Here is a 72,089-nt window from a genome sequence, read left to right as displayed (position 1 = left end):
CTCTGGAGAGCTCCGGAGGAGCTGATACCTCCACAGTGCATACATGCACTTTGTTCCATTACAAAGGAGAGAAAGTTTTTTTTTTTTTTTTTAATAGGCACCTCTAATGATAGTTATTGAGATAATTCCCAGTGCTGCTAAATTGTGCATGATGCATAAAGTGCTGTGGGTGAAGCACTGCCCAGGGGTACAATTAGATTTTTCTCCCCCTTAACACAAATATACGGCTCATTTAGAAAGGGGCGCCGCGGTGCACAGTTCTTTTCACCCCTGGCGGCTCTTCCCTCTTCTCACTTCCCCTCTTAGGAAAGGCTCCTTGTTTTCTGCCACCGGTTGGATAAGGCTGCCCTTTCACCCCCCAGAGGCTATAACGAAGATTGCAATGTCTCAAATGTGTGGAAGCCGTCCGTGGAAGTGGTGGGGGTAATGGGAATCGGAGACTTCTGCAAAGAGCTTAGAATGAAGGCACCCGTCTACTGGACGTGCTTTATTAAGTCACCCGCTTGGCATCGTATTTTAAATCGATGTCTAGGTGTGGGAACGTGCACAGGACATGGAGCCTCTTGCATGCGCCGGTGTGGGTGTGGAAAGGGCAAGGGAAGGAACTTAGCCTGGCTAAAAGGAGGTGGAGGTCGTCCTCTCCGGAGCGCTCTCCCAGATTCTCCGACACTAGAGAAGCACAGTGCCCATCTGCTCTCTCTTGCAAGCAGAGTAGTTTTTAGGGCACACCTGGGATCACCATGACATGCAAATGCTAAAGATTCTTGCAACGAAAGAAAAGTTTTATGTAATCGCTTGGTGTGGACAAGCGTTCTGCTTTGTGGCATAATAAGCAAGGGAGGGGAGAACCTATTCCTTTTTATAGTAGCACCTGCTCCCTTGAATGGCCCCCGGGAGATCTGGATGGGGAAGTTGCTGTCTTACGTAGTTCAGGAAAAGCGCCTGGACCTTCCTATTTAAACAAGACAACAGGAGATAGATCAGGTTAATGTCCAACACTCCAAAGCCAGGCGATGTGCTATCAAGTCACTTTGAGAGTCTGTAGGATTGATGATCCTTGCACCCTTGCTTTGCAAAACAAATGTGAGCTCTGTAATCTCCTTTCTCGCTTTGATTAAATGGCTGTGTAAATAGGATTACATGGAATAATTCCATTGAAAACTCCAAAGAGGTCAGTCTAGCCTGAAACTAGTGGCTGTGGCATTAGTGACTCAGTGCTGCCGACCAGGGACATTTGAGACAGCTAAGTATTTTAGAAATGTGACCTGTTCAGACCAAGTTAAAGTGCAGGCCCTTTTGGGGGAACTTGCTGATGTTAGAGGGCAGGCAGGCCAAGGAGGGCCATGCCCTTGTTGAATGAAGGCATTCACTGCCTAGGATCTAATGACCTTCATGATTTCCTTTAAGGCTACTTCTAGCAATCCCACATTCCAGTCTCTGAAAAAGGGAACACTGGAAATAGCGCAAAAATCAATCAAATAATCCTTGGAAATAAAGGAGGGAATTAGATCCTTCATATGTCAGGTTATTTAATCCAAGAAGTTACAAGGAAATGTTTGGTGCAACTCTGTGTGAATGGAGAGTAGCATAAGGAAATTGGATACTAAGAAGCACAATCAGTTGTTTTCAATCTAACGTTATCCTAACCACGGTGGAACACCTATTAATATTAGCTCAGCAGTCTAGATACTCTTTTATAGACATGGCCTCAACACCAGAGTTCTATTATAAGGCAACACAACTGGTTCTGAACTCTCACATTACTCCATATATAGGAAGAAAATTTAATAATAACATAAAAATACTACTTTTATTTGAATCACACAAGCTCTCCAAGAATCATGGGTACACCAAGCATTCTGGCCTTTCAATCAAGTTAAATAAGTGTGAAAATTCCATCAACAACCACTTGGGGTTTGATGAATGATTCTTTCATTTGTTTAGCACACTTCATTATTTGCAAAATAATTATATAGGCAATGGTCATGAGGAGCAATTGTGGCAGTCATGTGAATCACAAGGCAACAGATTTCTGTTTGTATTTTACACATATTGTATGATATAAATTCTAAGGGAATTGTGGTGCTGCCTTAGAAAGAACATCTCTTTCAATGTGTACACATTTTTTAGAACTACATTTTAAGCGGCATGCTCTGATATACTGGTATGTTAAGTAACACCTGTTAAGATTTGGTTAAAAGTGCCATCAGTGTAATGTGACTAGTGCCATGTTTATCCATGTGCTTACATTTTTAGTTTCAGGGCACATTGAAAGAGTTATTGCGAGTGCTGGCTATTTCAGAAATATAGAGATGGGAAAGATGCACCTGGCAATTAATATAAAAAAGCACATTTTAGGCCCACTAGCTCTCAGAGAAGCAGCAAATGGCTATTACCTTTCACTCTTCCAAGGAAAATAGGCCTTTTAAAAATTATGAAACTTGTTATGAAAATTAAGGTACAAGTTACATCATAGAAAATGAACATATTTATGAAAAGAGCATTTTTAAATCTTTTCCTTAAGACCACTCAGTTTGGAATGTATGCTTTGAAAAATTCTAATTTATGTAGTTTTAATTGATATATTCTGCCAAGACTTGAAAACTCAAGTGCTATGTCAGTTACATTTAACATAAAACAAGGAAAATAACCATATGGAAATCTGAAAGGCTGTGCCAAACCAATTAAAATTGCTAAATTTTACTTATGTCTAACTGCTGAGTTGAAGATAGCAATTTATAAGTCACATTTGTTCTTTAATGAAAGGTGCTGGAAATCTTTCTTTCCATCACCTTAAAAAAACATGCAAGCAATGAGATTTGGATGGGTTGCAGAATCCCATTGTATTTGGCCCTTCCAATTCCATGTCCAGGAGCACCTAAACTATGATTGCTGGAAGGATTCTAGATTTCTGCCTCCTGGGACTTTGATTCTACCTGCTTTACTACTTGTAGACACATCACCTTAGGCATGTGGTTAAAGTTCTTGGAGTTTCCCTTTTGTGAATCTATCTGATGATTACAAAATAGTTATTTAGCTTTTATCACACATGATAGTTGTAAGGACTAGGTGAGATTTTCTAGTTTTTTCTCCCAGTGCAGTAGCTTCCTGTAGTCACAATCTGAATTTATTATTCCTGAGGATTGCCTGCCCACTAACTTTCATAAGCCAGAGAAAAAATTGGCTATTGCCAAGAAATGTGTACATATGTATAGGGACCCAGTTTTCCTGACTCTGGATCAGCGCCTCCCATTCTAGACTGATATCTGATTATTGATGATCAATAGCATGTGTCAAGCCAAGAATTTGTGAAAACAGAGGGAATATGTGGACATGAGAGAAGCTGAGTTCTTTGAAGATTTTTTTTTTTCTGGAGAGGAAAAATAAATGGCTTAGAAGAGAAATAGAAAATGGACATATTACCTCTATATCTGATTCAGTTCCCTGTTTCCACACTATTGCTTTCTAAGTCCCCCTACTATAATTCTGGAGGCTGATTCTATTTTCGCCTAAAGAGACTTGGTCAGCCTCCTATGCCTGGTGTTCTTGCATTTGCTCTTTTGAGTGAGGGCGTGCATTCGTTTGTGCAGGCTCCCTTTGTTGGCTTTACCAGGCAACATGCACTGACATTTGTTTTTCTCATTATGCAAGTTTGAGACTTTTTTTCTTTTCTCAATTATCTTAATGCTCCCTTTTGTAAATCAGGGGAAGGCACTTGGCTATAAATCTCTGTGGAGTGATCTTTTATCTCTCTTTTCTGGTACATGAATCATGAACAGCAGCAGGAGACTCTGTCTTTGGTCTTAGTCACCTATGTAGTCAGAACAATTTATAAAACGAATTGAGGGAACACTCAGATGCTTTTATAATATATCCTGCTTTCAGGGTTGTTTTGGATAAAGTTTGTTTCATAGAAACCCTTGACTGTAGCCTTACTGATTTATAGGTGCAGCAAGATGTTTTTGCCTCTTTACTTAATTATAGGCATCCTGAAAAAAACTGTTTACAGGGGGCTGGTAGTTTCAGAGAATTGTCATTATCCCTTCTCTACCGATTTCTTTCTGTCCATAAAAAAGAAAAAAGAAAAAAGAAAAAGGAGGTGATTTTCTTCTAATTAGGCCTTGTGATTTTTTTTTTTTTTTTTTTTTTTTTTTTTTTTTTTAGAAATCACAATGTGTCTTCTCCAGGAAGACTGTTCTGTGTGTAGCTCCCTTTGTCCTTTCGCTACATTTTACTATTTTTCTAGGCTGCCACATTGGCTTGGGTATTAGGAGGCGGAGTTCTTTCATTAACCTGATACTAAGTTGTATGATGACTTTGGGACGTTATTGGGGAACTCTGACTCTCAGTTTGCCCAGTTGCAAAATGATAAAGTGGGAGTAGGTCATTTCAAAGTACCTTCATGCTTGAAAAGTCTCCATTTCTAAGATTCTAGCACACTTTGAATCCGACGGCATTCAAGCTTCCTCGCATTATAAGATTTCTACAGCCTTTGCTTCAGTGTGAATACAAACTATTACCCTTGTTTTAGCACTATGACCCAGTCAATGGGGAGAAATGAAGATTTAAATTTAGCCTGTTTTAGCCATTTCACCTACCGCATGATATTTCCTGGTAACAAGGATGGCATTTGCACTCCTATTTTCACAAAGTCTATGGTTGAAGAGGATTTTTACTGTCTGTCTTCTAGTCTCTCAAGTTTTGTAATAAGGAAGAATCCTAAGACCAAGTTAGAGATAGTTCGAGGAGACAAGCTTCTAAGAGGTAATAAACACTTTCCGGCATCTGCCTGTCTTTTTCTGTCTCTGCGCTGTCTGTGTGCATGTAGCTAGCTGACTGCCATGGAGAGAGCCACCCAAGGAGGAATCTGCTGATTGTGGTAGAAAGAGCATTCTTGGGGGAATGGAGAACTGGCCCTCACTTGCCTCTGCCTCCAGATGTGTGACCCTGGGCAAGTCACTGAGTCTTAGTATCTCTAATTGCACCCAGCAATTACTTCTGAGAAGATAGTGAACATGAGAGGCTGCAGCAGGGGACACAGAGCCACAAGGAAAGACAGTGCTTGTGGCTGACACTTTGCCGAGTCTCTCCTTGCCCTGGTTTTTGCCATCCTGGTTTTCGCCCTGGTGCCATCCCTGGAGGAGTTCTTGTCTACCTCCTTTTCTTAGCTGAGAGCTGGGGCCAGCCCAGTAGCCAGCAGCAGCTTTTCCTTAGAAGCCAGAAGACCAGCCGACCGCCTCCTCCAGCCAAGAGAATGCATATTCCTCTGAAAATAAGGACATGACAATGATGATAATGGTGTTCTCTGAGCAGCAGCAAAGTCTAGTGATCTACCCACTAAAACCAAGTTCACAATTGAGGCAATACCCCAGACAATTAAGACAAAGCAAGAGATGGCCTTTGGTTATCTGGCTGTAGGAATGCAGCAATTCACTTTGCAGGTGTAGCTATTAGCTGTAGCCTTGGGGCTCTTGAGGCCTGCTGACTAGAATTTGGTTGTAGTGGGAGGAGGGCAATTAGGTTGCCTTTTCTGTGTTCCAAGTACACAGACAGCAGCTCAAAAATCCCTCGGTTGCCTTGCAAAGAATGTCATTGCTCCCTAGGGTGACCACGGGAAAGGGCATGAACAGACAGCAAAGCTATCCATCTGCAGTGCTCACTTGGAAAGAGCAAGGCTCTCTCACCTTTGCAGAAAGGCTATGGACACTGCGTAATTGTGTCCCTGTGCAAACCTGGGAGGAGAGAGCACAGCCTGGGGGGGGGGGGGGGGGGGGTGGGGGGGGACGTTGTGTTTGTTTTACAAACAAGGCTGCTGTTGCCTTTTCCGGAGCAGAAGTTCATCTTCAGAACAAAAGCCCTGTGGGTCCTTAGAGCCCTTGCCTCTTTTTCATCTGGACAGAAAATCCGGGAAACCAAAGATCTTTCCATGTCAGGGCTGAATCACATCTCATTATTGGCTTGTTTCACCTAAATGTGTGTTAGAGTGGTCATAAACCAGGTTGCCTCTGCAATTACAGTTGAAATGTAATTGTCTAATTGTGAAGGAATCTCTTGGGTTTCCACTGTGCTGCCTTTTCCACTCTTCACTTGGGGGCCCTTTCCCCCTGCCTCCCTCCACCCCCTCCCCAAAGAGCTGTCCTGTGAAACAGACACAGGTGCCTTGGCTTCCAGGAAGAGTGCGAGACAGAAAGTGTGCTCTGTTATGAAGGCCTTGCCACTCTCCTGGGATGTGCTGGCTATATGAATGCAGTTGCTGTTAACATTTATAAACACACTGCAGAATTTTAGATGGATGAGCAGGAGGAGGAGAGGGCAAGGATGTTTTCATATAAAATAGTTTCTAACAAATTCTAGAAAACCCAAGGGTTGCAAAATAAACCTTAGTGGTCAAACACAGAATCATTATTTATGCTTCTGTGTGAAGCTATGATTTGATGCTTCTGAAATCGTAAACACATTAGGGATTTCCATTCTTGGTGGCCGACCAAAACTTCTGTGATTGCTTTAGCTTGGGTCTCTGGCAATTTTACAAAATTGCTGTGTTCACTTGGGCCTACCTAGAGACGTGATCTATTAGGTAGAGGACGGGTCTTAGCATAGATGTCATTCTGCTGTGTGTTAGAAAGATAAATTATCACAACACAGTGGAATGGTTGGAGCTTACTGCTTCCAGGTGGTCCAGAATGGGGACTAAAATGCAGGGATCAAATTTTACAAAGCATTTATGAAAAACAAAAAGGAGATTATTAGTATACTATTTTTAATATTTGGCTGAAATTATGTAGAAAAGCACAGAACTACAAAATAGGATTTATATGATTCTTTTATTGTTTTTATAGCAAATTATAAGTGTTCTTTTTTTTTAATAAAAACTTAATTCATAATTCCTGCCCAGGAAAGTGGATTTTTTAATTAGATTTTTAAAGTTGCTTGTTATTTATTTGAAAGACAGAGACAGAAGGAGAGAAAGAGGGAGAGAGTTAAATCCATCTTCTATCTGCTGATTCACTCCCCTGATTCTGTAAAAGCAAAGACTGGGCCAAGTGGAACCCAGATGCCCAGAGTTCTGGGTCTCCTGCATGGGTGGCAGGGACCCAGGAACTTGACCCATTGCTGGCCTGACTCCCAGGATGCCTTAGCAAAAAGCTGGATTGTAAGCGGCAATGAAACTCCATCCCAGGTACTTGGATACAAGATGCTGGGTTGCAGGGGTCCCAAGCAACAGCTTAATTTGCTGTATCACAATGCCTGCTCCATAGTAAAGTGTTTTTAAAACTTCAGTATGTGTTTGTTTTTAGGGTACTGAAGCCCTAGTACTCTGTTTTAACAATACTTAGAAAATAATAGTGGGCCAGTGCTGTGGCATAGCAGGTAGAGCCGCTGCCTGCAATGCCTGCTTCCCATTTGGGTGCTGTTTAAGTCCTGGCTGCTCCACTTCCCATCCAGCTCTCTGCTATGGTCTGGGAAAGCAGTGGAGGATGACCCAAGTGCTTGGGCTCCTGCACCCATCCAGGGAGACCTGGAAGAAGCTCCTGGCTCCTGGCTTCGGATCAGTGCAGCACCGGCTATGGCGGCCATCTGGGGAGTGAACCAGTGGACGGAAGACCTCTCTCTCTGCCTCTGCCTCGGCCTCTCTGTAACTCTACCTTTCAGATAAATAAATATTTAAAATAATAATAATAAAAGCAAATAATGGACCTATTTTTTACCTTTAATTTGAAATTTGGATAGTTTTTATTAGGTTATGTTTGGGCATTTATTAAGGTGGTTTGGTTTATTTCATGTATACGTATATGTCACTATAAACTAATTTACAATTACAAGTACCTGCTGATGGAGCCAGTGTTGTGGCACAGCAAGTTAAACTGCCACTGAGATATTAGTATCCCTTACTGGAGAACCGGTTTGAGTCCTGCCTATTCCTCTTCCAATCCGCTGCCTGCCAGTGTGCTCGGGGAAGCAGCAGAATACAACCCAAGTGCTTGGGTCCCTGCCATCCACGTGGGAGACCTGGATGGAGTTCCAGGCTCCTGGCTTCAGTTTGGACCAGCCCTGGCTGTTGCAGCCATTTGAGTGAACCAGCAGATGGAAGATTTTTCTGTATCACTCTCACTTGCAAAATAAATAATTTTAAAAAATCTGTTAATAATAATAGCAAGTTGTTATATGAGAGGGCTTTAAAAAGTTTGTGGAAAAATAGAATTAAAAGATGAGCTTACTTTGATACAAAAAATTTTGAAATCCATGCATAGGAGGGATCTTCAGAAAGTTTGTGGAAAATCCATATGGTGAAAAAACTAGACATGGATTTCAAAAAACTTTTCTGAATCAAAATAAACATATCTTTAAAAAGTGGGGTCTTTGGGTCTTTGGGGGGGGGTTGTTTTTAATATGAGAGGCAGGTGGATATGGAGAAACAGACAGAGAGAGAGAGCTCTGCAAGGCTGGTTCATTTCCCAAACGCTTGCAGTGGCCAGGACTGCGCTGTGGGAAGACTAGAAGCTGAGAGCCGAGAAGCCAGTCTAGGTCTCCTACATGGGTAGATGGGAATCCAATTATTTCAGCCTTCACTGCTGCCTCCCAGGGCCTGCATTGGCAGGAAGCTGGAGTCAGAAGCTGGAGCTCAGAACTGAACCCTGCTACTAACATGGTATGCAGGCATCTTAACTCCTCGGCTCAATGCCCACTCCATAAACTTATCTTTTAATGCCAATTTCCATGAACTTTTTGAAGCACTCTCTTATAATGCTCACAATATGAGAGGACCTGTTCTAGTACTTTTGCTTTCATTTATTTACCTTTGTGTTTTTAAACAGTTTAATGGAGTTTAAAATCCAAAACTGATTTGGCCATTTATTGTTTGTACTTTTGTGCAAATGTCACCCATAAATGAGTCAGCATGGAGGAATGAAATTTACTGTAATAAGTGTCAAGTGTTTGACATTTAAATGTGTAACTATTTTAAATAGCTTCCACTATTGTTTTATAAAATCATACAGTCCTAATAATAGATCATGCCAAAATGGCACTTAGTAGAAAACAGTTCCAAGAAAAACTGGAAGGTAGGTACCATTAAATCCCATTTCTCAGATGAGAAAACTAAGATAAAATCTTTCCCCTGCCAAATCCAGTTATTTATGCCACGATTATCACCCACACAGATTCACACCACAAATTCGGTGCCTCAAAGGTACATACTCAGTTTACGAGAACACTAAATCAAAAACAAATGCCAATAGGCAGGCATTCAGCCTAATGGCTAAGATGCCCATGTCCCACATCAGAGTACCTGGGTTTGATTCCCAGCTCTGGCTCATGACTCCAGCATTCTTGTTGATGCAGATCCTGGAAAGCAGTGGAATGGCTCAGATAATTGGGTTGTTGCCACCCAAATGGGAGACCTGGATTATGTTCCTGGCTGTGGGCTGTAGCCCAGTCTTAGTCTGGCCACTGGGGGCTTTTGCGGAGTCAACTAGGGGATGAGAGCTCCCTGTCTATCTCTTACCCTCTCAAGTAAAACAATAAGTGCCACTTGGATGTTAAAATCAGCAGTAGCTGAGTAGAGTGGCTCATAGTAGAATCTCTCCCTCTCTCTCTCTCCTCTCTCTCTCTCTGTCTCTCTCTCTCTCTCTATATAAGTATAGATACACAATATATATATATATATATATACACATAGAATGTTGTGAAGTAAGTAGAGGTTTTTAGGTACTTAGACATTTTTTACAAATTTATTTCTTTTTTAAAGGCAAAATGTTGTCAATTCTGCTAGGTTTATTATACACAGAAATGTGGTTAATGACTGGGAAAGGCTACTTTGTTCACCATTTATAGCATTCATTTCAGTAAATAGGCAGCATCGTTTTATTAAGTGAAACCAGAGACCATGTGAGATTAGAAAAGTTTGGACTAAGGGGCCGGTGCTGTGGGGTAGCGGGTAAAGCCACCGCCTGCAGTGCCGGCATCCCATATGTGTGCCGGTTCGAGTCCCTGCTGCTCCACTTCCTATCCAGCTCTCTGCTATGGCCTGGGAAAGCAGTAGAAGATGGCCCAAGTCCTTGGGCCCCTGTACCCATGTGGGAGACCTGGAAGAAGCTCCTGGCTCCTGGCTTTGGTTCGGCGCAGCTCCAGCCGTTGTGGCAATTTGGGAGTGAACCAGCAGATAGAAGACCTCTCTCTCTCTCATCTCTACCTCTGCCTCTGCCTCTTTTTAACTCTGACTTTCAGTAAGGAAATAAAATCTTAAAAAAAAAGAAAAGGTTGGACTAAGTTATAGATAAAAAAGAGGACCAGTTCTGCCACTAAATAGCTATATGACCCTAAATAGCTGTATGACCCTCAGTAAGTTTTTCTGTCTGAACTTCACTTTCCTGGTCTTTAAAATGGGCACTGACGTTACCACCTGGAAACAGTATTGATGAAATGGTTAAATGAGGTAGACTGATGTCACCACAGCTGGTTCTTAATAATCTTTTCCTTCTCTGCTAGAACATTATAACAAATCTATACGTCCTAGGAGGAATTCAGCATTAGGAATTCCTGACTTTGGCAACAGGGTTTGTATGAAGGAATGAATTAAAATAATTCTTAGAGACTAATAACTTCCTTATTTGTACACTATCTGCCTCCAACACTCATAAACACTCAGTATGTTGAGAATATTTCCCAATTTTAAAAAACATTTATTTATTCATTTGAAAGAGTGACAGAGAGTAAGAGATCTTCCACCTGCTGGTTCACTCCCCCAAATGGCTGCACCATCCAGGTCTGACCAGAATGAAATCAAGAGTCAGGAACTCCTCTTGGTCTCCCACGTGGCTGGCAGGGGCCCAGGTACTCGGGGTATCTTCTGCTGCCTTCCCAGGCACATTAGCAGGGAGCTGTACCAGAAACAGAGTAGCCTGGATTCTGATGCTGCAACGTGGGATTCTGGTGTCATAGGCAGTTAAGAAAGTTTGTCCAAGATTAAAAGAAAAATCATGCAAACAAGTGGAGGATGTTGGATTTGAGGCCACACTTGTTTAATTCTAAAGATCAGATTCCTTTCACGGCCACAACAGGAGGCACCCATACTTAGACACATGCCTATGCATACAGCCTGTACAGCTTGAGCTTCTCTTTCTTGGCGACTCCTGAATGTGGAAATGTGATGGGTTTTGATCTTGCACCAGGAAGACCGAGAGCAGGCAACAGTGAGCTTCCCGGTTGACGTGTTACTTCTGAGCCTGGGTCCTCAGTACCGCTCCGAAGTGTGCCTGACTGTGTCTGAGCCATGCTCCCCCAAGTGAGGGAGCCTGGGCTTCAAGACCGGTCCCTCCTTCCCAGTCTCCTTCACTGTCAAATGGAAACCCCATGCCTGACTCATCCACTGTGAGGGAGGCCCACTGTAAACTGTAAAAGTGCCATTTACTTTCTGGAATTAGAATTACTGCCAGGTCCTGGATGCCTTTCCAATAAAGTGGTACTTTGTTGGCAGAGGGCAGATTTTAAAATATTTTTAAATTGTGTTTCACAATAACTTCTTGGAAAAAGAAAGATGCTCCAGAGATTACTTTGATCGGTTTGCTCTGACCTTGTTGATGTGCTGTTTTTGAAGACAGTTTTAAATGGCTGCAGCGTATCAGAAAGGTATTTAATAATGTCTTTATGCTTATGTCCAGGTTTTCAAGCTCCCAGCTTTTTAGGTTTTGGTCTTTGCTTGATAATTCCTTGTCAATTCAAGTGCATAAATAGTAAAAACAAAATAATAATGATAATTCTGTGTTAATGGTACAGCATCTTTATTAGCAGCATTATCTCAGAGTGGACTCTTTAGGAGGTTAGTGCATGTGAAACTATTACCTGGACAGTCCTGGCATCATCTGGCAGGTGAGGGAGAGAACAGACAGAGGCATGGTAAAACCACAAACAGTTTGCAGGAGAATGTTTGAGGCTCTTACCCATCTGCAAACGGGATGAGCAATGGTGCATTTCACATAAGTGGTTATGAAAATTAAGTGAAATAATCCACAAAAAAGCACTTAGTCCACTTCCTGACACAAAGGGAATACTTAATAAACATTAGCTATTGTTATTAGCATTAAGTAAATGGTAATATAACACTTATCAAAAATAATGACTTTCCATAAAGTAAGTGATTTTAATTGCAAAGTCTCCACTGTCAGAGTGAAAGAGATAGAATTCTTTATTCAAAGAACTCAGGCTTCAAATTCACTTGTCTTGAATAATTGTTTTCTTTTTTTACTTTAACAAAAACTAGGGGGAAAAAAAAGCTGAATGTGTGTAATTATAATCTGAAGAGTTTACCTAGAGCAAAGTTACATCTTTCTAGCGTGTGCCCAAGGTCACAGAGCTGCTCTGTGACGGAAGCTGGAGTATGAACGGGTGGCCTGGATCTGGACCCTGCATTCTAATCCCTGTGCTGGACCAGGAACTGGGATAACATGGGCCCTTCTCATTTTGAATCAATGTGTGATTTCCTGTCTCGAAGAAGTCATTTTCTGCGTCCGTAGAAATGTAGCCCCCCATCAAAGGGCAGATCATGGCTTTTGTGTCAAAAGCACCTAGATTTTAGTTCTGCCTCCTGACTGTAACTTGCCATGGGGATCTTAGGCAATTTATTTAACTTAGCTTAACCTTTTTAACACTCTGCAAAATGCAGGAACAATACTTTGCAAGTTCCCCGCTCTCACTTTTTCCTGCCCTGCCTTCCTTCTTTAACCTACAATATGTGGAGTGTTCCTGATCTGTGATGGTCACTCCCAGAATGGTGCTTTTCTAAGAAATATTCTTCACACTCACAAGTTTTCCTACTATCATTTTAGCACCAGCTTAAGTTTGTGCCAAGTATTTGACTCACTGGTCTCAGATAAAGCAGAAGGAGCCTGGGCTTTGGAGTCAGAATGAGGTTTAAATTGTAGCTCTCTTATTCGACAAGGCCAAGGCATGATATTTCCTTTCTCTAGGCTTTGACATTTTCATCCGGACGAGGTGTAGGCGGTAAGGGTAATAACACGGGGAAGGTGTTTGGCACAGTGGTTAAGGTGCCCCTTGGGACACTTGACATCACATATGAGAATGCACAGGGTTGAGTCTTGGCTCTGCTTCCAGTTCCAGTTTCCTGTCAGTGCACACCCTAGAAAGCAGTAAGGGATGACTCAAGTAGTTGGATCCCTGTGATCCAGCTGGGAGACCAGGACTGAATTCTATGTTCCTGGCTTCAACCTGGCCCAGCCTTGACTACTGCAGGCATTTGGGAAGTGAACTAGCAGATGGAAGATCTTTCTTTGACTGTCTCTGTCTCTGTCCCTGTGCCTTTCAAATAAAATGGAAAAAGAAAAGGAGGGGGTTAATAATACATAGTTGCAAGTATATAATGATTAAATGAGATATGGAAATTGTCTGGCCCTCAAGTAATGTCAATAAGTGGTATCTAATCTTTAGGGAATGCATTATGCAGCAAATACATCACTCTGCATTTGATTATCTTCTCTGTGTCATTTTACTCCATTTTTTATGAAGGCTATACAATTTAAAACCTGTTATTGAAAATAAAGCAAGATTATGGGTGATTATGGGCAATTGGTTGTGTGACTGTGTGCTGAGATTTGCAAAGGGTCTGGACAGTTGTAACTAAGATGTTAACACATTCTTGGCTTCCTCTTGAGTTGTCATGAGAGTCAAAAGAGGTAGTGATTAATAATACCTCCCTCTACTGACTATACTGTTAAACTTTCCAAATACATAAAACCTTTGTGTGTTGCTAGTGTTTCCAAAAGAAGCCTCAAACTATTTTTTGAGTGGTCCCATCATTAATAGCTTTGGAGACAGATCTGATGTCTCTTCTTCAAATTGTATGTCTTTCAATCACTTAATTCTTCTAATATTCTGATTTTCTCATGTGTAAAGTGAAGTGAGGTGGTTGTGAGGATTTAGTGAATTAACACAGCAGAAAGGCAAGCATGGAGATAGCTATTACAGACCCAAAGTAAATGTTGGTGGCTTTCAAATAAAATGCATTTTTGTGTTCAAATTTACATTTCTTTTTTTATCAATGTGTGGAGTTTAATATGCAAGATTTATTAAGTTAATCTAACCAAACCAATTTAATTTAATTAGTTGAATTTCTCTATTAGCCAGCAGGAATTTTAAGATTTTGTTTTAATATGTTGACTTTAATTAGTAGGATCGATAGTTTGGGAATGTTTTCATTGTAAATTTGGGTTTGATTTCCTTGTCTGTGATTCAGTTTTGGGGTTTCAGGCCTTGATTGTCCAGGTTAATCTTTGAGGAAGTTTTGTATCAATCAAGACAGATGCAAGTTACTTTTATCAGTCCATTGCTCCAGGTGAACAAGCATTCCATTCTTTGACAGAATGTTAAACTGTTATGTTCCTTTTGATGGAGTGCTGACTTGTTCAAAGCATTCGTGAAAGGGAGAAAAGAGCCCCTGTGTTCTAACATCTTATAACCTAAAGGTTGCTCCTAAAGGTTTCCTGACCAGATCTTTGACTATGGATGCTTCGGTAATTAATTTCCCAAACCAGAAATGTGTGAAGAGATTTTGGATTCTGTTCAGAGTAGGATTTAGCACAAACATTTGGACGAAGACTAAGCAGATGTGAAATCTCTTCTAGATGCTGAAAAAGGAAAACAAAACAAAAAACCCATATGAGTCCATTCTCTTAAGGCCCAAAGGAAGAGAATAAAGCGGAAACATTGCGTACATTATTTTTGTAAATAGCTTAGAAGGAGAATGGGATTTAAAGAGGCTTAGTTTTGCACCTTTCCCCGAAGATTAGTGTCCTAGAATTTGAGAGGCAGTGCAGGAAAATCAGAACAAGAACTTGCTGACAGCAGGGAGGCTCCTGTCCTCAATTCAGGCATGTCGTTTAGTTGCCTTAAGACGTCCATATCGTTATCCAACAAAACAAAGAGTGGGTGCTTTAACATTTTAAAGATGTTTTTTCTAACCCACACGATCTAGAGCTATTTGTAGAAGTCTGATCATGTCACTAACCTGGCTAAAATTCTGCACTGGCTTAGCATTACCTGCAGGATAAAGTCCAAACCCTCAGCACACTATACAAGGGCCTCTGTGGTTTGGCTGTTGCTTATCTGCACCACTCCCTGAGTGGTAAATTTCATTCCTAATTGAGCACAGTGAGAGACCCACGGCACTGAACTTGGTTGCAAAGCTCTTGAGAGCCTCTTTGACTCAAATGGTTCCTCCTTGAGACATCTATCTGTCCCTCCCTGTTCCTACTCCTTTATTGCATTTAGGGAACTTACCCTTGATATCCTTTAGCATTTAAAACATAGTCTGTCAATGATCACATTATATGGAAGTGATCTTTTTACTTACCTGACTAAATTGCCTCATGGTATTCCCCAACTAGTGGCATAGTGCCACAATCTTGGTAAAGATTAATGAATCATGGTATCTTTAAGAGAAAACATCTACTTCTCAGCATTCTAAGCATGGATCAGGGCATTTAACAATTTTGTGCCTGTTGACCTCGTTTGACACATGTGTTGGCACTGGTAAGGGTGACTTGGAAGCTAGGTAGAACTTTAGAACATTACGATTATGCATTGATGTCAGTAGGAGACACACAAATTTCTGCATGTGACACTGGCCCCACACAAATGTGCACACATTGTTGAAACATAATTCTCTTTGGAGAGAGAAATGATCAATGGGCCATTTCATTGGTAGAAGAGAGTGGAGACACTGAAATAGAAAAAGAAGAGGGTGAGGCATTTGCTTGTGATTCTTTAAGGAAATAACACAATTGACTAAATGGCAAGTGCCGGTTAGAGCTTGTTCATGCAATACAGACGGGAGTTAAGAGCCGGAAATTTAGATTTCAGACAATCGTTGGTGGTGATGGTGAAGAAAACGTTGATCCCAGTGCTTGCAGTATATGCCAGGTCCTGAGCTAAGTGTGTTAGTACTTCATCTCCCCTAATTCTCCCCATCTATATGGGTGATAGTGTGATTATTCCATTTCACAGAAGAGGAATAGGGGTTCAGAGAGGCTGAACAAATTGCTCATTAGGGTAGTTCAAAACATTAATGGAAAATGGATGTAAAAGATCCAGCTTATTTTGGTACACAAATGTTGAAATCCATATGCTTTTGCATAATACACATTTTCCATGAAATATCCAATATATGGGTCAGCAAACACAATCTGTCTGTTCCTAATATTTTGCTTGGTTGCCATCTTCTTCTCTTGCCTACAAGTTTGTCTTAATATATAACAATTAAGACCATTATAAATATAGTAGATTCTTCCTCCCTAACTCACCCACATTCAAGATGCTTCTTTTAATATTTCCTTTTCGCAGTTTGTGCAGCTAATAGGTTGCCAGTGCAACAGACAAGCACCGAATGTTGTAGTTTTGGATTGTGATGTGTGTCATCTCTATCTAGAAAGTGTTGTTGATAGGCAGAATTATGACAGTGTAAGAAATTCGAGATGCTTCTGTTTGAATTATATTTATGGATTTAAGTATGATTGAGGAGCTTAGAAAAATAGTGGGCTAGTACATAGGATTAGAAATTTGAGTATAGAGTAGACAGTTGGAGAAAGATGAAGAGGAAGTCTTGTTTTCAAACTTTATGTGCATTAGGAGCCACCATCTTCATGACCCAAAGCAATAATACACGTACTACTGCGTTACAATGCAGGGCTCTAATGTAATGTTGTAGTGACTTTGTATACTTCAAAAAATTAACTTTGAGAGTGATCTTTTGATGCCAATTCTTCACACTTCTGAAGTTTTTAAAATCATGTAACCTTGTGACATGGGCATTTTTCCATTCAAAATAATTTTTAATTTGGTAAACTTCTTGGCACTGGATATAGAACTGAAAAGTTAACATTCTTGAACCAACAGAACTTTTCACGTTTTATAGAATTGTATTAGAAACAGCAAATTTTAACTCCTGCCTCAGTTTGCAAACAGAAGCTTCAAAAGGACCAGAAAAGAGGAGATGGTGTACAAAAACTGAGCAATGAAACAGATGTGCAAAAAAGTCTGTGCAGATTTGGCACTTCCAGCCAAAAGCAGCTGAAGCATATCTTTTAAATTTCATTAAGCTGGATGCACTACTCATGAGGCCCTCTCTTCATTTCCTGATGAGGTAGATGGCCATTCTCTCCCATATGGTGAAAGACTCTCTCTGCTATCCAAACAGTCTCCTGTTTACATTTATTTCTCCATCCCCTTTTGATTTCTCAGCAGAGCAGCTGCTTTGAAAAGAAACCCAAAGGATTATCCAGAGATCATTCAATGCTCACCCTTCTGCCCGCCCAGAAGAGAAAGTTCCTTTTTTCCTCCCAGCATTATTTAGAGGAGGGACTTAATAGCTTTGAAGTATGCTTTCCATACTCTTCTTTTTTTTTTTCTTTATTACTTAGAAGCTAAATTGATAAGCTTTCCAAGACTTCTATGTGGATGAATTCCAGAACATAAAATTACTTACATTTACTTAGAAGATTGTGATCTCAGAACCTTATAAAATAATGATGATAATGTGTGATGCTAGAACTCCTCTCATAGTAATATTATAGTCATCTCCTTTGATGCTTCTGTTGTGTAGATTATCTCTAGTCAGTTGAGGCACCTACTATAACACCACTATTGTAATCAAATTTATCATGGACATGAACCTAGAGAAATATTAAAGGTACAAATAAAATAGCTAAAAACTCAAACAATAATTTAGCTAATTATTGTCATTAGAATGTAGCAGTTATTTGGACCTAAGAATGAGAAGTATGACAATGGCTTGTACCCAACTAATGATCAAGAGCCTTCTCTTTCATGCATTCTAAAAATATCTACGAGAGTCTTCTTCATACCTAGCACTTCTCTAACCACTCTGGATGAAACAGTATGGACTGAAAATCCCTTCCTTGTGGTGCTCACACTCCAGTGCAGGAGATAGATAATAAGCAGAATCTGGGGAGTGGTATTACAATTTCATTGTATAAATATGACACCATTTGCTGAGGACTGAATTGTACATTATGTAGATTTCATCCCCGCCCCTTTTATATACCTGGGTTTATTCTATGTAAATAACTTAGATATTGCCACTGCCATGGTTGGTACTATGTAGAAGAGGATTTGATTGTGGGAGCATTTTAATGGATAATTTAGTAGCAGTTAACAATACATGAAGTCCACAGATAATAGAGGCACGTGGACTATGAACAAGGACCAGATCAAGGTGCTGGAAATAAGAATTATAAATAAGAATAATATCACCTTGTGATATTATTGTGGTCTTGGCGGTCTTGGTCAAGAATTCAAGTGTTCCTACCAATCTAATGGAAAAGCTCTGGGAGATTTTAAGCAGCCAGTTATGTTTAGTGCTCCCAGAAGAGCACACCATTGCAAGCAGCAATCATGAAAGCAAAGAATGCTACTTAGAGGATTCCCATGGTCTCCCAGCAAGAGTGAAGGAACTTGGCAGCAGCTGTAGTAGGTACAGGAAGAGATGGAAAGAACTGAACATTCTGATATCTATTTTATTGGTAAGAAAAAATATGACGGGATTTGACATACCAGATGTTGAAACAGGGGAGCAGGAAGAATCAAGGAGGGTGCCCAGGGCTTTGGCTCCACTTCCCTTCCTTCAAGTTTGGAAATAGTGTTGCTTGTTTGTAGGTGTGGTTAGAAGACAGCAATGATAATAGTCATAGTGAATATTTATAAGAGACTCGGTAGGTATATCAAGAGCTTTGTATGTATAACTCCATTTGATTCTCAACAACCCTGTAAAGTATGGTCTATCATTATAGCCATGTTACAGAAGAAGAACTGAGGCACAGAAAAATTAAATAACTTTCTAATGGCAACAAAGATAGCAAGTGGCAGAGTAGAAATTAAAATCTGGGCAGTAGCAGTTAAGTTACCTGGAACCCCCACATTCCATACTGGAGTGCCTCAATTCAGATTCCAGCTCTGTTCCTGAGTCTAGCTTCCTGCCAGGGCACACCCCAGGAGGCAGCAAGTGATGGATGGCTCCCTGCAGACTGTGTGGGAGACCTGGATTTGATTCCTGGCTCCTGGCTTTGGTCTGGCCTACCTGCTAGCTGTTGTGAGCATTTGGGTAATGAACCAGCAGATGGAAGATCTTTCTCTGTCTGTCTCTCTTTCAAATAAAATGAAAATAAATAAAGTCAGACTTTGGGCAGTTTGATTCTAGAGTGGATGCCTCACAGTCCCCCTACTCTATACTGCCTCTGTGTGCATGAATAAACAAACACACTAGCAATTTTCTAAAGTTATCTTGGATTTATTACTGAAGCTAAAGTTGACTTTTCAAATTCTGCTCTTTAGGATCGCACTCACCCACTGCCTGAGCAATTTGGCCTTACTTTTACAGCAGGTAGAAATGAACCTATCTGCTTTGGGAGAGCTGATAAAAATCCAAGCCCAGGAGGCAGTTTCACAATGCCTTTTTATCACCTTCCCATGCTGATCTTTAATCTCTCAGGGAGCCATAAGTGAGCTTGTGTCATTCGTTGTTCTTATGGCTTTCAGAATTCAACACTGGAAGGATTAGCAATATAATAAAATAGTAACTATAGCATTAGCAATTATGTAATGATCTCCTTGATCTGCAGTCCTATTGCAGAAGCTTTACATAACACTGTCTTATTTAATCTTTTCCAAAATCCAGAAACATGTTATCATCACGAGAACACAGAGACTCCGAGATGTTACATAATTTTTTTTCAAGGTTATTGCATGTAAGTGACAGAACCAAGATTTGAATCCGTGGCTTACTTTGATGATGTTCTTTTATTTCAAACATCATCTCTTTCATTAGCAATGAACCTGAAATTGAAGTGTATTGTTATCAGAGGAACGTGTCCCGGGCATGTCAATGAACCTGTAATTGAAGTGTATTGTTACCAGAGGAACGTGTCCCAGGCATGTCAAAAGTAGATGCTTTGCCATATTTCAGGTGATAGAACTGTGTTAAAACTCATATAGATTGCCAATCAAAAATTTCTTTTTTTAAAAACCTAAAATTATTCTTATTTTTCCATTTGAAATAATAATGGAAAGTTCCTAAGGAAAGTTTAGATCAACTTTTATGAGAACGAAATGCTGAATAGCTGGATTCTTTACTCTTAGTCTTGTTTAGGGTTTTGTTATAGACAATCCACTCTAACTCCTTTAAAACAGAAGGGGATATATTGAAATACATTCAGTGGTTTATAAAACCTGCCGAAGGTGTGGGTGGTTGACTGAGCTTCCAAAACACTCCCAAGCGCTCAGACCCGGGTTAAGACCGTTGCAGCCTGTAAGATTTTATAGCCAGTGCCAGAAGCTGTTACTGCTGCCGACTGCAAAATCTTGCCAGCAAAATGCATGCCCAGCATCCAGCCTGTCCTCAAGTATTTCCCTTCCTCGGCAAATCTTTGCAGAGTTGTGCCTGATTGGTGGAGTCCAAGTCTCCTGAGCAGCCCTAGCTCACTGCAGAGCAGTCTGGGAGCTAGGGTTTGTCCCTCTCTAGCGCCTGCAGTACAGGAGGTTGTGCTACAAAGCATTGGGAGTGGGAACCGAGAGATCCAATCCGCAGTCTTCCACACTCACTATGTTTTTCTTTACTCTGAATTAGGAGCATGTAACAGGTAGTCAGTTAACCCAGTGCCATCTTGTATACCTTGGTAGACATCTTTGTGTGTTTTCCCTAATCATATACACACATGAGCTACCTGAAATGATACCAAGTGTTTTTTAAAAATGTGTGGGAAAATGGAATGAAAAAGTAAGTTTAGGGCCAGCATTCTGTCTGGTAAAGCTACCACGTATGACACCAGCCTCCTGTATGGGCACCGGTTGAGTCCTGGCTACTCTGCTTCCTATCCAGCTCCCTGATAATGGCCTGGGAAAAGCAGCAGGAAATGGCCCAAGTGTTTGGGCCCTGCTACCCATGTGGGAAACCCAGATTAAGCTCCTGGCTTTGACCTGGCCCAGTTCTGGCTTTTGTGGCTATCTGGGGAGTGAACTGGTAGATGGAAGATATTTCTGTCTCTCCCTCTCTCTCTCTGTAACTCTGACTTTCAAATAAATACATACATCTTTTTTAAAAAAGGAAGTTTAATCTGGTTCAAAAAATAGTTTTGAATAGTCAATAGTTTTTTCATATTTGTTTTCTGTGAACTTGAACACAAAGCATATGCATGGATTTCAAAAGTTTGTGCACCAAATAAACTTACCTTTTTTTTTTTTTTTTAATTTTGTTTGACCAGCAGAGAGACAGACAGACAGATATCTTCCATCCACTGGTTCAGTGTCCACATGCCAGCAACAGCTGGGGCTGGGCCAGGCTGCACCCAGGAGCTCTGTACCGAATCCGGGTCTACCACAGTGACAGGGGCCTGAGCACTTCAGCCATAGCCTACTGTGTCCCAGAGTGCACATTACCAGGAGGCTGGAACAAGGAGTGGGGCCCAGACTTGAACCCAGGCACTCTGTGATGGGATACAGGCATCTTCACCACTATACCAAACACTTGCCCCTAAACTTATCTTTGAATTCCATTTTCCTTAAACTTTTTGCATTACTTTCATGTCACATGAAAGGCTTGTTAACCGTGCACATTCCTGGGATGCACCCTCAGATGTTTTTATTCTCTGGCTCTCTGGAGTTTGCATTCTAAACTAACGTTTCAAATAATTATACTTTTCATAAGACAGCCAACTCCCCTTGTTACAGCTGGGGCACTATCATTGAAGGGGAGAGGGAACTGCAACCATTTGTTCAGTTCAACAAAAGGCAGCTGATGTGTCCAACATGTACTGCATAATCAGGAAAGGCAGTTCTGACCTCTGCGAATCAGGCTTGTCATCTGATGTGACGGAGAACACGATCAAGATTGCGAGTGCTCTTTCAGTTCAGGCCTCCCTAGCATCACTGGTTTTGATGACATTTGGAAACAGTTATAGCAGAGTTTAAAGATTTAGTTCATCTGTTTCATCACATTAACTTTTCTAATAATTAAAAGGCCCTGAGAGACCACACTGCTGCGAGTCTCAGTAGCTGATCTGACACCTACATCTGAGCACATTTAATTACATCCATGGGGAAAAAAGCACCAGGAGTTGTAGGAACCTCAGGTATTCATTCCCAGAGTCCAGTTGTGGGATCAGAGTTCAAAAGAGTTTACAGATTTAAAAGACTTACAGTACATTTGGTTTATAGGCGTTCACGCTTTCAGAAGCAAACTGTGCTGTAGGTTTTTGTCACTGGTTTTGGAAAGCCACAGCTCTGAGAGTCCTGAATATCATGGTGGCTCACGTTTAAGAGCAATTAATTGACAGAAGAGGAGCTGAGGTCCATGCAGTATGGGTATGTGGTATGTGGCTTGCAGAACCGTTGTGAATTTGTGCCACGCTTCGGCCTGTGCTGGAAGTTTGTGCTCCTCTTACATGTTTGAAAATACACACAGCAAAAGGAGTCAGCAATAAATCTGTAAGTCTAGGTTCAACATTGAAGTAGCACCCTTCCTTTTTCTCCAGTTTACTTTATTTCATGTCACAATCCTCATGAAATTTATTAGAGTTAGTGATTAACTAGCATCTCCCTAAAATAAAGTATATTACACTGTGTGAGGGGATTATTTTTCTTTTTCTGCTTTGTTATGACTGCTATAGAGACATATTTATGAATAGCTAATGGTCTATATATCTTTTTAAATTTTTATGCATGTATTTTATTTTGAGAGGAAGAGAGAGAGAGAGAGAGAGAGAGAGAACACAAAAAGCCTCTTGATCTGTTCATTCACTTCCCAAATGTATGCAAGAGCAGGGACTGGGCCAGGCTGAAGCCAGGAGCCAGGTCTCCTACCTGGGTGGCCGGAATCTGCTACCTCCCAAGATGAGCCTTAGCAGGAAGCTGGAGTCGGGAGTGCTGCTGGAATGAAATAATGTATCCTGTGGGAGAAATTCACTTGATTAAAAGTAAATAACAGCAAAGCTTGAACACTCAGACCCTAGATTCTAAGCTGAGACACTTCTCCCTCCCAGAGATTTTTGCACAGGAGCAAAGCCTCTGAGCTCACCTGGCTCTCATTAACCACAGGTAAGTTGTTCTCAATTTCCAGGCTATTTACACAAAAGAAATGCTTAGTTTATCGTTTTTGCCCTACTCTTTCAAAGCGGTCTTTTCCCTTCTACCTTGACTGAGGTGATCTTTCCAGCCCTTCCAGGTACTCATATTACTCTCTTCTTTAATTTCTCTTTTTTGTCCAATAGTGCACCCTTGAGCTTCCCTCACACTCCTTCATGTCTGGTCCATGCACCATGGTCTGATTTCAGTGCCATCACTCCATCAGGGAGTGCTGCCCTCCTCAAGGTCAACTCCATTAGTGATGCTTCGCTAACCATCACGTTGACATCTTTCAGTGCTGGTTTTGTTCCGTGGACTCTCGCTTTAGCTCATTTTCTGATGGCTGCAGTACCCCGCAATCGACTGACACGCCTTTCTGGTATCAGCTTCTCACATTCCCATCTGCCACGCACTGGCTCATGGGAGCACATCCTCCCGCTACAGTGGTTTCCTGTAAGCTGCTAGGTGGTAACTCCAGACTCCAGCCTCTCCAGCCACCACTTGTCTGCATCTGGTTCAGCGAATAGCACCCCATTTCCAGTCACCCAAGTTAGAACTGAAAGTCATCTGTGACTCTTGCCCTTTCTCCCACCCACTGCTTGTCAGTCCTCAAGACCTCTTGTTCTACTTGCATATCCTCTTGAACTTGGCCCATTTCTCCCCGTTCTCATCCTTTGCTCTGGAGGACTTTGTGCCCTCCCAAGTGGCTCCTGCCCCCCAGGCTTATTGCCCCTGCCCCTTCCCCACCAATCCCATCATGCATTCTGCATTCTGATGTCTGATAAACCTTTCAAAACTAAATCAGATCTTGACAGTACCCTGCTTAAAATTCCTCAAGGGCTCCATACTGCTTTAAGATAAAATCAAAATCAATTAGCAAAGTTGGGAGGGCCTCTGCATGCCTTTCTAGCCTCCTGCATTTTTGTTTTTTTCTTAAAACTCACTTCCGTGGGCACCTGCTACTTTCTCTATGAGGGGTCTTGTCCCAGCTTCCTTTGACCTGGCCACCTCCTACTCACCTTTGAAGAAACTTCTCCTCCCAGAAGCTGAGCCCCTTTCTATTCCCCTCCGAAGATCACCTCCCAGACTTTCCCTCTTTCAGACAGTCCCAGCTCCCTATGGTCTTCAGTAGTTTGACCTTCTGGGGGCGAATAGCCCTATCCTGCCTGTCTTTATCTTAGATCCTTGTCAGGTCTTGTACGCACGTTTGTTCAGTGTCTCTTGGCATGATGTTGTTAGAAGTCGGAAAGCACCCTATGTTATTTTTATCAGAAAGAATAACATCACTTTATTTGGGGATCTCTCCCTTCCTCCTGCCTGCGTAACATTTTAAAAAGCTGCAGCTAAGTGCACCCTGGTCCACCTCCACTGCTTGTTCACTTCAGCCTGGTAAGGACTTGCTACTCTGATTTCAATTAGAATCTGACTCAGTGAGAGGTGCCTGCCTGTGTGCCTTCCAACACACAGATATTTTAAATAAAATTTATTAGTTAATTAAATATAAATGAAATCAGTTTAATTATCTCACTAGCCTAGTATTTTTCTTTCCAGTCCCATGGAGGTCATGGCAATGTACTTATCAGGTTGCCATAAGGAAGTTACTTACTTTCTCTAAATCGTGTTTTCTCACCTGTGCGATGGGATAATATCTACCTGGTTGATGGCAGTGCTGCGTGAAATTGTATCTCTAGGTGTGACCCTTACATGTCGATATAGGCTGAGTGACTTCCCCTTTAAGCAGTGTTTACGTGTAAAAGAAGGAGAGACTATCAAAGGGTGGTTTTCCCCCATTTTTTTTAAACAAACTGATTATCTTGAAATCCTTAAATTCTCCTTTTAAGTTGAAGCCATTCTGTGCCTCATTATATGAAACAATTCCTTTCTAGGATGTCCAGTTTTATTCTAAGTTCACCAGATATTTTAGTTAATCACACATAGTGTAAATGTTTTATTTGCTCCACAAAAGGATCTGCATAGAAAGATATAGAATAACTGGAAGATTTTAGTGTAGCTCTTTGGACTTCAAGCTGGTTTGAGTTTCACTGTTATCCTGTTAACACCTGCTTTACTGTTAGCAGTAAGGTTTAAAAAACAAATCTGCTAAATGTTTCTATTGTCCCTTTGCGAATATTGGACAGCCATTAGAAAAGAATTTGGGTCTGCTGTAGTGTGATTAGATATTTTCTATATAATGTTAACAATATGTTTTTAAGCAGAAAAAATGAAAAACATCATACAGAACAAAATGAAAACTCCATTGTTGGTTTATTTCAAGATTATTTTTGAAGGCTATGGTTCAGGCGACCTCAAAAGACCTGAACTCAGGACTAATTACTATACCTGAACCTTGGTAACTTGCTTTCCTGGCTCTGGGTAACTGAGCCCATTGGCTTTCTTCCAAGGCACATTTGGGCTACAAGGGAACTGCCTGCTTCGATAGCTGGCATGCAAGATTAAAGAGAAGATGAATGTTGTTTTTGGCAGCAGCTGCTGTTTTGTTCAGGGCAGTTCTAATACCATTTTGTAGGTCTGTGCATAAAGAACACAAATGACATTGCATCTCCTGTGTGACTTTGTGAAGCCTATAAGTGGACACTGGTAATGTATATCTTAAAATAGCTTCTCACCTACATAGAGGAAATAAGAGCCTTTTTGTTTGTTTGTTTGTTTGAAAAAGAGGCTTTTTCACAAGTTTAGAGCATTGTGATGTTCTGATTTCCTGGACAGCATATGTTCCCCTGAGGTTCTGGCGTTGCGTGTGTGTTAATTTCTACCAAAGGAAAGTCTGCAGTGTGACGGCTATGTTATAACACATGTTGAGATCTGGTAAGTAGGTTCCTGCAGGGGGACATTGCAGCTCCTGTTCTTGGGATGTGGCTTTTTACTGTAAGGAAAGCTCGCTGTTCCACAGGGATTGGTTGGGTGATTGGGTGAATAGTCCATTGGAATCTGCTGACGTTGGTTCTCAACAAAAATAAGAATTAGGTAAGACCTTTGTCTTCCAAGACCCCAGCCTCATCTTGTGACTCTTTTCATCCTCCTTTAAGTACCTTTGCAGTACCATCTGCTGCTCTTAAAACATGCTCCAAGAAACGCACCTGCTATAGCTGTCATTTACAACTGACTATAAATTTTAGTCCCTGTTACTTCTCTCAATCAGGCTTACTTCTATTGCATGCTTTTTCTAACATGCAATGTAGTTTTTTTTTTTTTATGGTGCATGCAGATTTATCATTGTTTTTTATCATGTAAATTATTGAAAGGCAACTTTTTTTTAGTATATGTGCTACTGAAGAGAGCACATGAAAGGCAACTTTTATGTGCCTATGTGAAAGGGTTATTGCAACTTTGTGTGCTGTGGGGAGTGTGGAGGACACTTTTGATGCATACCTCTAAAGAAAGGAATCAAGAACTGCCAACAATAAGATTAATGTGTCTGTGCAGTGAAAGGTTATCTTAAAAGAAGAGGTTATCACACAATGAGCGTGACCTAGAGAGAAAAGTCGTACAATCCTAAAACAAAGTAGCCAAAGAAAAATATCATATGCAGATGCAGAGAATGTTACAGCGAAAAAACAGTGTGATGGTTACCCAAACTGAAAAGATACAATTGAGAGCAGAAGTCCCAAACATAGGGACATTTTGCTTCAGCATTTTATCTCTGCGTTGGGATGTCCGTGCGTGTGTGCACACGCCCACGCATGCAGGCACCCGTTTCTTCTTGCTGGAGTTTCCCGAAGTTGGAAAAAGAGGAAGACAGGCAGCAAGTGAAGAGAAATATTTTGTTGGTATATTACAACGTTTCACTTATTTGGAAATCAACTGTTTAGTCACTGAAACTTTTCCAAACATGGTTGAGAACTAAGAAATACATGGACAAAATGTATCTGAATCCCACATCAGTGTGAAAATGCCCTCATACAGAAGAGCATACACTTATTCCATAGTGGACAGCTATTTCACAACAGAATGGTTTAGCGCATAAATACAATTAGAAAAACTGTCAATTGGAAAAACTGAATTAAAAAAAAATAAGGGTCACACCCTTTGTTCATGAAAGATTTACTCTATAAAGTCCGTTCTCAGATGGTTTTATTCAAACATTTCTGAGGCCCTTTTTTCTCCTTGGTTTCCTAGCCAATCCAAAGCTCGTCAATTACCCTCCAAATAATTGCATAGCACTTATAGTTTGAATAGTTTTTCATTTGATTCGCATCACTAGTTCATGAAGTGGACAAGGCAAAGGTTTTTCTTACTCTCATTTGGTAGGCTGATAAACAGAGACTCAGGACATTAACTTGCTTGTTTGAGGTCACATAGTAAGAGGCTGAGACTTTCTAGAAGATCTGTGTTCTGCCCATGGTTTCCAAAAGCATGTTTATTTTTTTTCTTGCCCTTGGAAACCATTGTTCCAACAGAATCTTACTGAGCATCATGAACAAAAAAAAAAAAAAAAAAAAAAAAAAAAAAAAAAAAAAGACTGTGCTTAAAATAGAGGTTGAGGACCAAGAATTCCATTAGGGACAGTTCACATTCCTCACCCAAAAGGGCTTGAATCCACTAGAGTATACCATTCATATACTACTAATTGGCTCATCAGAAAGTATGGTTAATGATCTCTGTTTTATTTTTCTATTGCTTCAAATTACCACAATTTAGTGACTAAAGACAGTACACATTTGTTATATTATGGTGTGGGGTACCAGTCATCCAAAGTATGGTGTAGTTGGCCAAAATCAAATTGTCAGTGAGCTATCCTCTACCAAAGGCCCTAGAGGAGAATCTGTTTCCTTTCCTATTCCAACTTCTAGAAGCCACCTCCATGTTTAATGGCAGCAATGGCAAGTTGAGTCTCATGTCACAGCTCTCTGACTCCTTTCAGTATTGTATGTTTCTCTGAACAGAGCTGGGAAAGATTCTGTTTTTTAATGACTCAGGTGAAAAGGATAGGGGAGGCCGGTGCTGTGGCACAGTGGGTTAACACCCTAACCTGAAGTGCCAGCATCCCATATGGGTACCGGTTTTAGTCCCAGCTGCTCCTCTTTTGATCCAGCTCTCTGCTATGGCCTGGGAAAGCAGTAGAAGATGGCCCAAAGCCTTGGGCCCCTGCACCCACATGGGAGACCCAGAAGAAGCTCTTGGCTCCTGGCTTTGGATTGGCACAGCTCCAGCCAATGGACCAGTGGATGGAAGACCTCTCTCTCTGTCTCTACCTCTCTCTCTAACTTTTTCAAATAAATAAAATAAATCTTTAAAAAAAAAAAAAAGAAAAAGATAGGGCCCTGAGAATCCAGGATGGTCATCCCACATTTATGTCCTTAACCTAATCACTCACGCAAAGTCCATCTTGCCACATAAGGCAATGTATTCACTAGTTCCAAGAATTCGGACACTGGGCATCTTTGGGGTGGTTATTGTCATACTGCAAACTACAAGCTCTCATGATGCCATGGACGGTTTTTATCATCAAGGTTATAGAAGGCTAGAAATGGGCAATTTGGCAGTAAAGGTATCTTTGTGAGAATGACCTGAAACCTGGTAGAAACAAGAACACTAAGAAACAAAGCTAAAATAAAAATTTTAAAACAGTCTTTCAATTAAGTACAGTAATTTTGAACTATTTGGAGGAGGATAGTCACAACCTTGAGCTTCCTTGCAAGTCTTCCTTTTATTTGATGAATTTGCATGACCAAAGAAAAGTTCTCACTGTTAAGGAACTCAAGGACATGTGTGGACCATATGCAAAGGCACTTCAAAAATTCCTGGAAAGTAAAATTAAAAGTTTATTTTGATAGAAAAAAAATTGAAAACTATGCCAAATTCTTTTCTTTCTTTTTTTTTTTTTTTCTTTTGGACAGGAAAAGTTAGACAGTGAGAGAGAGAGACAGAGAGAAAAGTCTTCCTTCCATTATGTTCACCCCCCAAATGGCCACTATGGCCACGTGGATCCGAAGCCAGGAGCCAGGTGCTTCCTCCTGGTCTCCCATGCGGGTGCCAGGCCCAAGCACTTGGGCCATCCTTCACTGCACTCCCGGGCCACGGCAGAGAGCTGGACTGGAAGAGGGGCAACCGGACAACCGGAACAGAACCGGCGCCCCAACTGGGAGTACCGGCGTTGCAGGCGGAGGATTAGCCTAGTGAGCCCTGGCGCTGGCTGCCAAATTGTTTTCATAATATACATTTCCTATAAATTTTTTGAAGTACTCTTGCATTGGAAACACAAGACAGACACAGGTTTTTCAGAGCTATTTGAATTTTGATCTTAGCACCAATTTAATTTTAGCACTGAGCAAATAGGTTTTATAAAATGAGCCAAATCAAATCTTGAAAGATAGAAGTATTTAACTGATACAAAAAAAATTAATGCTGCCCTAAGGAAAATTATTTTTCAATTATTATAGCAGTCTGTGTTAATATATTTAAAGAAACTTTTAAAAGCTATAGAGTAAAAATTATGATAATTAGAATGATATGGCATGGAATATGGAACAAACTTGTCCCCATATGCTGGATATTTACAGAATTATTGAAGGTTTGGAGATCTGCCATTGAAGTCCTCACAAAGGATCTTACAGATTTCTGAGAGTGCTCGGGTGGTTCATATCCCAATTTTACCTCTCAGACATCACTGAATCCCTCTATACCTCAATTTCTTTAAATCGTTAAAATTTGGATCAATGAAAGTTAAACTTTATAATAAGATATGTAAGATGTTTGATACATAGTAAATGTTCAATAAATTTTAGCTTTATTCACTATTGCTCCAAAACAATAAAACACCCCAAAACAATAAAACATCTGCACTCACATTCAAATACCTTGATTTAAAATATTGATAGTTGTCTTCCTATTGAAAGCCATTCATGCTACTTGAGAATTCCCTCTCACCCCTTCTTGTCTACTCAAGTTTCCTATCTTCTGACCAACGTATCCAGCTGCTCCCTCCTACTGGATCATTCCCTGTAGGAACACAGACATCCGGGTATTTCTGTCATCTGACAAATAGAACTCCTTTCACTCCCAGTTCCTTGCTAGGAGCCTCCCCATTCTGTTGTCATGTATGTCTTTGTTTATTTGCTCCCCTTTGAAGGAACACTCCTCAGAGCTTCTGGTTCCGGTTCTCTCACAGCTGTTTAAGCCTGCTTTGCATTGGCATTTTCCCTTTCTGTTTCAATAAAAATACTCTTGTTCATGTCACCAGTGACTTCCATGTTGCTAAACGCAGTGGTCAATTCCAGTCCTCATCTTATGTGACTTATTAGCAACACTTGATGTATGTACTTTAAGAAGTGGTTTTCTCCTCCTTGCTTGCCTTCTCTCTCTGGACATCCTCAGTGTATTCTAATTCTTCTGGCCCTCTTAAGCTTGGAACATGTACGATGCTCAGTCCTTTGTTCCTGCTTTTACTTATCCTCACTCCTTTGGTGGTCTCATCCACTCTTTTGCTTAACGGCTCATTTATTTATTGAAGGTTATCTTATAGCTCTCTAGAACCCAAACCTGCATTTTAAATCAGTCAACTATGCTGACCTAGTTTCATAACTGGAATATCTCAATGATTTTTCATATTTAGCATCCTCAAAATGTAACTCCTGACCTTTGTTCTTCCATCTACCGCACACCACTCAGTGACAACACCACCCTTGTAGTTGTTCAGGCCAAAATCTGTGGGGGTGTCCTTGACTCTTCCTCTCAGCTCACACTCCCATGTATTTAGATTCAGGGATGCCTGAGGAACTGATCCTCCCTGTGATACTTCTTGCAAGAAGAACTCAAGAAACTCAAAAGGTAGACCTATACTCAGCCAACTAAACTGACCAGGGAGCAGAGTAAGCATCAATATGTCCTTTATTATTGAGACTGGTACTAGTAGGAGAATAGCTTCTCTAGATTGTGAATGGACTCTTGATCACATTCCCCTTCCAGCTATCTAACCAGCTAACCACGAGCTGAAGGAGTGGTCCTGCCCACCCAATGTCATCCATCAGTGCCACACACACCTCAAGTGTGCAGTGATTTGTGGACATTAGAGGTAATTTGGGAGTCATGAGACACCTGCTCTGTTGGTGCTGTACCTGCTGTTTTGTTCTAAGTCCTGAATCTGTTCTTAATGCCCAGTAGTATACTGCGTGTTGAGCGAAGCTGTGGTGGCTCATGAGTACGGCTGCCAGTCTGAACCTAAGATCAGTGCTGCTAATATAAGGGTAGTTTAAAATATAAGTTTATTTTGGTGCAAAGACAATGGATTTATAATCTAGTTCCTTTTAACAAGTGGCTAGCTACATAAATAGGAGGTTTCTAGTCATGTACACCTGGGCTTTTGTATAATTTTAAGATACCGTAGATAAATGTTGGTTCATAAGAAAACTTCGCCTACTTTAAAATATCTTCACATCCCCATACTTTTGCTTCTGCTATTTATTTTCCCAGGAATACTCATCCCTTGTTTGTCACCTCTTGCAAACTCCTGCTTGTCCTCCAAAATCTCTTCGCTTTTCTTGGCAGTGTCTTCCTGCCACAGATCCTCCCCCTTAAGGTTAATTGATTAACTACTTCCTCCTCTGTGTTCCCCAAGCATTTATTATAGGGTGTGAATGTTGTTTATTTCCCTGTCCTTGAGTTTCAAGGGCATCTTCATCATCTTTGTTTCTATAGTGACTGGCATGGGCCCTGTTTCATCATACCCATTCAATAAATGATTATTGAATGAAAACATTAGAATGTATCTAATTACTTGGCCATAGAGCAACTAAATAAGGACTTTTTATATACAAGGTATGTGTTACGTGTTGTAAAGATACTGAAAAAATAAGACACTTGCGTTCTTAAAACTCTACTGTGTGGGAATCGCATTGTGGCACAGTGGGTTGAACTGCCACCTGTGACACCAGCATCCCTTATGAATGAGGGTTCAAGTCTCAGCTGCTTGACTTCCAATCCAGCTCCCTGCTAATGTGCCTGGGAAGATGGTGGAAGATGACAAGTATTGGGGCCCTGCCTCCCATGTGGGAAACCCAGATGGAGTCCCTGGTTGGACCAATCCCAGCTGCTTTGGACATTTGGAGAGTGAACCAGTGACTGGATGATCTCTCTCTCTCTGTCTCTGTCTCTTCCTCTCTAACTGCCTTCAAAATAAATCTTTAAAAGAACCTAAACCTCTACAGTGGTATAATCAGGAAAAATATATCATAGATAAAAATAACTATAATACATGGTAGAAAAATGTTATTTTCTAAGAGGTGGTGAGATGACTTCCTGTTAGGGTTCAAAAATATCTTCCTAATGGTTAAGGAAATGTTTTTCCTTTATTAACTGGCTAAAAAAAAAAAGTGATCCAAAACAATAATTTCTTTGATGTCTAAGATATTAGATCAAATTTTTAGATCTAAAGATATGCCCCTCTTTTCACTTTACTGTGATGGACTCTCATGGGCTATTGGATTAAAGTACTGCTCAGGGGTTTTGCTGCTACTTGCTGCACATTCTATATTTAAAGTAGAAAAGGAAAGATTCTTCTGGTGCCTTAAGGTATGAATTTTATGCATTCCCTAGTTTTTAGAAGTCACCCTAACTGATGAGTCTGTCACATGCTGCTACAAGTTCATTCTCAATTGCCATTAGGAAATTGGCTGTAGAAAGCTTTTTACAAAAGATAACAATAATGTCATTGAAAGAATAATTCAAACAAGATTTTAAGTTTTTTTTCTTAAATTGGTGAGCATTGTTGAACTGCTTAGCATTTAATTGTATTTAAGGTAATAGTTTTTTTTTTTTTTTTAAATATACAGTAGTAGATCGATTCTTTCCACATCAAGGAAGAAGCTGTCAATTATTTGAATGAATATGGATTTTTTCTGCTGGTCACTGAGAACTTTTTCTGTTTTCATTTAGACTTGGATTATCACTTGCATTTATCTTCAACTGCTCCTATTTAATCCTCTTGTCAAAACGAAAGGGATCTGCGGGAATCTTGTGACTGATAATGTAAAAGACATCACAAAATTGGTAAGTAAGGAGTGCTTTACCTAAGCCATGATTCTTTTCTTTTACTTCTTTATCACAGGTTTAGGTTTCTTCATGCCCCAAATTAGTATTATTCTAAGATGAAGAAAGGAACTGTCAAGTTCCTCTCCAGGACTTGCAGAGAGCAGACAGGGAAACAGTTCTTCTTCAGGGCATGGAGAAAATGTTTGAAACATCAGCCTGCTGTATACCACCACAGTGCTTTTGTTCCTTTGCTGGTCTTTTCCCCTCATTTGCAGGCCGAGATGGAGCCTGGTAAGGTCACTGTGTGCAGACGGGTACTCCATTGTTCCGCAGTCTCTGGTTGGGTTCCCCAGCTTGTCCTGTGTCCCCTCCATGGGCCTGCCTTCTCTTCTCTAGCAAGCCCACCAGAGGAGATCTGAGAAGGCTGTTCTCCCCTGCCCGTCAGCAGCAAGTGCAAGGGTGTATGCTCCCTCAATGAACATGGTTGGGGGAGCAATTTGTTAGCCAAATGTTGAGCAGACTCATCTCCCACTTTTCTACATTGGCCCTCTTCCCTCAGCAAAGGGCATTTTACAGTGCTGCCCCTTAATCACTGCCACTCGTGCACTGCTTTTCCCAATGCTTCTCCTGAGGCAAACCACACAGATGGCATCAGAGGATGTTACTTCAAAAGGTTGGTAAAAAAAAAAATAGAATTAAAAGACATTTTTTTAGTGCAGGAAAAACTGAAATCCATGCATGCAAAGATTCTTGAAAAGTTTGAAAAAATGTTTATTATGGAAAAATGATATATGGATTTAAAAAATTTTTATATCAAAATAAATTTACCTTTTAATTCCATTTTCCATGAACTTTTTGAAGCAGCTTCATACAATATTTGCAATGCATTTTCCAAACTCTCCTGATTGAGGGGACATTTTGTGTGCTCATTTGGACTACCCAATGTGATTTCAGGATGAATAAATTTTGAGAAGAATTCTTGTAATTTTATAGCTCAAAATAGCCACTTAGGTGGCTTTGCTTATTTCAGTATTGAGTAGAGAATGGAGCTGTTGCAAGGATGCGGAAGTACTGAGAGTTATAATATGGAGAAAAGAAAGGAAAGCCTGCTTATTAAGATGATAGTGTATGGAACAGACATTTCTCAGAGGAAGACACGCAAATGGCCAACAGTGAAAAAATTGCTTAACACCATTAATCACCAGGGAAATGCAAGTCAAAATCACTGTGAGATTTTTACCTCACTGCAACTAGATTGTTATTATCAAAAGGACAAGCGATTATGAGAGCTAGTTCTCAGAAAAGAGAAACCTTACACATGGTTGGTCAGTTACTACTACAGCCATTATGAAAAAGAGTATAGGGATTCCTCATAAAATTTAAAATAGAATTACTACATGATCCAGTGATCCCACTGCTGGCAATACTGGATATATACCCAAGGGAAATGAGACCAGTCTGTCCAAGAGACATCTGTATTCCCGTGTTAATTGCAGCACTATTCAAAATAGTCAAGAAGTGGAAACAACCAGACTGTCCATCTACTGATGAATGGATAAAGAGAATGTGGCATAAATATGCACAATGGAGTACTATTCAACCATAAAACAGGATGGACTCTTAACATTTACAGTAACATGCATGGAACTGGAGGTTATGTCGAGTGAAGTAAACCAAGCATAGAAAGACAAGTACTGAATAATCTCAATCAAATGTGAAATCTAAACTAGTTGATTTCATAGAAGTTAAGAGTATAGTGGTAGTTATCAGAGGCTGGGGAGAGTAGGCAGGCAATGGGGAGGGTTGGGGAAAGGTTATTTAATGGCTAATAAGTTATGATTAGATAGGAGTAAGAAGTCCTGGTGTCTTATTACATAGTAGGGTGACTATAGCTAATGATAATGTACTATCTAGTTCTCTTTAAAAAACTAGAAAAAAGGATTTTGAATGTTTTTAACATAAAGAAATGTTAAATGTTTGAGGAAATAGGTATGTTTACTTGATTGGACATTACATAATACATATATGTATTGAAAAATCACACGGTACCCTATAAATATGTACAATTTTTACATGTTGGGTATGAACTCTAACGTTTCTATACATGAAGAAACAAGTATATGGAGAGGCTGCTATGTTCTCTGCCTTTATTTTACACTTCCTGGGTTTATTATGGCTTCATAGCAGAGCTTCAAAACAGAAATTCAATGTTATAGAAGTTTCTAGCTTACAGTCAATGCAGAATTAAACCCGCACACATAAGCATGCACACACACATATCACGCTTTATGCAGATTCCTTGGAAGCACACCCAAAGAATGTAGGCTTCAAAGCAGCCTTGATGCCACAGCACAAGATGTATCAACCTGGCTTTTTGGGGGGACTGGTGAGGAAAGCTATGCAACATTTGCCTACTGTACACACAGCTAGGAGTTGTATATAGTAATGGGGGTGAGGGAGAAGTCTTCTTTTATATATATATTTATTCTATTCACTTGAAAGGCAGAGTTAAGGGGTACGATGTGTGTGTGGGGAGACAGAAAGAGAAGTTCTCCATCCACTGCTTCACTCCTCAGTTGGCTGCAATGGCCAGGGATGGGCCAGGGCAAAGTCAGGAGCCAGGAGCCTCCTGCGGGTCTCCCACATGGGTGCAGGGGCCCAAGCACTTGGGCCATCCTCTGCTGCTCTCCCAAGTGCACGAGTAGGGAGCTGGATCAGAAGCAGTGCAACTGAGACTAGAACGTGTGCCCACATGAGATGCTGGCATCACAGGCAATGGCTCTACCTGCCATGCCACACTGCCATCCCTAGGAGAAGTCTTTTTTAAAAACATAGATCCTTTTTCTCAAGTGGCTTGTCACTTTATGACCCAAGAAACAATACTAAAAAGGTAATATGTGTTTATATTCTAAATTTTCTATGTATCAGTAGAAGGAGTTCATTGGACATTTGTTGGATGCATGAAGAAATGATGTGTTCCACTTTGGTGAGCATCACATCGCCTGTGTTCTTCACTGAACTTGCAGGTGCCAGGACTTTATTCCAAGAAACTGGTTTGATAAGTCAGTGCCTCAGTGTCCCTATCAGTGTAATATACAGGTCAGTAGTACCTAACCTTACAGAATGATTGGGAGGATTAAACAAGATGATAGCACAGTACTTGAAAAGATAGTAAATACCTTCTAAATCTTAGCTACTCATAGTGGTGATGTTTGCAGGCTCATAAAATACTGGAGCTTTAAGGGAAATTAAAAACAATCTCAACAAAACATTTTATCTATAAGGAAACTGTGACCCAGGAGGAGTGCCACTCAATTCCTGGTCCCATTAACCAGTGTTATGTCATTTAGGGCAGTGGTTTTCAAACGGCTTCTAGAGCCCACAGCCGCTTCACTTTATTTCAATATCCAGATTTGTTTCCAGATATGATGTGACTTGAAAACATATTGAGCTCATGAATATATCTTGAGGAACAGGCATTTGCCATAGGGTCTCAGATGTCATTTAAGAGACCATTTCCCATGTTGGGTACCCAACTTTGGTCCCTGAATCCAGCTTCCTGCTAATACAGATCTTGGCAGGCAGCAGTGATGGCACAGGTGGTTGGGTACTCATTGCAAAATAAGAAATCCAAAGTGAGTTCCTGATTCCCAGCTCCTACCTGGCCTAGTTTAGGCCATTGTAGACATTTGGGGAGTGAAACAGCGATGGGAGCTGTTCGGTCTCTGTCTCTCTCTTTGATTCCCAAAAAAGAAAACATTTAATTTTAAAAGGCAAAGAGAAAAAAATGCTTAAAAGCCATTGCTTTAAACCAGAGCTCTTAGAATATCATTTGAGCACCATCTGATGACAATCTTTGAGGATACTTATTCAAGGTACAAATGTAAGGGCGCCACTGCACAAATACTGTATTTCAACTTATGCAGTGGGGGTGTAGGGACCTTAATGTTTCTCACCAGCATCCCACGTGATGCTAATGTGTACAGAAGTACCAGACTGCTTGGCCATAATGTTAATAGTGTTATTTCTTCTATACTTAAGAAGAAACTAAGTATTCCAGTAATCAAACAGCAGCAAGGCTGACTGTTGAGTTTCATAGGTACAGATAATCACAGCCTTTCTATAAAGAAGAGTAGGAATGAGCATCTTGATGAAAATGCAGAAAATTGGACAGCTTGAATACTAGCTCCACTGTTACCTGGCAGTGTGATCTTGGAAAAAAATCACTGAAATTTTCTGTGGTTCCATATCCTAATCTTTAAAAGAAAAACATAGACATGACCAAAGCTTCTTAACTTGGATTCACATATTCCAAATGCTCACACTGGAACTCAGAATTGTGTCTGTACTGTATGTGTCTTTTGTCCATTTCTGGTGAGAGAGTATATAAGAAGTTTTCATCCCTTCCTGGAGAACTCAGTGACCCCAAAGAAGATAAGGACTAGGCAGAGGATTTTCGGAAGGCTTTTTCAGCTTATTTTATTCCATATTGTACCTTCTCTAGGCTGTACCTCTTGGTGTTAACTCAGTAATGCCTAGAGTAAAGGAGGTTCTATAGAGTGAGAGAAATGTGTTTTGTAAACGTAATCTTGGTGCATTTTATTTGAGGGAAAGAAAGTGAGCTGCCAGTACACTTTTGACTTTGCTTATAATAATTTCTTTAATCAAAATGCAAAATTCCCTTGCATTCTCTATCACTTTTGCCTTTGCATTAGGTGGCAACTTGCAACTTGCACTCTGCCCCAAAACCTTAACGTCGTTTGCTTGGGGTGATTCTCGTGTCACAGAACCACATGATTTATGGCTTCACGGTGTGTGTGTGTGTGTGTGTGTGTGTGTGTGTGTGTTTTTAATTTCTTCTTGGACACTTTGTACTGCTCCTACGGTCCCCATGGTTTTTATTTGAAATTCTTCTGGTATGTTTACTCTGCACAATCGTTCATCTATTTACAGAACATTTTGCTTTGTTTCTAAAAAATGTTGCAAGACTTGTTTTAAATGGCAAATTCCAACCTACCTAAAGAAAAGTGTCAAGTATCTGGGAAGAAGATGAATCAAACTTTAAACACTTGTATCTATGGGATATGTCACTTGCAGCTTTTGATAGTTGTAAGTATATATGTAAGTGGAAGACAAATATTGAACTCGGGCAAATTAGCTTCCCCAATGGGTTCTCCCTACTCTTTTCATCATCTGTGATGATATTTTCCGTCCATTTGAGGGAATTTAATTAAATGTAACTTTGTTGCACTTTAAAATGTACTTTAAATATCTTTTGCGGGGGCCGGTGCTGTGGCACAGCTGGTTAATGCCCTGGCCTGAAGCACCGGCATCTCATATGGGTGCCAGTTCTAGTCCCGGCTGCTCTACTTCCAATCCAGCTCTCTGCTATGGCCTGGGATAGCAGCAGAAGATGGCCCAAGTCCTTGGGCCCCTGCACCCACATGGGAGACCTGGAAGAAGCTCCTGGCTCCTGGCTTCGGATCAGCACAGCTCCGGCCATTGCGGCCACCTAGGGAGTGAACCAGCAGATGGAAGACCTCTCTCTCTCTCTCTCTCTCTCTCTCTACCTCTCTCTGTAACTCTTTCAAATAAATAAAATAAATCTTTAAAAATAAATAAATAAATATCTTTTGAATAATGATTTATCTCAGAATGTTTTAGGGCAGGTTGCTATTCCATCTCCATCTTACTAAGATGAGATTACTCTGCCATTTCAAGGTCATACACTAATCAGTAGGATAGAATTAGAACAAAGGAATCCATAATTTTCCTAGTTTGTAGTAGACATTTATTGTAAATTTGTTGTATTAACACATGACTCGTGGTAATTTACGTCAGAGGAGGTTACAAATATATCCTCAGGTAGGTTTTCACACTTTGGACAATTTTTGCTAATTCTGATTTTTATTCTTCTTTACGTAGAATCCCAACTGCAGTAAAGTGAAATATTGGAGTCTCTGAATCTCTCCATTCCTAGATGAATCCTAAGGTTTTCTTCAAATGACCTGTGTATATCTTCTCTTTAAATGCAGGGGACTTGCATCATTTTCTTTGACCTTTGAAGAACAACAGTTTGATAGTTGATTATATTGATTATTGCAAAGTGATGTTTTTGTTAGTTTTTAATGCATGGAATTTTTAACTGCTCCTGCAGTCCTAGAAAATTATTTTTTTCTTTCAAACTTGATTCAGGACTCAGCATTTAAAGACAAGACAGAAATGTATTACAGTGAACTTTTATAAAAGTTATCTAGGTGTCTTGCTATATTACTAAGTATATCATTCTTACCAGAAGAAAAAAATTATTCTTCCTTTATGGGCTAAACCACTTGATTTGTCTCCTGCTTTTTAGCTCCTTAAAGCAGTAGCTGTGATATGACAATCCAAGCATCATACAATGCACTTTGCATGGATTGTATCTTTTAATTTTCTCAATCCGATGAGGTAATTGTTTTCACCCCCAGTTTACTGCTTGGGAAACTAAGTTAGTGATGTTTATTAACCTGACCATCTTTACCTGGGAAGTAGAAAGCTGAGTAGAGGTTTGAACTCATAACTACCTGTCTTTGGAGCACAAGAATGCAGTCCATAATTTATAATGCTTTCTTGATACTTGGAGATGATGGTTTCTACTGCACCTTACAAATTCTCATTGTAATGTATTGAATTTGATTTCCTGAGAAGCAGTCACTTTATCCTACTATGATTAGGAGGCTACTATATTTGTAGAAGTTCAGTTTTAGTGTTACTTAATTGGAATTGTCACCATAAGATTTATGTATGTGTCTTAATCCATTTTCTGGTGCTAATAACATAATACTGCAGATTGTGTAAGTTATAAAGAAAAGTTTATTTCTGGTTCATTGTTCTGGTCCAAGATTGAGGAAGCACATCTGGCGCTGGCCTTCTCACTGGCATCATGTGGTGGAATACAGAAAGTACAGGAGAAATCTGGCCCAAACTGGCCTTTTTAGCAAACCAACTCTCTAGATAACCCTTTAACCCATTTGGCCATTCATCCATTTATTTACATAAATGGATTAACCTATTCATGAGGACAGAGCCCTAATTACCTAGTAAAGATCCCAGCTGGTCCCACCTCTTAATATCTTAAAATGACGGTTAAATTTCGGCATGAATTTCAGAAGGGACAAACCATATCAAACCATAACACTTTGAAATAGACAAATAAAAAGTTTTTAATCTCTTCTGTTTGAAAGAAAACAAAGGTTTCTTTATACCTTTATTTAGGTGTTCTTCACTGAGAAAAGATGACCTAGAAAAGTTTCCTGAAGTTATCATCTTATTTCTTTAATCACAAATTGAGTTATTTTTTTAAAAGGGAGAAGAAAAAAACCACCCAAGACCTTTGAAAACTAAAGGTAATTGACCTAATTAGGTAGAATTTTTAGCCAGCATTAATGAGAGATAATTTATCAAGAGGAACAAAAAAGCCAAAAGCTTTTTTCCTGTGTTACTGCTGAAGGCTGAACAATCAACAGTAACCTACTGTACATGATTGATTGTTGGGGTATTTCAAAAGTTCTTGGAAAAAGTTGAATGATAAGTTTATTTTGTACAAAAATTTTGAAGTCCATGCATGGTTTTTTAAAAAATTTATTTAGTTATTTGAAAGTTAGAATTAGAGAGAGTAGGGTGAAAAAGAGAGAGAGAGAGAGAGTTATCTTTTATCTGTTAGCTCACTCCCCAGTTGGCCACAGTGGCCAGGGCTGGGCCAGGCCAAAGCAGGAGTCAGGAGTTCCTCTGGATCTCCCATATGGGTGCAGGAGCCAAAACACTTGCATCATCCTCCACTGCTTTCCCAGGCATATTAGCAGGGAGCTGGATCAGAAGTGGAGTAGCCAGGTCTTGAACCGGCACTAATATGGGATGGCATCACAGGCAGCAACTTTACCCACTACACCACAATGTTTTTTTTTATACCCAGCATTTTTTTTTTTATAATACACATTTTCCATAAACTTCTTGATCACCTTTTATATGGTATGTAGACAAGTTTGGAACATTTTTTCCTCTACAACCATGATTCTTAAACTTGACTAGATCTGATGAGAATGGAAACTATGGACTCTTTCCATGGAAAGGTTCAAATAATGCACAACATTTTATATTGGCTGTCAGAAGATTCATGAGTCAGTACTGTATTTTGATGGCTCCCCTGGAGTTGGGAGATAACTGAGAATATTAAGGGTCTTGCTGCAAATATCAAGTCATTGTTTATTTCATGAAACAGGAACTTCAGTGATATTCGCACCATGAGTTCCAAAGATTTTAGATCAGTGTTCCAGAGAGGGAGTTAAGTGTTCTGACTTTGAGTTCTTTTCCTCCTGAGTCCAAGTACCTGCAGGATATGGTGTGCAGCCAGTGCCAGTCTGGTTTGCAGAGACTTTTTCTTGGCTGAGTTTCCAGTGTTTCCGAATGTTGTTGTCTTATGCATTTTGTTCTTGTATCACTGAATGTGGCCAATCCTGAGAACATCCAAAGAAGATAGCAAACAGAGCCCATCTGGTAAAGTTAGCTCATAATCAAATAACTTGTTTTTGTACTTTTTTAAATTTTACAACCTTCTGCACTGCAAATCAAAGCTCACTGGAATGATTTATTTAGTCTTTGGTACAATTTCCTGTGAATTAGATTCCATTTTTTTCTACCCTGAACTTAGTTTAGTAGAATAGATTTGATTTTAAAATATGCAGTCTTAGTTACTTACCCATTTAACTCTTCTATCAGGATACCTCACTGAAATCTAGACCAGGTTCTTGACTTGCTAGTTTCCAGTGTCTGTGTGAATAGTTAACACATATGCATCACCTTTCTAATGCTCTTCTAATCATCGCCCTGTCTCTTTTTTCTTTGCTCCAATCTATCCTTCTAGAATAATTTTCCTAACCTTGCCATCACATTTTTTTCCTGCTTAAACACAATCAGTGTTGCCCTACTGCTTATATGAGAAAGTCCAACCAGACTGAGTTTTAGGTAATTATCTAGTTCACTGTCTTTATTTTGCATACAAGGAGTAGATGTTTCACAGAACTGATATGATGAATTTAAAGCAAAAGTAATTTCCTGTAGGGTTCTGGTGGGAGAAGTGTCCCTTACCCCATACCATGACTTCCCCTTGGATCTCCTTTGCTTTACTTTGACTTTTCTGACATGTTTCTTGCCTCTTATCTGTTCTTCTTAAAACACAATGAACTTTCTTATTTATTTGCCTTTGTGTGTGACCATTCTCCATTTAGAATGTCCCACTCTCTTGAATTTAATAGTAATAGAAATTCATGGCCATTCAACACCACAGCTGAGCATTTAGTATTTTACATGTGTTATTTCATCTCTCTAATCCTCTAGTTAGATTATATTTCCCATCTTATACATGTGGAAATTGAAGCTAAAGTAGTTGAAGTAACTTGCCCAAGTCCTCTGAGTTAGCAGAGGACTAACAGTCTGTCTCCAGAAACTATGCTGTTGGCCCCTACCTGAAACTTAATTACTAAAGAACATCTTCCAAGAATCAAGCCCAAGGTTCCTCTACTCTATAAAACTTTCTGCAATGATCAATATACATCAGAGAATGAAATCTACCTCAAGGTTATTTGTGCTTTCTGAATAGTATTCAACATACTATAAGCACTTAGGAAGATAATACAATAATTCACATAGTGACCATAAATACCTATAACTTGACTTCCCAGGTTCTCTTCCAAGTGTATTTGGAAAGGAACCAATTAAAACAAAGCAAGAAAGAAAGGAGAACTTCGGTGTAGATGAGCCTGAGATTGCATCCTACTCCTACCAGTTATTCCTGATGCCTGTACCCGTGCAGGCACTAGTTAGCTTCTAGCCTCCTTGTGCTCATTTGTAAAATAGGACTAGGAAGATATACCTCATGGGGTTTCAGTAGAGACTATACATTAAAATGTGTTATAAGTTGTAAAGCATTTTTCAAAAAGAGTATTATTTCTCAGCCCCACCAGAAATTAAATATCTGTAAATCAGTTTAATGCAACAATACAACCCTTAAGTGGCACTGTGTAGGAATTTCAGTGTTATTGTCAAAGGTCTTCTTGTACATTTCTTTGATTTTTTTAAACGAACTTTTTGTCTATAAATTGCTTATAAAATGGAATTAGATATCATACCCCTTACATAATCCTGCTTTTTAGATATATACGCCTGTATTTTATAAATATCAATTCAAGGGGCTGGCTCTTTAGCGTAGAAGGCTAAGCCTCTGCCTGCAGTTCTGGCATCCCATGTGGCCACCAGTTTGAGTTCCGGCTGCTCCACTTCAGATCCAGCTCCCTGCTAATGTGCCTGGGAAACCAGCAGAACATGGCTCAAGTCCTCGGACTTTTGCACCCACATGGGAGACCTGGAAGAAGCTCCTGGTTCCAGGCTACAGAGTGGACCAGCAGATGGAACATTTCTCTCTCTCACCCTCTCTCTCCTCTCTCTGTATTTCTGCCTTTCAAATAAATAAAATAAATCTTTAAATAAGTAAATATTAATTCAATTGATCCTGATTTGCATTTTTAAATGATGGTACTTCAAAATGTTCATGGGAAAATGGAATGAAAAGATGTTTATTTGGGTACAGAAATGTCTGAAATCAATGCATATGAGGGATTCTCAAAAAGTTCATGGAAAATGTATATTATGAAAAAACAAGTCATGGATTTCCAAATTTCATAGTATCCTTATAAACTTTTCATCACTGCAGAAAGTTTTATAGCATGAGGAGGTGATGGTGCAGACTCATAAGTGGGAAATACCCCAGATGTGTATCCAGGGGGACTTAACACATGGTGGCCTTTAGTCAAGTCAGATTACTTGGCCTCTTTGAGCCTCTATTTCTTTTTAACCTGTTCAGTAGAATGCATCAGCAGCATCTAAGGACTGGATGTTATAAAGCAACTTAAGCCTTAGTGAGCATAGTGCTGGACATATAGTAAATATTTGGTTAAGAGTTACACACTGATACTGTTTTATGATCAAGTAAACTGAATAAGGGACAGCCAGACTAGATGCCCCAACTCAAGGCTGAGAAGAGCCTGAGGTAGTACCACTGAAGGAATGATGGCAGTGAGCACAGTGGGACCCATGCCTACCGTGGCTCCCCGTTGACTACTTGTGCCTTTGCCCATATTCTAATCAGGTTGTTCTCAGATTCTGAGAGCTATTGGCAAGACCAAGAAAAAGTACTTGGCTTATATTTTGGGAGACTTCTGGGAGAGGAGCTGGTCTAGCAAACATGCCATGATCTCAGCTTCCAATTGGGAAAATAAAGTTTTTAAAGACAGAGAAAGGGGAAAATATTCTCCAAAGCAAGGTAGACCCATTGGAAATGGAATGGTGCTAAACCACTTTTTTTTTTTTTGCATTGTAAATCGTTGGCTATATTATTCAACTGAAAACTTTTACAGTGCTATAAGAGAAGGGTAGGGATAGAGAGATAAGAGAACCTGGAACTCTGTAACTTACCAGGGTTTTATGCTCCCAAAGTCATTTGCTTATATAGCTCTCAATAAAGAACATGGATTGAATATTTTCAAGGCATTTACACGTTCACTTATCTCAACTTATCAATGACTGATTGCTTGATGTAGGAACTTGAATTTCCATTTTACAACTGAAGGAAACAGTGGAACAAAAAGAGTATAGATTTGTTCCAAATTCCTTGGTTCCAAATCTGTTGCTTATTCACACATACCACGACTAATGTAAATATGTTAGACATTTTTTAAAGCCTGTAAAATAAGATTGACAAATCTAGGTAGATGCTAGATAAGCATCTCAGATGTTCAGTCCAAGGTAAGTGGATTAAGTTATGGTGCTGAACCAATCTTTCTAAAATATCTAAGTGATAAAGCACCTGCATCTTATAAATGATATTGTGCTTTACAAATTTGTTGGGCATCCACATAGATCAGCAATTCTCAAACTTGAGAGGACTTGACAAGTAAGACTCAGTGTATCTGGTATGGCCTGAGAATTCACATTTCTGCCAGATTCCATATTGTTTCTGACATGTAATTTTGAGGTATACCCTTTGAAAATCACTGACAAGAAAAGCATACTTTACTCCTAATCCTGTGGAGGAGCAGGTTAGAAAATAGTCTTGGTGAGCCGGAGGGCCGGCGCCGCGGCTCACTAGGCTAATCCTCCGCCTTGTGGCGCCGGCACACCGGGTTCTAGTCCCGGTCAGGGCGCCGGATTCTGTCCCGGTTGCTCCTCTTCCAGGCCAGCTCTCTGCTGTGGCCCGGGAGTGCAGTGGAGGATGGCCCAAGTGCTTGGGCCCTGCACCCCATGGGAGACCAGGAAAAAGCACCTGGCTCCTGGCTCCTGCCATCGGATCAGCGCGGTGCACCGGCTGCAGTGCGCCGGCTGCGGTGGCCATTGGAGGGTGAACCAACGGCAAAGGAAGACCTTCCTCTCTGTCTCTCTCTCTCTCACTGTCCACTCTGCCTGTAAAAAAAAAAAAAAAAGAAAAGAAAAGAAAATAGTCTTGGAGAGGAATTCTAGGACCAGAGATAGAAACTGAGATTCATATTTTGTTTCAAAATTTAGTGGGTTACATCTAGCTACTCATTTATGAATTTGGAGTCTGGAATATTTGTATCATCATTTAGTTTTATTACAAAGGGAAATTGAGGATGGAATATATCTCTATCCAGTGCTAACAAGAAAATCTAACAAGTTTGTATCTGTTTTTCTCCACACAACTAAAAATAATATGATTAACTGATGAGTATCATTTTTCTTAAGGAATTTTTTTCTTTTTTTCTCTACTTTTGTAGGTGGCAAATCTTCCAAAAGACTATATGATAACCCTCAACTATGTCCCCGGGATGGACATTTTGGTATGTAAATGATACATTTCTGATTTTCATTTTAGTAGCTGACGTAAGAGATGGGATCATTGGTACTGAGATAGGAAATAACCTGCCTTTCAGGAGCTTGCTAATTGTCACTATTTGAAGAAGATATCTTTGGAGTTTAGCTTGCATCACTTTCTTTCTGTAAGTACTCGCTAAACGTTTCAGCAAATGCACCTTACAACTGTGCTCTTGAAGTACATAAGATCATCTTCCTTGAAACAAGTCAGATCTCTCTTTTTCCTTGAGAATCCTCCCTGAAAATACTCGAGAGTAAGATTTAGTAAATTTCTTTCTTATATATTTAATTTGAGAACACAAAATACTTAATAGACTCTTTGAATGTTACAATAAAACTATGTGATTGCAATTATAAATACTACTCTCTTACCGAAACCAAAACTTTTTAACTGCTTTTCTCATTATATAATATCTGAATTCATACATTAAGAAATATTTCAGACATAGAATAAGATATTGCTGTATATCCCAGAACTGTCAGGTTGTCTAATATTTGCTTCAAACAGATGTTTTTACTAATGAAACCTTATAAATATTAAGTAAAGCCTCTTTAGCGCCTCTTTTGTCTTTATTAGTCCCCACTTTGTTTCTTAGTGGTAACAATGAATTTGAAGTGGGATTTTCCATGTCAGTGCATGTTTTCAGGGCTTGTGATGAGGAGAACTCTAATATTTTAGGAGACCCTATGGAGCTATGTAGAGCACAACAGTGCACAGTAGCCCTGTGTACTCTTTATGCTTTTACTACAGGGTGTGCACTCATAATTAAGATAGCTCGCGTGCTTAGAAACTTTATGTCGGGTGAAGCATTTAGCCAGCTATTAAGATGTATGCATCCGGCACCTCAGTGCCTGGGTTTGAGCCCCTGCTGTGCTCCAGATTCCAGCTTCCTGCTAATGCGGACCTTGGGAGGCAGCAGTGATGGCTCCAGTCACTGGGTTCTTGTCCCCCACAGGGGAGCCCCAGATTGAGTTCCCGCTCCTGGTTTCTCCTTGAACCCATCCCTAGCTGTTGTGGGTATATGGAAAGTGAATCAAAAGATGGTAGCTCTGTGTGTCTGTCTCTCTGCCTTTAAAATAAATACCTAAATAAACATTATGTTGATCAACATTTATGTTGATGTATAACACTTACAACTTTCTTATATTTTTCATCCTTTCGACATGTTGTTCTATGTATATTTACTTACACCACTGAATCCTTTTCCTGGAGTAAATTGAAAACCATCTGTGCTATTCTGTTCCTTGCAATTCTAACCTATCCATAATTTACCAAATACTTATTACACATTTCCTCTACGTATGGTACCTTGTACTAGATTTTGAGCAACTTTTATGGCTCAATAAGTAAAAAATGAATATCAATCTAACCACAGTCCTGTGTTTTTGTGTTTAAGATGCCTTTCAAAGACTACAAAGTTGTAATTTCAAGAAAATGTCAATGTTTCTTTGCATTACTTAGCATTTCAGCATGAACTACCCTCAGTTCTTAGAACTCCTTAGAACATGTATCTTCATGTTGAACCAGTTTTCAACAAGCCTAGGTCAATGCTCATCCTATTGAGCTAGGGGGAGTTCTCTGGGAATAGAAATATAAAATTATAGCAGCCTGAAGGTTAATTAATCCAATCATTTGATCACTCAGCCAGCAATTATTTGGCTAGGAAAACCTATGGAGCCAGCACTTTGCTGGGCTGTTAAGAAAAAAAATATGCATCAATTAGGAAAGAGCCTTCTGTTCAAAAAGTTTAATACTAAATGGGGGGATATTATCTGGCCTTTGGGTGACACTTTAGAAAAACCCTGTGACAAAGGTAGCATTCCTAACAGCATTCCTGTTTTACAAATGACACACTAAGGTTTACAATGCTAGACGTACTTTGCCCAAGGTTATACAACTGAAAAGCGAGAGTGTTCAAAAGAAACTCCCGGGTTATCTGACTCTTAACCCTGGGTTTACAGTGTGGAGAGCTAACTGGTGAGGGAAAGTGTTGGAAGGGAAGTGCTAGGTCATAAAGACCCACCCCTACTCCTGACTGCAGAACCTTTAGGATGCTGATTGCCAAACTTACTGGAAGAAATCCTGCTGCTCTTTGAAAAGTAAGTGTTACCCTGAAAATCACTAACTGGATCATTTGTGCTTGTATAATCACAGATTGTGCTTGATCATAGAGTTCAGTATTGGCTGGTGATAACCAAAGCCAGACTTGGACAAATAAAGCCAGTGAATTGCCACATATTTTGTGCTTGTTTCTGTAATTGAAAAAAATCGGCTATTACTTGGTCTTGGCACGCTATCCTGGAACTAGTGCGGAGGCACCGTTTGTGGCCACCAGGGTTGGCAAGGAAAACAAGCCAGAGCATGGAACTTTGGGCAGAAATTGGGGTCTTACCTTCATTTTAAAATGTTAGTTCCTGCCAAGAGCAGAGAGGCCTGATTGTGTGCTGGGGTCAGAGCTCCAGATGCCTTATCTTTTGTCTTTAAACAATAGAGGGTGGAGGGTGAATGGGTGCCAGAAAGATTCCCTGGGGCCAAAGCAATACAGTTCTGCCTGAGGCACTGGGCAGAAGTGAGTTCTAGAACAGAATACGGTTTATTTTTTTGCCTGTATTTTAGAAATCAACTACACACTGCTGAAAAGGGGTGTCTACCTTTCTAAGGGCCTTCTTACAAAATTACCTAGCAGATTCTCAGTCACAAATAGCAGGGTATGATCCACCAGTTAGCATTTAAATCCAACGATAATCACCAATCCTATTTTAAACTCTTTACAACTATAATATCATCAGATGTTAGGAGTCTTAAAAAATACCTAAACATTACTGCTCCTTTCCATCCCTAGTCACGTTATTGTAGAAAGAACAAGCAGAGTTGCTGAATTTGTGCTATAAACTTGAAGTTGCTTATTGGAGTAAAAACTTATTTGTTGCCTTTTACTTGAAGTAAATTCTATACTCATCAATTTTCTTTTAAGTTTTTATTTGGTGATAACTTCAAATTTACAGAAAAGTTGCAGCAATATGCAAAGAACACGCATATATATCCTCTAATCCAGATTCTTATATTTTTAATATGTGGCCTAATCATTTGCTTTATCAGTCGCTTTCTTTTGTTACATGCATAGGTGTTTAGTTAATTTTCTGAGCTTCTTGAGTAACTTATATACATCATGACCATTTACTTCTAAATACTTCAGTGTGTACTTCCTAAGTAAAGGATAATTCTTTAATCTTGCCTAACCATAGTATATTGGCAGTTTCAATAAATTCAACAATAATTTAAAACTTTAATCTGTTGACCATATTTCAGTTTTGTACATTTTGTAAGGATTTATTTATTTATTTGAAAGGCACACTAATGAGAGAGAGAGAGAGAGAGATCTTCCACCTACTGTGTTACTCCTCTTCTGGCTTCAACAACACCAACCCCACAATTTTCATTTTGATATCACCTGAATAATGACCCCCTAAAGATATCCTGTCCTGTGAATATTTATTTTACATGACGAAAGGGATTTTGCAGGTGTAACCAAGAATTTTGAGGTGGGAAGATTATGCTGGATCCATTATCCAGGTGGGCCCAGTCAAATCTACTTGAATCCTTATAAAAGAGAGACAGGATATCAAAGCCAGAGTGGAGATTTGAAAATGTTACATGTGGGATTTAAAGATGGAGGGGCCCACAAACCATAGATCACAGGCTGCCGGCAAAGAAGATTCTCCTTTGGAGCCTTCAGAAGAAATATATCCCCAATGAACACATTGACTTATTAGTAAGACCTATTTTGGACTTCTGACTTCAATAATTATAAAATAATAAATTTGTATTGTTTTGAGCCACCAACTTTGTGGCCATTTGCTATAGAAGCAATAGGAAACTAATACACCAGGTCTCAATAGTTTCCCTAAGACTTTCTCCACCTTTCTTTGTCTTATCGCAGTGAAATTATTCCACCTGACAATCAATATAAAAATTATAGGAGTCTGCTGTGCATTTTACACCTGCAACACGCTCCAGTTCAGACACTGCATTTTCATCAGAAATACGTATTCCACATTTAGATGTTCATGGAATTTACCATGGAAAATGTATATTCAGATATCTATATTTAGGTATGTATCCAGAAATACTTAAAAGTCAGGTCAGAGGTTATCTGCTTAGCCACACTAGACACATCTGAAAGATAAGTAGCTATAGGTCCATAATGACTTCCGATGTTAACCAGCGCAGGTTCAACAGCCTCCTTCCCTTCACAGATAGAGAACCTGAAGCCCTGAACAGATTAGATGACTTGCCTAACAATCGCAAAGTGAACTGACAGAACTGAGACGAAAACTTGGGCCTCCAGTTCTTTACCACCCCATGTTCTTTTACCGCTATTGTGGATGTGCCCAGGAGCCATTCATGGGCCTTCCCTGGGAAACCACGTGCATTTGCAATGCCTGAGTTGAATACCAACCAAATCATACTGAGGTTTCTTCATCACTTCAATTCAAACAAAAAAGTGCAAAGTTAGATGACCAAAGTGAACTCTGAGGACCACGGTTAGTTGTTATGAAAAGGACTAAAATAAATCATACAAGTACAGTTCATCCAAAAAGAAGATGTTGAAAATGCTTACCCAGGCAATGTGAACACACAGTAGTTTGCAAGGTGCTGTTATAGGGATGTTTTAAATTTGCTCACTGAATGTTTGGGAGTGGCAGGAGAGTGTCACCTGTGTAGCCATAAGTTAAACACCAAGAGGATAACAAGGAAAGTCCAACAATGTCTGTTGGCTTTACTGTTTCATTGTCAGGATTACTCAGAGAAATTCTTTTTCATTTGGATGACTCTAGCTGCATTGAAATGAAACAGAGTCATTCATTTCCATTCCTAAGGGATTTCTTAATTGAGCCCCCAACAACCACTATCTGTGGTCCAGATGTAAGATCCCATGAGTCATAGTGAATCCAGCAGAAAAAAAGGCTGGTCACACATGCCTTGACTATCCTTGCTGATAAAAAAACCAGATGAGTGACTGAGACTCTTGGTTCCTCATGTTTCTGTTTAACCTTGTTGTGCAACCTTCACCTAGGACTTGGTTTTCCCACTTAGGAAATTGTGGGACCACACGGTCTTCAGTATTCTTTCTGTATCTAAGATCCTATGATTCTAATGACATGACACAGTTCTATGTTATGTTGATGGCTTAGCCTCAAAGGAGATGCTGAAAGCACCAGACAATAGAAATGTTTTGTGCATTGGGCATTTGCATCTCTGGTTCTTGCAAACATATTTGATATAGAAAACAAAACAAAGTGTTTAGTTGAATAAGAAGGCTGGGTGAATACTTGTGAATATTCCTCAGAGCTTTCCTAGTTTACCAAGCAGGGCTTTTCTCCATTGGAATCTCTGATATTTCACCTCAGTTCCTGTGAAGAGAACTCTCACCAGAGAGAAGCCAACTCTTGACCCAATGAGAAATTGCATAGATATTCTCTGTAAGAATAGCTACCAAATAAAAAAGTAGCCTAAAGTACATTCATGATGAGATGCTATAGTATGTTTTGCTGACTTTCAGCTTCTAATTTTATAAAAAATATTTTTTTTTAGTTTAATTCATTTATTTGAAATGCAGAGTGACAAACAAAGAAGGGGAGAGAGAAAGATCTTCCATTGCTGGTTTACTCCCCAGATGCCCACAACAGCTGGGGCTGGGCCAGGCTGAAGCCAGTAACCATGAATTCTACCTGGGTTCCCTATGTCGGTTGTGGGAACCTAAGCTATCACATGCTGCTCCCCAGGGTGTGCATTGGCAAGAAGCTGGACTGGAGGCAGAGATGAGACTATATCCCAGGCACTTCCGTATGGAAGTAAGTGTTGCAGGTGGCAGCTTAACTTGCTGCACCACCATGTCCACCCCTAATTCCATAAATCTTACAGTGACTGCCTTTAGGGACCCTCTGTATCTGATACTGATGCAGGATGATGTGTCAACTTCTTTCAACTAAAAATCCATGCTAAACTTCTCTTAACTAAAAATTTACTGAATGAGGCGGGGAATGGAGAGGAGGAAACATGGCAGATTAGCAAGTCCCCAGGGTGTTTTTAAAGCACCCTGTTTATTTCAGGAAGAGTCTCACATTTACCAGCTCTGAGACTACAGAAGTGCTGTATTGGACATCTTATAGAATTTATATATCATCTTTAAAAACATGTGTTTGGTTTTAGAATTTACATGGGAATTTTCACTGTTGATCTTTGGAAGCAGTCACAGTTTAGTTGTGTTTAGAAAACTTTTCATTCTATTTATTGTTCATTTTATCTTTTATTTAGTGAAATAGTGGAGTTGGTACTCATGGTAATTTAAAAGCCCTAAATCATCAGTGGGAGTGGCATGACAATAGGCTAAGGATATTGGCTCAATATCATTGAATTAGTTAGGATAATGTGTGTTAAATATATAGGAATAAAAAGCATATGTCATTTCAGTAGTCCTGGGTAGAGTTGGGTTCTATCTAACCCAGAAGCTAACTAATTAGCTAATTCAGAAAATGTGAGACGGGAACTACCAATAAAGCAGCTAGAAACATATGGAGTATGGAGTCAAAGAAAAATCTAGACAAACTTTCCATTCAAAGTTCGGTCTCTATTTTTTCTTCTGGAAACTATGGGCACATGGGTGAATACAACATCAAATTGCATGCACTTCAGGAATCTGAAAACTATTCTTTTTGTCAGCTCTTTGACATCCTGTGTGACTGTCAACTCTCCCCCTTCACATCTTCCAGTGAAAAAGAGAACACTGCATCTTAAGTTCTAATGAATGTTATGAATATTCATTTAAATTTATTTAAGTTTAAAATGGTCTCTGAAAGATAAGAAACCCTGATAATGCTATTTATTAGGGCAAAGAACAAAGTACATTTGTGAAATTGACAGTCTTTTATCATCTGTTTCATAATCATAATCTTAGAAGAATTGAAAAACAGAGAGAGACTGCCTGTTATCTCATAAACAAATTACTTAGTTCATTGTGTTTTGTTCTCTTTGGAAATCAGTGACAATGTTTAATTTCTTATTTTTTTAATATTTATTTTATTTAAAGGCAGAGTAACAGTGAGGGAGAGAAAGAGATCTTCCATCTGGTGGTTCACCCTCCAAATGGCCACAACGGCTAGGGCTGGACCAGGCTTAAGCCAGGTGTCAGTAACTCCATGCTGGTCTCCCATATGAGTGGCAGAGGCCCAAGCACTTGGACCACCTTCTGCTGCCTTCCCAGGAGCATTAGCATGGAGATGGATCAGAAGCAGAGCAGTTGCAACTAGAACTATGCTCCTATGTGAGATGCTGGTTTCCCGGACAACAGCTTAACCTGTTATGTCACGACCCCAGCCCTAATATTTCATTTTAAAAACTATATATGAAAGTGCTTGATATTCTAGTCAAGTCAAGGCTGGTCAAAACAGGCTGACATTTAATATTATTTGCTTGCTACTGTTTTATCTTTAATAAATCTAGGAATCATAAAAAGCTAATAAATACAGTTAAGTAAATTAGAAGATACAAATAAATAGTTTTTCAACAGTGTAGTTGAAAAGTTCTTATCAACTCTCTACAAATTGTTCATGTCTTGAAAAGGACACATTAGGGTAAAATTAGGTTTGGGGGTTTCCATAAGGCAGCTATAAGAAATTATAGAATTGGGGTTGAAAATTGGACTGGAAAAAGTTCATTGTTCAAAATGGTGATCTAGATATGTGAAAATATGGGGAGAATGGGTTATAGCTAAATAGGAACTAGAATAAAACATGTAAACAAAGTTCAGTTGAAAATAGAGATAAACAGAATTTCCAGTTTAAAAATTAACAATAGGGGCCAGCACTGTGGCACACTGGGTTCAGCCCTGCCTGCAGTGCTGGCATCCCATATGCACACCGGTTCAAGACTGGGATGCTAGACTTCCAATCCACCTCCCTGTGAATGCACCTGGCAAAGCAGCAGAAGATGGCCAAAGTCCTTGGGCCCCTATTCCTAAGTGAGAGGCCCAGAGGAAGCTTCTGGCTCCTGGCTTCAGACTGGCCCAACTCCAGCCATTTGAGGAATGAACCAGTGGATGGAAGACTTCTCTCTCTCTGCCTCTGCCTCTCCTTCTCTATATTTCCACCTTTCACATAAATAAATAAATAAATCTTTAATTAAAATTAAAATAAAAAATAAATATTTTCTACTTTAACCATGAAAGAGAAGAAAAGGAAGGAACCCATTCATTTAAGGCAACAACCACAAAAATGAAGTGCCTTAATTCACAACAAGGAAATTTGATTTTGCTCTTATCAGAAGATCCCAGAGAAGGATGTATAACAATATTCAGAAAGTGCTGGAAAGAGTTTGAAAAGATTAATACTAGAATGGTATTTGTCACAGAAAAATCTGTACACTTACAACTGAAAGAACTAGTTGGTGAAGGCTATTCTAACACATAGCTACTCTTCTAAGAGAACTTACAGTATGTGCTGTGTTCCATAGCCTAACAGTCTTTGCTGATAGGCCTGGCTATCTAAAAAGAATTTTCACTGCCTAAATAGAAACTTGCAGAACAGTCCCTTATCTAAGGAAAGATGGACAGCTTTGAAAGAGACCTACTAATGACGCAAGTATGAACTTACATGTGCTTGAGATAAGTATTCACTTAACAAAACAAAGAATCCATTCTGAACACACTTTGTAAATACATAGTCTTTAGAACTTGATCATGATGTGTTGAGAAGGCCACTTGAACTAATTCCCATTTGGGGATTTGTTTATCTAGTTTATCCAAAAGTAGAACCAACAATCCTAAAAGTTTTGAATGACATTTAATGCTTCCAGTAATTGGGGTTTGCATACTTGTACATAAACCAGTTTCTTTTCTCACCGTATTAACTAAAACTGTTCTGTCAAATTAATATAGAAAACAATTAATATAGAATGGCTCTCTTGTATAATTTAGAATAAAAAGTAATTCATTTTCCCCACAGAGATTTTGTTGGTAAATAGTTTGTTGATGGCTTGATTCATTTTCCATAGCGTCAGTTACTCTGAGTTCAATATTTTTATTATAATAGAAATGCCATTGTTATTTATATAGAAGAAATTACATAATTATTACTGTTACATTTGAATCTTAAAATGAAAAATGTTTTGGTGGAAATGTGCTTCATCTTGATGTAATATACCTACACAATATCCTTGATTTTTCCTCTTGGCATCAAAGCTTAATTATTTACTTTTGGTTCAAAGAGTATGCTAATCCTCAATATGAAAATTTTTTTTCTTATTCATTAATCTTTTTTATATACTTGTGCATCCACTCATCACCACAGGGAACAAGACTTTTAAAAAATGCTGCCCTCAGGAAACTTAGTTTCTGATTATCTACGTTATCTAGTTACAACTACCCTTTATAGAAGATTTCATAATTCCCATTTCATAGACAAGCAAAGTGAGGTTCAGAGAATTTTTGTGGCATGCCTTGAGTCTTAGCCAGAATTGCACTCAGGTGTTCCTGATTCCAGAGCTTGAGCTTCTAATAGGCAAGACAAGCTTCATGGGCTGGGCTCCTTGCTTGCTTTAATGCTGTCCTCGCACAATCTTTAAATTCTTAATAGGTTTTGAACAATGAATACATTTTCGTTTTACTCTTGGTCCCATAAATAATGTAGTTTGTTCTGCCACTAGGCAGAAGGACTTCTCCCTTAGACCAATTTCCACCAGGGTTGTTTTGTATATACCTGCAAGAGTTCATCTGTTTAGAAGTCTTGGAATCTATCAAGCACCTTAGAAATGTAGCTATTATCAATCAATTGTTTTATATTCCACTCTTTCAAAAAACTGAAGGCTGGATTCTCCCCATAGTAATTTTTTACAATTCTCTCTGCATCTAAAGCTGTTTTGAGAAACAATGTATAAACAATAAATATTCATTAATAGCATTAACTTCCATTAATATCTGTACTTTATCAGGGATAAAAATTGATTCTGTCTTGGCTTAATTTTATTCCATAGAATAGAATATCATCAATATTTTTCTCTGGTCTTTATGCATTTGTAAATTTTGAAACAGGGTATTAGACCTGAATTAAAAAAAAAAAAAAAAAAAACAACACAAGAATTTACCTGTTCTGCTTTAAGAAAACCCATTGTCCGGCAGTCAATAATTGAAACATTGATGGTTTTGAAGAGTATTCTAAGTTTACTGCACTTACTAAAACAGAGGCTTTGTTTCCTTTCTTTCCATTTCCTGCAGCCAAGTCATTGTTGGATACATGAGATGGTGATACAGTTGTCAGTCAGCTTGACTAATCTTCTGGATAAGTTTTCAAATATTTCTGAAGGCTTGAGTAATTATTCTATCATAGACAAACTTGGGAAAATAGTGGATGACCTTGTGGAGTGTGTGGAAGAAAACTCACCTAAGGTAACTGATGTTCACTGGGACTGTTTATTACTCCTCTCTGAAACCTATGCCAATTAGTGGGTGGGGGGGAGCGTGGAGCATTTCAATTTGTGTTGTTTAGAATTCAGGAACCTTGAACTTGAAACTCTTTCTTAAAAGTTTTATTTATTTAATGGAAATGTAAAGCGGCAGAGAGAGAGAAATCTTCCATCTACTGGTTCATTACCCAAATGCCTAAAACAGCCAGAGCTGGGCCAGGCTGAAGCCTGGTGCGAGGAATTCCATCCAAGTTTCCTATCACCTTGACCCATCACCTCCTGCCTCTGAAAGCGCACATTAGCAGGAAGCTGGATCGGAATCGGACAAGAGTTGAACCAAAGTGCTCCAATATGGGATGTAGATGTCATAAGCAGTAGCTTAACAGCTGTGCCACAAGACCCACCCCTAAAAAATCTTTTGAAGATGAGCATAGAAAACAAGGAGGTATACTACAATGCTAAAATGTATATTCAGAGTTAAATATTGTCATCTCATATAAAAAAAATTCTTTTCACTACACTGTAAAAGCAGTCCTACTTTCATCTTATATGAAAAAATAGTATAAGAGAATGAAGTTCTCACAACCTTCCTACTAAGTTACAGATGTTCATCTAAATGGAAAATTGTCCATAGTGAACACTGATAGTCCCCCTCTGACCCTTACTGTAATAACTCCCTAGCTCTCAACAAAGCAGGGCTCCTCAAAGTCATTGGATAATTGGTCATCTCCAATGTCGGGATATGGGCATGAGAGTCTTTGGCTTCAATTTACTGTATACTCCAAAAATTAAGAATGAGATCTTGGAGTTCAGATTCCGGCTCTATCACTAATGTGCTTTTTCTACCTGAATATTTAAATACTTTCTCCCCTCTCTCATCAGAGTCCCAGCTACTCTTTAAGAACCAACGACAGTGTCAGTCCCATTGTACTTGCCAATCTTAGAAGTCTTACCATACAAATCACCTAATCACTACATTTTACTGTTTCTGCTGATGGCCTTTGTAATTTCTGAAGCCAGAGTGTATTGATCTTAGAATTAATGATCTCTCAACATTAACATCTCTACCATACATTATATGACTACTACAGAAAGTGTGCTGATGGCATTCATAAGAGGTGACAGAAAGAAGGGCCTAAAATACAAGATGTCATGAAGGAAATAACAGATGCATGGGACTTTAACAATTAATTAGGTGTTTGGTGAGTGGCAGTTCTTGGAGAAGCAGTGTAAAGAAGGCACATTTACAAATTGTGTTGCTTTGGGCTGGAACCCAGGAGACTGCAGATGGTATTCTCAGTAGTTTTGGAGAATGAGTTAATGTATATATAATACTTAGAATAGTACACAGTAAGTGATTTGTAGGTGTTTATTATTGTCCTGCTTGTAAGTATAATCACCCATTTATATCTTCCTAAAATATAGGTTTGATTTGCTGTTTTGAATTTTATATAAACTAAGCATACTGTTGTATTCTTTTGTGACTTGCTTCTTTCACTCAGCATTATGTTTATAGGATGTAACCACTTTGCTGCTGCACCTGTAGTTAATTTTTTACTCTTTATAGAGTGTTCCATTGATTCAACAAACCATTATTTATTAAGCCTCTATCCCACTGACTGACATAAAGGTTACAGACATTGCTGCTGAGAAGTTTCTGACATGCTTTATGGTACATATGTGCAAGAGTTTCACTAACCTATTTGCCTAGGAGTAGCTTTCATGGATTACAGGATAGACACCTACCCTACTTCACTAGATAATATCAAATTTACCAGTCTACATTATACCCGCAGTGTATAAGATTCTCTTCACTCCATGCCTTTGCCTATATTTAATATCATTAGACTTAAATTTTTTAGATATTGAAGTATTTGCTCTGGTCAGGTATTTTTAACATCAACATTAATTTAAAAAATGTATTTACTTAAGAGACAGAGAGAGGAAGAGACAGAGATAGCTTTCTCACTCCCACCTGCTGGTTCACTCCCTAAATGCTTGCAATAGCCAGGGCTAGGCCAGGCCAAAGCCAGGAGCCCAGAGCTCAGTTGAGTCTACAACATGAATGGTAGGGATCCAAGTACATGGGCCATCACCTGCTGCCCACCAGGGTACACATTAGCAGGATTCAGGAATCAAGAGTGGAGCCGGGAATGGAACCCTAGCATTCCGATGTGGTACGTTAGCGTCTCAAGCAGTGTCTTATACTAAATGCCTGCCCCAACACTAATGTTTTCAATGAGTATCTCTAAAGAGAAAAGTCCTCTATTAACTTTTGGTTTGGTTTTGACTCATGGGATAGAGACACAGGTAGAACTCCTAATCACTGGTTCAATCTCTCAATTGCTTGCAATGATGGAGGTTGAGCCAAGATCAGAGTCAGGGGGTGGCTGGGAACTGACTACTTGAGGCCTCACCTGCTGTCTCCCTGGGTGTGGCTCTCCTGGAAGGTGGAATGAGGAACCACAGCTGGTTATCAAACCCAGCTCCTTCCATCAGGGACACAGGTATCAACTGCCCTCTTAACTGCTAGGCTCAGCACCTACCTACCTGTCCTGTACTTGTCGTCAGGACCATTCTATTGTGATGGGTTGTGTTCACTGCACCCTCTTTTCCCACTGTGGCTTGGGTCACGAGTTGAGCGCCACCTTGACCTGATGGGGTCACTATCCTTCGTTACTGCTTTGAATTGTGCGCGTCAAAACAGCTATCTAAAAGTGTTAGTCTTAAGAATCTTTAAAGGACATTTATCTTGCACGATTTTGGCATCAGTAAAATCTACAGACTATTTTAAAAATAAAAGTCCACTTTTTTCCCCCTTTCTAGAATGTAAAAGCATCCTCCAAGAGGCCGGAACCCAGACCCTTTACTCCTGAACAATTCTTTAGAATTTTTAATAGATCCATCGATGCCTTCAAGGACTTTGTGGTGGTATCTGAAACTAGTGATTGTGTGCTTCCTTCAACGTTAAGTCCTGAGAAAGGTAAGACATATAGCATTTCCAGTTTAAATGTAAATATCAGTCTTGACTCTTACATGTGTAGAGCAGAACCCACCTTTGACTAAACTGTACGTGTAGCCATAAAAGGTGCATGTGTGTATGTCCAATAAAAAAGCAACTATCAGTGGCACAGAAACTAATGATTATATATATCTTGGTTTCTAAGCCAAAACAGTACTCATAATTTTCAATTTAAAGAACCGTGTGTGAATAAGCAATACGTGAGACAGGTACTCATTCTTTTTCTGGTATTTGTTAGTCATATACAATTATATTGTTCTTTACCTTCAGTCTTAATGTTTATTTCTCAAACATTTTCCGTAAGGTCCTAATTGAATCATGAATTCTGCTCCTCACCTGTTACTCTGTGGTGACAACCCGCAGCCCCACACTGGGTCCCAATAGCACAAACTTGAATTTCACTGCTTTCCTTTTTAAATGACAAGTGGCCAACAACTGGTCATTATTCATATTTATTACCATATGTAGGCCATGGATTTCTGACCTGTGGGGCAAATGTAGTGAACTTCTTCATGAAATAGAGCAGCAGGACTCAGTGTGAAATAAATGGGGTCTGAATCATCTCGATTTGGGAAGTGGACCTGGCCTGTACGCTCGTGTTGTCTTCACCTTTTGGGGACACTGTAATTCATATAAAATCACATAACACTGACGCATTATTGCTTTCTATTTAGATTCCAGAGTCAGTGTCACAAAACCATTTATGTTACCCCCTGTTGCAGCCAGCTCCCTTAGGAATGACAGCAGTAGCAGTAATAGTAAGTACTCCTATCTGATTTAATGCATGCACGGCTCCACTTAGCACCCATAGGAGTATTGCATGTGCTTTGAAGGAAGTTTCTACAATTACTACTGTTCATACTGTTCTGTTGCTGTTCTTCCTTTCATGGTCTTCCTGAGAATTAAATATTAGTTTTGTAGAACTGGGTTTCCCTAGAGCTTGAGATTTATTTGCAGAATTGGGCCAATACATTTTCTGCTAAGATTATTTTAAATAAGGCATGAAATTAAGCTTGGAAGTGTGTTTTAGACTTTTATCTTTGTAGACTTGTAAATTATATTTGTGCTAAATTGTATTTTGTAAAATGTATTTGACAAAAATGGAATTCTTAAGTTGAAGGTAAAATTGCTCAGTGGGTATATTTCCAAGGGTGTGTTTCTATCTCAGTACTTACTGCTCTTGTGTTTTGGAAATTGTATGTCTTTGTTACCTTTCTATAAAATTGCATGTTGGAAGAGAATATACTTCTTTCCCTGAAGTTTCTGTCCTCTTTGGCCAAGAATGTGGTTCCCTAGAAGACTGTGTCCTCTTTTCAATTCAAGGCAAAGGTCATTGCAAAGGGTATTGGATTTATTAAATTCCCTCTAGCTCCATGGAAGCTGAAAGAAGAATAGAATTATCTTGTGAGCTTAGCTAAAAAAAGTCTTCTCTTAAGACATAAATGGGGCACTGCCATTTGTTCAAGGACACAGAAGACATCCGTGTAAAGTGGAGTAAGCAGTTTATTACAAATCCACACTAGCTGTCTATAATGCAGAAATTTAAAAAAAAAAAACCTCTAACATACAATTTGTTTGGCAATTTTCCCCACCAAAAGCTGACCTGAACTGAGATTACTTATATCTTTAATTCTTTTAAAAGTGAATATTTAATATGTTTTATTTCAGAAATATTAGAGTATCTGATGGCAGGATGAAACCCAGAATACACTGTGGGTAGTACAGAACATACAGTATTTGCAGGACAGAATCTTCTAAAAATCTATAATTTTGGATTACATGCCACATCAGATCTGAAGTTATAAAAAGGGATTGAGCCTCAAATGTGTCTTAGTTGATTAAGTTCTCTGTGAACTTTACTAATCTTTTCAAAGCAGCAATTTCAGCTTCTTAAATTCTGCTTATATTTTATTTATTTCTAACCTTTGCTATTTCTTTCCTTTTATTCACTTTGGGTTTAATTTACTCAGCTTGTCATACCTTCTTAAGGTGGAAAAATCAGTCATGATTTTAAGCAATTTTTCAGTAGTTGTACACTCTTGAAGAAATAAATGCCCCTGTAGTACTTGTTTCAATTGCATCCCACACCTTTTTTTTAACTCAAGAGGCAAAGACAGACAGTGTTCCCGGCTGCTGGTTCACTCTCCAAAGGCCTGCAATGGCCAAGACTAAGCTAGACTGAAACTGGGAGCTGTGAACTCGGTGTGGCTCTCCCACATAGGTGGCAGGAGCCCAACCACTTGAACCATCACCTACTGTATCCCAAGGGCTGCATTAGCAGGAATCTGGAGTCAGGAGCCAGAGCCAGGAATCCAACCCAGGCTTTGCAAAATGGGATATAGGTGTCTTAACCACTAGGCCAAATGCCTGCTTGTATCCCACATATTTTTATAGGTTGTGATTTCATTATCATCTTTTTCAAAATATTTAAAAATTCTTATGATTTTTCTGATTTGTATTATAGAAATTAGTTTGTTGATATTTTTAAAATTTTAGATTTTCCTAAATATGAAATTTAGATTTCTCTAGTTGTCTTCTAAATTAGTTCTTTTATTGCCAGAGAACATTCTCTGTAATCTTTAGAAATTTATGAAGACATTTTATGTGTATTAGTCAATGATTGGGTGTAACATTCTCAAATCTGGTCAAAGTAGTTGATAGTGTTGTTCCTATTTTCCCTATCATTTACTTATTGAGGAAGGGGAATTAAAAGTCTTTCCTTTTGGTTGTGAATTTATCTGATTCTTTTTTGAAAGAAACATTCATTTATTTGAAAGGCAGAGTAACAGAGCAAGTAAAAGAAGCAAATATACATTGCCTGTTATATACCCACATATTTATTATTTCCTGTACACTTCATTCCCACTTGAAAATCCAAGTTGCCATCTGGTGTTAATTCCTCTTAGGCTGAAAGACTTTCTTTTTGGTTTCTTGTACTACAGATCTAGTGTCTACAAATTCCTTTTTTTCTTTTAATTAGAAAATGTCTTTATTTTGCTTGCATGTAGCTGCTACTTTTTTAAAAAAAGATTTATTTATCTTTACTTGAAAGGCAGAGCAACAGAAAGAGATCTTCCATCTGCTGGTTCACTCCCCAAATGACTGCAACAGCCAGGCTTGTGCCAAGCCAAAGCCACATCCAGAAATTCCAGCTGGGTCTTCCATGGGTGGCCCATGGCCTCCTTCCCAGGTCCATTACGAGGAACCTGGATCCGAATTAGAATTGACAGGAATCAAACTGGCACTCTGATACGAGGTTACAAGCAATGGCTTAACTTGCCACACCACAATGTCAGCTTCATAGCTACTACTTTTTGCTCGATATTATGCCTTGTGTTAACAGATTTTTTTTGTTTTGAGTGGTTGATTTCTACTTGTCTGTTTTCAAGGTCACTGACTCTTCTCTCTCCCATTTCTAATCTGCTGAATTTTCAACTGGTGAATTTTTTCATTCCTGATTTTGTATTTTGTGTTCTGGAAACTTCCATTTGAATACTTCTATAATTTATATTTCTCTGCTGAGATTTTCTATTTGCATAATTATGACAATATTTTCTTCTTTTCTGCCTTAAACTTAATTATAATAATAGCTGCTCTGAAATTCTTCTAATTTCAACATGTAGGTTGGTTTCAGTGGAGTTTCATTCTCCCTGATATGTGCCTCATTTCCCTTTAAATAGCTGGTGTTTTTTTTTAATATAGTCTGGATGTTACGTCATTGAGTAGCTTCCAGATGTTGTAGCATTTCTTTGGAGGCTGTTTTGTTGGAGGTTCAGTTACTTCTTTCTCAGGCTTGTTTTTAAACTCTCTTTAGGATAGGGGAGCCATAGACTTACCTAGAGCATGAAAACCTCAAGATATCCCTAGAGTACTCAGAAAGTCTCTCAATATTGTTTCTCCGAATTTATTCGTCCTTTATTTCTGTATGACCGCTAGGGTCTCTGTTAAGATTATAGCTTCCTAGCAGTTGTCTTCTTGTCCAGTTTTGGGACATATCTTGCTATGCACATGTAGCTTATTTCACCAATACCTTAAGGAGAGCTGTCTGGAGATTTCTGATGTTCCTTCTCTGAACAGCTGCCTTCTTGCAAATAACTCCACTCGCCCATCCCTGCCATATCAACAACCCCAAATTTCAGTTTCCTGCTCTATCTCAGTGAGACCACTGAGCCTTGCTTGGGCTCTGTCTTCCAGTCCCCAGTTTAAATGTGCCTCCCAGCCAGAAGAGCTAAAAGAAAGTCTAAGCCATCCCTGGCCTCCCTTGGTGAGTTTTCTCTGAAGAATTACATTTTTGTGCTAATTATTGACTAATTTCTGAGAGTAGCTGCCTCATATAATTTTCCAGCATTATAATTATTTAGGTTCAGAGGGCCTGTTTGCCACAACTGTGGTTGGAAGCAAAAGTTTTTCCTGCTAACTTTAAAAGATAAACTAAATGTAAAAATCCTATTCCATCTTGCGTCTATATGACTGAGGGTACATTTTAAATTACAGCATGAGTAGACACCCTTCTTTATTTTTGTAGCATATTTTTCTTCCTTTTTCAAAAACTATAGTCTTATGTTGTTAGCAGCTTTTGGCCATGAATATGTCAGTTAGATACTTGTGTAATAGACAAGCTTTCATCTATGGAGTACATGAAATATACTCCCTTTATATTAATTTAAAAGTTTTTAACAAATTAACTGATAAAAAAAGACAAACTTATACGGTACTCACTCTCTAAGAGAAACAGATGTGAATAAAATGTCCATGGTACAGTGTATAGTATGTAATATGTATAATAGAATTATGTAAATGTCTTACATTGTAGCATAAAAGAGTTAAGAGGGTTGTTTCGGTTGTTGTTTTTGGAGAGGGATCAGGAAATTTTTTTTTTTTTCACAGGCAGAGTTAGACAGAGAGAGAGAGAGAGAGAAAGGTCTTCCTTCCGTTGGTTCACCCCCCCCAAATGGCTGCTACAGCTGGCGTGCTGCGCCGATCCCAAGCCAGGAGCCAGGTACTTCTCCTGGTCTCCCATGTAGGTGCAGGGCCCAAGCACTTGGGCCATCCTCCACTGCACTCCCGGGTCACAGCAGAGAGCTGGACTGGAAGAGAAGCAACTGGGACAGAATCCGGTGCCCCAACCGGGACTAGAACCTGGGGTGCTGGCACTGCAGGCGGAGGATTAGCCAAGTGAGCTGCGGCGCCAGCCTGGGGTCAGGAAATTTTAAGGAAGCATGCTAGTTGTCAGAAATTCAGACCCAAAGCTGGCTACGCCAGTCAGAGGACCAGGATTTAGGAGGGCATATTCCAGAGATGTGAGAGTCCAAGGGAGAGTTTTGGGATAATATACAAGCCTATTATTTATCCAGAGGGAACCATGCTAACAATAGTAATATTCTCTATTCCAAGTTGCAGGGATGTTAAAAGATGTTTAAAAGATGTTTAACTCTGAGATCCTTACAGACAGTATTTAATAGTACAGAAAGAAATCCGTGCTTTGACATTGCCTTATATATCTTCCAGAAGTACAGACTTGAATCAGACTCCCTGGACTCACATCCCAGCTCTAGCCCTTAACTCGCTGACTTTGGACAAGTTATTTAAACTCTCTTGACAACTCCATCCAACAGAGAGTCATGATACCGCCTTTGCAGGGTTTCTGGGAGCTTTAATGAGTTTGTACACATGGGCTTGGTGCCAGGATTGGAACTCACCACTGATTATAAGAACAATTAGATGCAGTGAGACTATGGAGCCATTCTTATGGTGATACTGTAGTGAGCATTGGGTCTGCTCCCTAAGCACCAAGATCCATATTCACAGGCATGGCATTGTTCCTAAGCAGGATTACTTTAAGTTCAGTAAATTGTAGCAGTGTTTCGTGCACCCTGTTCTAGATGTTGGTCATTATTAGTCATACAAATAACTCAATTCTAATGAATTTTGGACAGGGGATAGTTTTAGTATTGATGAGAGACAATTAAGGTGGTTAACCTGGGAATTTGGGGTTACTCAGATTCTGTCCAGGTGAGCTCCCCGACCTCACCAGGTCTCGAGAGGCAATCTCTACAAAAGCAAACCTTTGTTAGCAGCCTGGGCTTTGGCTTCAGGTACCCTTCCTGTGATTCAGTGGTTCCTGGTGGATAACAGGAGTGGCAAGAACTGGAGAGCCACCCCTGCAAGTGCAAGTAGTAGTGTCCCTGGAGAACCCACGGCCTGGCCTTTAAGCCCTATGCATTAATAAGAGAGAGAAGAAAAGCAGGTAACATTGACCGTCGAAGAAAGTGACGCTCAATACCTCTGAGTCTTCCCCTACCTATCTTTGCTCTTCCTCTTCCGCCTTTCTCCTACAGGGGAATTGCTGCAGTGTCATAATCGGGTTCTAGGACTTTGTACTGGCCCACAGACCTAAGGATGGAACTGTCAGAGTGGTTAAAAAGTCGCAGCACTCTCAGAGAGGGAGTATAAGCTTTCCATAGCCAGGTCTCCGACATACCTTTGTTTCAGACTCTTTCTTAGATTATATATCCTCCTGCCTGAGGAAGGTTTTGGGTGGCCAATTCTAAAATATAATCACTATCTAGTAAGCTCCTTCTGCTTTTCGTCAGTGGGTCAGTTCTTTTCCATGGTCTGTGTGGTGACATCCAAGACTTGGGTTTGGCCATTGGCTAGAACAGTAAAGAATAAGGGAGTTGGCGGCTTCAATTCCAGTGCATTTGGCTGATCAATCATAGGAAATAAGAGTTCTCTATAGCACCATCTTAGTTCATTCAAGTTTTACATTAGGGTTTGGGGACAAAATATCCATGGCTTCCTTTGGGCTCTGCACACATTGGTTGGGGCCTTACCAGGAGGTCACATAGTAAAATCTATCACAAATACGTGCCAGCAATTCCAGTGGGCAGTGGAGGCCATAGCAGATGGGTGACCAAGGAAAATCCAAACACAAATCACCAAAATATGTTTGACATGTAGTGATACTAAAATTCCTAAAATGATATGAATTGCTTATAACTCTGAATCTGCTTTCTCATAGAAAACACTTTTACAAATGGTAGTAAAATCCCAGACCAGCCCATGTAATCATATACTTTTACAGGTGTGTTAATAATAGTTCTATATCCATTATGCCAAATCCCATTTTATAGCTCAGACTTTATTTTGCTGAGAAAATTCATGTTGAACTCTAGTTTGAGGTGCCTGAAGCTCCCATGGGGCTGTAGAATGTGGTAGATCAGAACAACTGTGAGTCTTTTTCCGGAGGCAGTTCAAGGTTACATAAATGGATGACCCGCTCCCAACAAGTCCCTGCACAACCTTCTGCACCCTGTACTAGCTGTAGATCTCTTGGGAAACACGGGAATCATAGAATTAGGGGATTTCCTGCTCCCAGTTCACATATGGTAGGGAAATGGCAATTCATTTTGTCATTACACTAGATAAGATCTGTTTCTTATCTCAGGTTAATTCTGTGATTGTATTTTTCTCATAAAATGTTGACACACATGCAGTTAATAAGTTCTTTTATATGAAGTACTTTATATGTTACATAAGTAATTGTTGGCTGACCCTTAACCCAAATACCATTGCAGAATTTGCCAAGAGCAGTCCACTTTACCTTGAATTAGTTTACATTTTGATCATATAATAGTCAGAAATTTATAATTTCTAAATTTATGGTAGCATCAAAAAACCTGCAAATCTAACTTGGGAAACTAGCATGTCTGTGTCAGATGAGCTCCCTGACCCCACCAGGTCTCTAGAGGCAATCTCTACAAAAGCAAACCTTTGTTATCGGCTTGGGCTTTGGTTTCAGATACCAGTCCTGTGAGTCACTGGTTCCTGGTGGATAACGGGAGTGGCAAGAACTGGAGAGCCACCCCTGCAAGTGAAAGCAGTAGTGTTCATGGAGAACCAAAGGCCTGGCCTTTAAGCTCCATGCATTAATAAATGAGATAACAAAAGCCGATAACACTGACCATTTCAAACAACCACATTGTTCTTTGTATGGAGACACATAAAAGTAAAGTCAGAATAAGCTTCACATTGGGAGGAAGAGACCCCTGTGAGAGAGGTGCTTTATTTAATCTGGGAATCATTCTGCTTCTCATGGAAGAGTGAGGCAGGACCAAGAAAGGTTTCCCACATCTCCCCTGTTTGTCTTCTCTGTCACTAAGTTCTTATTTGGAGTTATTTAGTGTGGAATGGCACCGGTGCTCTTTACCATTGTTGGTGTTAGTTTCAACTTTTCCAACATAAAATGTCTGAAAAATCAATCCCTTTGTCCATGGTACAGTGCTTGGCCCTACCTAGCATCCCATGAATGTGTATGGAGGATGTAAATGAGGGAACATCCGCGAGTCTAAGCATGAAATAACTCTGAATGCTATAACCCACAGTGCAAATATAATGACAATATTTGAGGCAGGCCCAAGATAAGTGAATGTGTACAGATTTTGATCCAGGTTGTAAAAACTTATCTTTAAATTTTCTGGGCAAGATGTCAAAAAGAAGAAAGTGAAAAGACATTAGAACGCAGAAGTGTAGGAAATAGATTTGCTTAATAGTATTATATCACCCCCACCCCCCTCCCCAGTGTAAGGTGTCCAGTGCGTAACAGATCTTCCCAGGCAGACGAATCAATTAATTCACAGGCTTTTATTGGGGTTCCGCTCCCGGGCGAGGTTCCCCGGTCCCAACAGAGCAAGAGAGCGGGGGCCGGGGAAGTCACGCGTCAGAGATTGGGAGAGCTCCTTTTATAGATTCAGGGCATGGGGGTTAAAGGTTGAGGCGGGTCTGATCCTCATTGGTTGACCTTTAGGCACCTGCAGGAACCTTGACAAGGACTTTCTTCCCCGGAAGTAGGCCTCTCCATTCCCGGAAGTGTAGGCCTTCCCTCCTTGCGGATCCCAAAGCTACCACTCAGGAGTATACCAAGTCTGTGTTATTGATGCATCAACATTAACTAAGTCAAATCTCTTTCTGTCTGTGGAATTTCTTCCCTTTTCAACTGTATTCATGTTTTGGAGGTCACATGAACTTATATTGCCTTGTTAAAAACAGTACTCAGCAGAAAACTCAGCTTTTAAAATACTTTAAGCAGATGTAGGTCAAGAATACATTATGGAAACAGTTGGGATCAACCACAGTATAAGAGAAAAAGGTGTAGGATGGATCTGCTGTAGTGACCACTGTGCTCTTTAAATTAATTACAGGCAAGGCTGAAAGTTCCATTGCAGACTCCAGCCTACAGTGGGCAGCCATGGCGTTGCCAGCATTCTTTTCTCTTGTAATTGGCTTTGCTTTTGGAGCCTTATACTGGAAGGTAAGTGCTGCTGTTCTTTTTTTTTTCCTTTCCTCTTTGCCAACTTTAAAGTTTTTTGTTCATACTTATTTATATAAAGGATTAGCACACAAATTTCCCTTTTCCAAGAATGGCTCCGCCAAGAGAAAATGAGTTTGGCCCTAGTGGTTTCAATAGAATTTAGATGTTAGAAAGGTTCTCACCACTGCTCATTATGCTTTGGAGAAATATCAAAAGGAAGAAAATAGGCTAAAAATCATCTGTTGTGCTGAAAAGATAGAAATGCCATTTATGTTACTGCTATTTTGAATTACTGTTCTTTGTTGTCTTTTTATTGAAGCCTGTCTAAAATTTTAAAATGTGCTAAATCATCATGACTCAGCTTTTTGGAAATGTCTTTTGAATCTGATTGCTATTTAAATCTGTCAGTTTTTTTATTACTCTTTCGCCTCCAACAACTAAAAATGTTGAGTTGATAACACTGCATTTTTCATAATTTTTATTGTAAAATATTTTATATGCTGCATGCAGAAAAAGTTATTGGTGTTTTGGGCATACAATATAAAAGTGAAGACCACTTACTTCTTAAATATTATATCATTCAGTAACATTTTTACAATTTATGTCATTCTTCTTTTCCCAGAAGAAACAACCAAATCTTACAAGGGCAGGTGAAAATATACAGAGTAATGAAGAGGATAATGAGATAAGGTATTTTGTTTTGTCAAATGTGTGCATAAGGAAACCTGCCATTGCCATTTCAGAAACTGTGCACGCACGTGCTCACAATATCTTTAGTTGTTCACTCTCATGATGCAGCTCCCAAACAGTACATCTCAAATCGTCAACATGTTTCTGACCTCTCACTCCTTCCTCCTATATCTCCATTGCCCTGTAAAATGCTTTCACAGAATCATCTCTGAAGGCACATTTTATTTTTATTTTCTACACTATTGCTAGCTAGACATACTGATTTGTTAAATTCTGTTTGGCAATGATCACCTTTGTTCATGCCTTTATTATCTGTTGTCTAAGTTGCTACCACAGAATCTTTAGTTCTTCTTAAATTCACCCTATTACATTTCCCTGAAAAATCCCTTCCTAGTCAAGATACAATTGATGACTTTTTTCTTGCATACTTAATATATTGTTTGCTTCAGTCTGGCTTTGAGGGCCCTTAACTTTCCTTATCATGTTTAGCATTTTTCACAAAAGACAAATAAAATTATTTTAAGATGTCTATCCATGTATTATAATTGGCCCTGATGACTAACTTTATTCTGTCCCTCCCAACACTTATTCTTTCATTTACCTTCAGCTATAATTTTAACTTGGCCATGGTACTTCCTCTCATGTCATGCCTGTGTGTATACACACACTCATTAAGTGCATATAACCATTTTTAGTATGTATAAATGTGTATATATGTATGTATATATAATATACATATTGTATATGTATATATAGATATGTAAATATTATATACATGTATATAGATACATATATATATATATGGAGAGAGACAGAGAAATTTATTTTTAAAACTACTTGAAAAGACCATGTTGAAACAGATAAATCCTTCTGTCTTCTCTGTGATAATACTTAGGAAGGTCAGTTGCTTACCCCATTTTGCAATCTTTTACTGCAATATTTATAGAAAGACTGCCCTTTACAATGCCCAGATTTTGGTGTACTTCAGAATCTGTTCTAAAGCAAATCACCATGATTCTTGTTGTTTTTCAGTATGTTGCAAGAAAAAGATAGAGAGTTTCAAGAAGTGTAATTGTGGCTTGTATCAACACTGTTACTTTCGTACATTGGTAAGTTTTTAGAATTCAAGCTGAAGGAAGTTAGCAAAAACTATATACCATCTTAGATGCCAAAATTAAGAAATAAACTATCAAGTCTTCCATTGAACAGATACTGGTGATTTAACTGAAGCTGTTACATAGTTGAACTGCACATATTTAATTCATTGTGTAGTCTCATGTTTGTTTTTTTTTTTTTTAACTTTTATTTAATGAATATAAATTTCCAAAGTACAGCTTATGGATTACAATGGCTTCCCCCCCATAATGTCCCTCCCACCTGCAACCCTCCCCTTTCCCACTCCCTCTCCCCTTCCATTCACATCAAGATTCATTTTCGATTCTCTTTATATACAGAAGATCAGTTTAGCATACATTAAGTAAAGATTTCAACAGTTTGCTCCCACACAGAAACATAAAGTGAAAAATAATAGATGATTTTTTAAATGATGATGAAATCAGATCAGACCTATTGTCATGTTTAATCCCATCGAGAGTCAAGTTGGGAATTGATAATTTTTTCTTCTTTTTTTTTTTTAACAGAAGATCAGTTTAGTATACATTAAGTAAAGATTTCAACAGTTTGCACCCCCATAGAAACACAAAGTGAAATATACTGTTTGAGTACTCGTTATAGCATTAAGCCTCAATGTACAGCACATGTTTTAATGGTAAACAGTATTAGTCCTGATTTATGAATTCATTTTGTATGAGAGATATACAAAAATTAATAGTTAATTGTTTACCTGGACTATTTTTGAGGCTAGAAAAGTAAAGGACATAGAACAACTTAGCACTAAAATGAAATTTTCTTAATGGAGGAAAAATAAAACCAATTTCAATTAGTTGTGGTCATCATAATATGACAGTATCCCATTTGTTAGATGTTGCGATGAGAGAAAAATCCAATGGTTCCCTGCTGTTTCAGGGAAAAGGGAAAAGGTCAAAATACCTTACAATCAAGAGATTCGAATTTCAAGGTAAACCGCCACATGCCGCAAGGTGGGGAATAATTATGCCTCATCACAATCCAGATCCCAGGATGCATTGAATACAAGCCAGTAGCAGATACTTGTGATTGTGTGTGTCTGTTGTGATGGGGGGGGGGGGGGGGAGATGTAGCCAGAAAGGACTGGTATTTGCTGTCATGGGTCCTATCTGCCTTCTCTGCTCCCAAGCTGCAGAGTTGAGGATCTCATGCAATGGTGTTAACTTGACCTCATACTGATTTACTCTGTCCTCACTGCTGTTCATTTTGCTGTCACTCATGGAACCCTGAGCCCGTTTTCAAGGATAGCAAGTGACTGTTTTCTCCTCTTCCTACATCCTTCTTTCTTCCCTGCCCTCCCTGGATGATGCCAGAGGATCAATCACTCGTGGGTATTACCAAGACCGCCTGTGGTGAGCTCTCCCTTCTCCCCACAGGTCACTGTCCCTCCTACTTTTACTTCTGCCCTAGAATGA

At 39.4% G+C, this 72,089-nt stretch overlaps 1 protein-coding gene across 1 annotated transcript; it reads left to right on the top strand.

Annotated features, from left to right (window-relative positions):
• Positions 1–33,033: 33,033 nt before the first annotated feature.
• KITLG (KIT ligand) lies at positions 33,034–70,600 on the top strand (the record flags this gene model as incomplete). Its single annotated transcript, NM_001082223.1, is given in 8 exon segments — positions 33,034–33,147; positions 45,951–46,013; positions 56,319–56,489; positions 59,333–59,489; positions 60,203–60,286; positions 68,729–68,838; positions 69,461–69,528; positions 70,561–70,600. Coding segments are annotated over 8 exon segments (807 nt in total), but the record flags the coding sequence as incomplete, so codon positions are not given.
• Between the last annotated feature and the right edge of the window lie 1,489 nt (positions 70,601–72,089).

The sequence above is a fragment of the Oryctolagus cuniculus genome, chromosome 11 (assembly GCF_051225735.1).
Source record: "Oryctolagus cuniculus isolate XC-2025 breed Fujian yellow rabbit chromosome 11, ASM5122573v1, whole genome shotgun sequence".
NCBI classification, from domain to species: domain Eukaryota; kingdom Metazoa; phylum Chordata; class Mammalia; order Lagomorpha; family Leporidae; genus Oryctolagus; species Oryctolagus cuniculus.
Note: the sequence above shows the minus strand (reverse complement) of the source record. Positions and strands in the feature narration are given on the sequence as shown.